The sequence below is a fragment of the Schistocerca cancellata genome, chromosome 2 (assembly GCF_023864275.1).
Source record: "Schistocerca cancellata isolate TAMUIC-IGC-003103 chromosome 2, iqSchCanc2.1, whole genome shotgun sequence".
In the NCBI taxonomy this organism is placed as follows: Eukaryota; Metazoa; Arthropoda; class Insecta; order Orthoptera; family Acrididae; genus Schistocerca; species Schistocerca cancellata.
In genome coordinates, this window is record NC_064627.1 from 454743053 (window position 1) to 454815141 (window position 72089).

The window sequence follows — 72089 nt, forward strand, 5'->3', positions numbered from 1 at the left end:
ATAAAAATCTTGATGCGAATAATATTCAGTCCTTATTTTGCCGATCCTCCCACTCGCACACAACCTAACACCATTAGTGCGCACCAGAAGAGACTAAAGAGACGTGTGATTCAAAAGAAAATACCCATTTCAGTGAGACAGCAAATTAATTTTGATTCGATACTAGCTGTTTCGTCGTTACAGACGCGCTCTCTGCGTTCCCTGCTGAGGGCGGCTTTTGTTAAGGCTGCTACTTAAGCTGAGAAATGCCACTCTGGCCACTGTGAAATGCTTACGATCTCATTTTAAGAAAACTATTTCGTGGAAAAAGTTGATCTTTACATGTCTTACAGTCTGATATCTTCGCTCGATAGAGGACTAGATTTCTTTTAATTATCCGTCATAGTTATTGCACTGCAACAAATTAACCAAAACATTGGGAGAAATTTTAAAGAGTTTGCTGGGGTACAAACACATTTCGTAAACTTCCTGTACGATTGACTGTAGCAGCAAATCTCCGATCCAGCCGGGAATCGAACCCGGGCCCTTAGATTTCACATTCTGTCGCGCTGACCACTCAGCTACCGTAGGCGGACGTCATAACAGTGGTCGCATCCCATAAACGGTTAAAGATATCGAAACTCAGATTTTTGCAAATGATAGCACGCAAAGAGGCTCTATGTTGCATGATAAATACCCTAAACTGTTCTATTCCCGAGATATAGAGGTAACTCGTCCACAGCACTGAGGGGTCGCCAGAACGGGATGATTAAATATGTCAACTGCGCTTCAAGAAAATCGGGGGCCGTATTTAAACACGCCGTCAGCACCTGGGGAGCATGGGTGCATGACGAGGTAACTCGTCCACAGCATTTGAAGTGTTAAGAGCAGGGAGAGAAAGGAGACTAGCTGGAACATGAACAGGAGAAAAGGACTAAAAGATAAACCACCAGGCAGAATTTTGCACGAATCACAATTTTATGATTGTAACATTTTGCTGAAGAACATGAACGACTGTTCTACATGAGGCAGAGATTGGTGTCACCGGAAGGTTTCATATACATTATATAATGATGACGCAGACATTTAGAAACAAGGTTTTAGACTACAAAACATTCCAGGGACAGATGTGGACCCTGACCAAAATTTGTTGGTTATGAACAGCAGATTAAAACAGAAGAAGCTGTAGAAAAGTAGCAAATTAAGGAGATGGGACTTCGATAAAATTTAAAGAACGAGAAGCTGTTGAGGTTTTTGAAAGACGCATCAAGCAAAAATTTACCGAAACAGATGAAAGGAATGGGTAGCACTGAGAGATAGTGTAGCGAAGGCAGCAGAGGAAAATTAGTGAAAATTCAAATTCTTTTCCTAGTCGCATATGTGCTCCAACCCTGTTCGCCAACTTCTCGCTGTCTTATCGGTCATCTTCCGCTTGCAGGGGGAGTGAGGATTTTGTTCGGTATGAAGATAACAGAGCGATCTCTGCCTAGTCTTCCTAAAAGCGTGGCTGTCAGAGCTGGTTAGGTGATTTTAGGGGAGAGTATTTCCTCTATAGTAGCCTGTGTTTTCCAATGTTTGTAGCATGGGAACTTCTGAAAATGTTGCCAGGGATCAGCAACTTTTAGAAGAGGCGAATGTTTGACCAGGAAATTACCAATGAGAATGCCTGCATTCTGCACCTGTTTCTGATTGACTGGAAGGCCTGCATGTTAAAATAATTTCACAGGGCGGTTTGGATTTGGCAAGAGCGATGAGTCGACCGGAAATCTCCGTGGAGTGGTTGAGACATACGCATTCTGGGAAAGAGATGTTTTCGTGGTTTATTTCGGAAGTCAGGAGAGGGTGAAGCTTTAAGGATTAACCGAGTTACAATGGTTGGAAAAAAAATATGGAGACACGACGAGAAATGCAAATGCTAGCCAAATCTGCAGGTTGCGCCGGTATATTTGACCACAATGACAGTCGTGATCAGAACAGTGTTCTCTGTGGCAGTGAGTGTGTACGTCGGAGGTAGGAGAATTAGAACGTGGGAACAATGTGGGTGCATCCGTAACCAAGGTAGCCGAAGTTTCGGTTTTTCCAGAAATTTGTACCGCATACAGGGAAATCCGGAAAACATCATCCGCAAAATCATAACGCGGACGTAAGTGCTTGTTGAGTGATGGTGACAAAGGGTCATTGAAAATAAATGAGACAAAAATATGGGATTGACACCTGCAAAAGTCACTGCAGAACTGAATGTCGCACTCGCGAACCCCTTCAGCACAAAAAACAGCACGAAGGGATCTCCATAAGCAGGAAATTGCAGAGGGGGCTGAAATCCCGAAAACTGCTTGTCAGTGACGCAAATGCCTGTAACGGGAAAACTTGGACTAAGGAGCAATGGAAAAAAGTCATTTCGTCGGATGAGTCTTGTTCCATACTGTTGCCAAGTTACGGCCGGTTTTACGTCCCAACAGTGAAAAATGGCGGAGATTCGGTGATGAATTGGGAAACCATATAGAGGTATTCCTTGGGACGAATTGGGAAACCATATAGAGGTATTCCTTGGGATGCATGGTTACCCTGCAGGATCGCGTTACTGCCAGGAATTACGCGATCATAATGGGTGACCAAGTCCAGCACACGTTTTAATGTTTGTTCCCCAGTAGTGATGTGTTCGAAGAGGATAGGGCCCCTATTCACACATCTCGCATCGTCCAGGACTGGTTATGTGAGCACGTGGATGAAATGTCGCGTCTACCCTGGCCAACACAGTCACCTGGTCTCAACATTACTGAGCCTTTGTGGACAATTATGAAGAAAAAAATGTGTGAACGCTGTACGTCTCCATCGTCGTTACCTGAACTTGCCACTATTTTGCTGAAAAAATGATATAAGATTCTGTAGAAAAACATACAGTACCAGTACCAGTGCCGACGGTTTTAATACTCCGCATTAGGCATGGTAATATTTTGTGTTTTTGGTGCTCCCATATTTTTGTCTGCGCCCTGTATTCCTTCCAGTACAGAAATATGTGGAGCTTACAGTACGCAGACTTGCGCGGACGTGAATTCCGGGTTGATTCATTCCGGTTTTGTAAGAGAGTGTCGTCATTTAGCGAATATGCAGAAGCTCAGTAGGCCGTGCCCTAAAGCTAGATTGTGGAGCCAAGTAGCTGGCTTGTAATATTGGTAATTTTCGCCTCACAAACAGTATTCGCTCAATAGCAAACGCCTTATGGCCTGAAGTTATCAAACAATTGTAATGTAAAAGAAATGAACCGTCGCATAGCAGCGACAGAATCTATTTTTCTTTACCTTTGCCGCTCCTGCACGGCGGCTGTAAACCTCTCTGTAAACGTATCCATTAATTATGTAAAAAGAATTCAGGTTTTTCAAGACAGATGAGGCCTTGAGTGCTTCACCTTTACTATTTCCATCCCATGAAAGGCGGAGACGGACTTGCTGCGTTCCACAATCTGTATTTTATAATTTGTGCAAAATAGTCTGTAAATGTGCTAATTGTCTTCTCAATGAGAAAACATATAGTTTTATGTAATTAATTACGAGCAGGCACCATCAAGAGGACATTAATCTCAAGTATTGCCCGCGATGTGCAAAGCTTTTGTTAATGCGCACCAGCAATTGTAACTGTAATATAAAAAGTTACGTAGCATGAAAAAACTGTGTTATATATGAAGTGTGCTTTTTAGACAAACTATTCTTAAGTATCTCCATCTCCTCATTACTTGAATGTTAATCTTTTGTATCAGTTTATCTCCAGAAATTACGATCACGCTGATGGAAATAACGCAGTATTGAGGCAGCAGGAACATTATCGTTTTCCTATCATTTCTGAGACAAGCCTTTTCAGTTGTGTAGTGTTGATTTCTTTTTAAGTCAGTAAATCTTTTAGTCCCTTAATGTTGATCCGGGTATGACTGCATCGTGGTCATGAAAACGCGCGGAAATGATAATGTTGCTTCATACTTTGATGAAATAAAAATATATATATATTTATTAGTAAAAAAAAATAAATGGATGATATTTTTGTTATTTGCTCTTTTAATACGAACTTTGTTGTAGAACCCTTTATTTACGTGTGGTAATAAAAATTCATTTAGACAGAATTAAGCACATTTAAAATTACGTGAACCTTAGCAACCCTCTCATGCTGATAAATTCATACTAACTGATTAATAACATTTATTTGAAAATTGTATAAATTAAATTTTTTTACGTATTTCGGCCTTGGCACACATTTTCTAAATGCAGTGGTTTTTTTTTAAAATAGTTACTGGATTCTTTCCCGGCGTTAGCTATGGAACACAAGACTGTCTCTATTAGCATAAAATGGTTAAATATTGCCAAGCCGACCTGAACGTTTAATTATCATTGACAAAACACACTTCACTATACGTTTAAGTTTTTTGGTTTAGAAATTGAAAGAACCAACAGATTAACAACTTCAACGTCAATTATCCGCCTATGAATGCACAAATGTAAAACCGGTAATAAATTCCGTCAGCCTCAGGATCGATGTAAAAGAAAAATATTTCGTAATTCACTGCTAATTTTATTTGCTCCTGATTTACGGGTTTGGTTAATTTTTTTAGCGGAACAATTTTTTAAATGTGCCGCCGCAGCAAATCGTTCGGTCGCGGCACAGCCCAGCAACACCAACGGTAATCGCAAAAAATGCTGAAAATTCTTTAAAGAACTATTATAGGTGACATGGGCAAGCTAATTTACATTAGTAACACACAATTTTGATAAATTATAATGTATTTAGATCACAACAATAATTAAACTTACATTACTTTGTAATTTCTCCTCTAATGGCAGCTAAAGATAGATACAGACAAAAGAAGTCTACTCATTCATAAAATGCTACGTCACAGGTTCTTCTCTCTCTCAGCTCTCGAGGAAGACGACAAAGAATGCACATTATGTATTCCTATTTATACTATTGCTGATTTTGAATGTCTCTTTGCAATCTTACAACATTATTTTCCTCTGTGGCTGTATTTTACATTTTTTTTAATCGCAGATATTAACATATTTCGTAATTACATTATGAGTATAGAAATATAACAATCATAAATACATCGAGAATATTATTACAGAAAATATTACAATAATAACGAATGTCCCTTATACAAAATTAAATAATATTTTTTGTTAAACTATTACAGTACATACGAATTGCTTCATAGCGGCGTACATAGTACAATTAAATGTCATTTCATTTTGTTAATAGTGTGTGTGCTGCCAGGGAAGGTTACACTACCAACCTCAAATAAATTAATCTGCTGCTCCAGGTCCAAAGAATGTCAACTATTTAGTGACTTGTTACTACAAGATAATTCAATCAATCTCTGTTTCTGTCGGCAATACTACAGGCTGGACTGCAGTGTTTAGTGAACGAGACTAGTCTGGTGAACTTTTCAGTGGTGTTTACATGTTTCTTTCTACCTAATGGCTTTAGCTTGTGCTTCTGTTTTGTTGTTGTGGAAATTACCGATTGGAGTTACTAGTGGCCAGTTGGAGGCGGTGTACGAACTGTTAGCACTGCACATATTCCAGTCCGGTAGGAGAATTTCGGATTATTTCTAATAGCACTTTGTTTCCTACATGGGTTTATTAGTGGACTTTGGAGTGGTGATAAATTTGACCGTGTCTAGCGGGTCAAGGCTAGGCTGGCTACGCTTATTTAGTCTGATATGGTGATGTAACACTGCAGAGAATTAATACGGTTCCACCAATAAACTTAGCTGATTAAATCAGTGGAGCAACATAGACTCCTGGAAATGGAAAAAAGAACACATTGACACCGGTGTGTCAGACCCACCATACTTGCTCCGGACACTGCGAGAGGGCTGTACAAGCAATGATCACACGCACGGCACAGCGGACACACCAGGAACCGCGGTGTTGGCCGTCGAATGGCGCTAGCTGCGCAGCATTTTTGCACCGCCGCCGTCAGTGTCAGCCAGTTTGCCGTGGCATACGGAGCTCCATCGCAGTCTTTAACACTGGTAGCATGCCGCGACAGCGTGGACGTGAACCGTATGTGCAGTTGACGGACTTTGAGCGAGGGCGTATAGTGGGCATGCGGGAGGCCGGGTGGACGTACCGCCGAATTGCTCAACACGTGGGGCGTGAGGTCTCCACAGTACATCGATGTTGTCGCCAGTGGTCGGCGGAAGGTGCACGTGCCCGTCGACCTGGGACCGGACCGCAGTGACGCACAGATGCACGCCAAGACCGTAGGATCCTACGCAGTGCCGTAGGGGACCGCACCGCCACTTCCCAGCAAATTAGGGACACTGTTGCTCCTGGGGTATCGGCGAGGACCATTCGCAACCGTCTCCATGAAGCTGGGCTACGGTCCCGCACACCGTTAGGCCGTCTTCCGCTCACGCCCCAACATCGTGCAGCCCGCCTCCAGTGGTGTCGCGACAGGCGTGAATGGAGGGACGAATGGAGACGTGTCGTCTTCAGCGATGAGAGTCGCTTCTGCCTTGGTGCCAATGATGGTCGTATGCGTGTTTGGCGCCGTGCAGGTGAGCGCCACAATCAGGACTGCATACGACCGAGGCACACAGGGCCAACACCCGGCATCATGGTGTGGGGAGCGATCTCCTACACTGGCCGTACACCACTGATGATCGTCGAGGGGACACTGAATAGTGCACGGTACATCCAAACCGTCATCGAACCCATCGTTCTACCATTCCTAGACCGGCAAGGGAACTTGCTGTTCCAACAGGACAATGCACGTCCGCATGTATCCCGTGCCACCCAACGTGCTCTAGAAGGTGTAAGTCAACTACCTTGGCCAGCAAGATCTCCGGATCTGTCCCCCATTGAGCATGTTTGGGATTGGATGAAGCGTCGTCTCACGCGGTCTGCACGTCCAGCACGAACGCTGGTCCAACTGAGGCGCCAGGTGGAAATGGCATGGCAAGCCGTTCCACAGGATTACATCCAGCATCTCTACGATCGTCTCCGTGGGAGAATAGCAGCCTGCATTGCTGCGAAAGGTGGATATACACTGTACTAGTGCCGACATTGTGCATGCTCTGTTGCCTGTGTCTATGTGCCTGTGGTTCTGTCAGTGCAATCATGTGATGTATCTGACCCCAGGAATGTGTCAATAAAGTTTCCCCTTCCTGGGACAATGAATTCATGGTGTTCTTATTTCAATTTCCATGAGTGTAGTTCTTAGTTTGTTTCGAGCACCGCTCGTCACCAATCAAGTGTGGACTCTGGCTGTGACAGCGAGTTAGATTTCAAGCGACACAAAGGTATCTCTGAAACACCCACTGGTAAAGCTTTTCAAAAAGACGGGACTTAGTAGAAAACTTCGTATAACACAAAAGATATTCGGTTTAATAGACGACAGGAGAAAATGTAAACACACAACAAGTGAAACTAACAAATGAGGAATCAGACCTCAAAAACTGAGAGTGGCAGCGAGTATAAAATAGGAAACCAGGAATCATTAGAAGGGAAATGCAGAAATGTTGAAGAGTGCACGATGATGCACAAGATAAGAATATTTCGAGAAAGGATTCTTCGTCCAGGAAGGAAAATACTTACTTATGAATTCTTCTGTCACTTCTTGGTTGAACAGTTCCATGTTTAACCTTGAATAACGAGTAAACTGATTTTGTTCTACTAATTTTTGTTTATTTAGAACTAGGTTTCATCTTTTTGGGCCACCTTCAGGTCACAACTTAGTAATGTGCATAAGTGACACTAGTTGTCATGAAATCAAATGTTATTAGTAAAGATACGATCCAATTGCACATTATGTTGGAATGTTGCTCACCAAACTTGTTTTTTAACGTTGTAAATTACACTTTGCGTTATGGACAATACTAAATACACAATGTTACACTAATACAGATCGCGTAGTTATGATTGTATAGTTTGTGAGGTCGTGACGTTGGTTGAGAACTGTCTTACTGAGCGCTAGTCACTTATGTTGCGCAACAAACATGTTTTACCTTGTAAATTACAGTTTGGTGCACAACGTAAGCGGCCAGTGCTCAATTAGACAGTTCTCAACCAATGTCACGACCTCATAAACTTTAGTACCATAATCATGTAAACTACAATACCGTAATATTGCGTATTCAAATTAGGTATTATGTTAAATATTGTCCATAGCGTAAAGTGCAGTTTAAAACGTTAAGAAACAAATTTTGTGCACAGTATTCTGTTCAAGTGGAGTGCTTGTAATGTTTCGTTGCCGAAGAACTGGTGTCCCTTTCGGGAGCTACTCAGTTGTTTCCTCAAGATGGCGCATTAAGCCGAAAACTAGTTAACAATAAGCAAAAATCAGTAGAGAAAAACCGATTCTTATTCAGCTTTCAACAAATTTCTTCCTTTTATTGTTCACTTTTATTGTGACTGTCGCCACCTCCTCGACCGACGACTTCAAACCTTCAATCAACCAACAAGGAAGACTGGAAGCACGTAAAGTTTTAGAACTGTATGGCAGACCTCAGCTTTTAAAATTGTTGCATCACAAAATTACAGCAACTTAGCATGAACCTTTGTTGCTCATTGTCCCAATTGCATTACCAAGCAGGGTCCCTTCCTTTTCCGAAATGAACCCGTGTGTCGTTGAAATTCAGACGCCAACATTAAAGTAATATCATTCCACTTCACTGCTTTAATTTCAAAGTTTAGTTAAGATATTCATAGCTGGCTACTATATTTAGATTACACAAGCACAAAATAAGATTGCGAGTTTTGTTAGCATATTTTAGCTTACCTGTGACTGCAGCTCAGCTTGGAACGTACTAAATGTTACTATTGTTAATTGTCCAGAATCATTTAATTCAAGTTCAAAGTTAAATCTCTTATTTCTAAATTGCGTGGATTCAAGTAGCTTTTGAAATCATTGTTGAGGTAGCCAAAGACTAACCTTATTTTACTGAATTTCGTAGTGCTTCAGAAACAAATCTCACTATTAATTTCAGTCACTAAATTAACTTTCAATTTTCCGGTTTTATTAATTCTTTTGCTAAATTAAGTCAGAGTGTAGCGAAATTTATTACTTCTGACAAACTTTCAGTTTTCACACAACACGTGTCAACCTTCAGTTGCCACGCTTTTAGTGCTACTTATATGTGCAATAACATTTCCTTTTCAGTTATTATACTAGTTGTTCATAGGACTGGCGACCGTAATTTTCCCCGAATCTCAAATATCTAATTAATTGTTAATGTAACGACCGCACATTTACTTTCTTTATTAACTTTAAGCTTTTCTCAAAATTAATTTCCACCAATTTCATTTGCATTTTTCCTTTCATTTAGATGTAACCCTTTCCTCCCTCTTTACCGACAAATTAACTTTGGTGACGATTGCTTTTCCCAAATTTCCATTAGGTGCACGCGGTTTAATTTTTCACTGTCATTAAGGTCGATAAGTGAGGGGGAGGTTACAATTTCTTTAATGAAAGGAGTTGAAATACAATTTTAGTGGTGTTAGGTGTCCGAATTAAGGTGGTAAACGTTCAGACTGGTGTCCGTCCATCGCAATATACCATCGACAACGACTTACGACTGAGCGACATGCCAACTTTATTGTTTCCAACGGAGTAGCATCATAGGCTTGCTCAATTTGGTCTCTAAGATCATCCAGTGAGTGTGGTCTCGCAGCGTAAACTGTGTTCTTGAGAGTACCCCACAGAAAGAAGTCTACAGGAGTTAAATCTGGAGATCGAGCGGGGTACTGCACACTCCCTCTTCGTCCTATCCATCTGGCAGGGAATGTACGATTGAGAAATGCCCTCACATCCAGGTGAAAGTGAGGTGGGGCTCCATCCTGTTGAAAGTAATAATCTTCATTTCCAAACACAACGATAAGGCCAAGAGTTATCACTTCCAACATTTCCAAGTACAAGTCGCCCGTGATAGTGTTGTCAAAGAAGTACGGCCCGATTAACCCTCTAGAAAACCGACCACACCACATTGTTGCTCCTGGTAGATTAACATACCTTTGCTCGGTTACGTATGAATTGTTCCTGGCCGAGTACACATAATTATGGCGGTGAATTGTTCCATGAACAACGGCGCTTCATCTGACCAAAGAATTCGATCTTGGAAACGTTGCTCTTCTTCACATCTGTGAATGAACCACTCAAAAAATTATTTTCGCCTATCAAGATCATCCTCATTAAGAGCAAGGAGAAGTCTTGGAATGTAAGGCTTAAAGTTCTGAGACCACAAAGTTCTATGAACACTGCTTCTGCAGATCCCAGTCTCATGAGAACATTGCCTCACAGATATCTTCGGGGGTCGTGTGTTTGCCTGGATTACTGCATCAACGCTCTCATTGTCTGTTGAACTTCTCTTCCGTCCGCTATGTCCCTTCTTCATATCATGCACCGGTCCGTCGATTTCAAACTTATCTCTGATTCTTGAAATTGGTACTCTTGTCGGTGGCGATGTTCCAAATTCAACTCTCCAACGTCAGCGTACCACACTCACATTCTGTTTTCCAGTAACACTTTAGAACCCATTTCCGTTGTTCAAAGTATAACGCCATGTTTGCTGACAATCATGAAACAAAAGAAGGCATTGTTAGGTTTTCCCCGCCTTCTAAATTATTACCCATAAAAATTGTATTTCTGTCTCCTGTAATTAATGAGATATTCTGTTTCAAAGAATGTATACATTAGTTTGGGACACCCTGTATTTGCGGGGCTTGTTTTACGTACAATAACGTCGTTGGTTTTTCTAGTTATACACGGGACGTTAGATAGGAGAGATGTGTTCTTATGAGTAAATTACAGTTTTACATGTAAAAATGCATTGTAACATCTTGATCCAGAGTGTTGCATTCGTTAAGCAGTGCAGATTACTGTTACTTCTTTTTCACTAAAAGAGCACACTAGGTCGACCTTATAGTATGCAAGTTATATAATCGCACACTCAAACCACGAATTATGACCGAAATAATCGATACCGGTTCAGTTAATGACAGTTAAGTGCTATTTCTCTCACCCTTTTCATGCAAGATTTTTCGTCACCACGAAAAGTTCATGGATCTGGTTGCTGAGTAACAGTCCCTCAAGATTTTTCAGAGGAACTCTGTCTTGACATCCGCTGCCACAAACTGAGGCCTGAATTGTGCCCAAGTGCACTGTATAGACTTTTATAAGTGGACACACAAAAGCACACAAGAAAAGAAGAGTAATATTAATTGGCATATGATCGCACTGCTCAGTTTTCACGTGTGTTCAGTGTACATTTGTAACACTCATAAATTCGTGGTTTGTAATCTGCTAAAGGGAAGTATAAATTACCGAAACAAGTATCAAGAAAAATAAAAAAAAAAAACAACGCAGCACCCTTGGGGTCTTTTTACTGTGTAGTAAAAGGTGAAGGACATAATAACTTAAATGTGAGGATGGCTTGAAAATCGTTTCTAGAATGATAAGTGATGTTTGATTTTTATAGCCTGTAACAAGTATGAATTTCTTTAGTAGATAATGCAACCATCCACATACGTCGTAAAACTGCGAAGCAAGTAATAACAAGAAATCGAATCGGTAGTAAAACGAAATACCTAATCACGATTATATACATCGCGTGCTTCTGTGCGGTCAGCCGAGTTGTTTTTCCATTTTATGTACAATATTTCGAGCCATCCGTCCTCTTCAGGTGCTGCGACTTATGCTATTTGGAGTCCAGGACGCCAATACACACAAAGCACAACTCGCAACACGTGAAAAAGAGGATAGGGTCGGTTGCTGAAGTACTGTGCATGACACGGGAACACCATCTCGGCTAAACACCAGGACGCACTTCAATTGTCAAGCTGAGAGAACAACGTGGCACTCAGTTGCTGATGTTAGTAATTGCCGGACGTTTTCCAGTGATATGGCTTCGTAACTGCTTTTTCAGTTTTGCTGTTTGTTATTGCGTATGTAAACTGGTTTTTCATTCTTAAACTCTCGTATATGTCTGTGTTGTAGTGTGAAACTGAATAGTGCAGGTAGTGTGCTTACGGAAACGCTATCTGATAAAATAAGTCACCAAATCAATCTCAAACTGTATAACTGTAATGCAATTAATTTTTACCTAAAATAATTACAAAACGTAAAACTGGACATACTGGTGCCTTCTGCTCATGCACGTTAACCATCGCTCTACTGTGGCGTAATAGACGGAATCAGCCAATGGTAGAAAATATGTAACGAGAATGTTGTAGTTCTAGGAATTTTTTAGCACTGTGGCAGCTACCCAAAGAAAAGTAACAGGTGTGGAATACTTAGAATAACTATCTGTTGTGATATAGAGGACGATTCAGCTTCGATAAGTGCCGAAGTGATAAGGAATACCATTCAGTCCTTGATAAGAAGATTGCAGCACTGCATTGATACCAATGGTCGTAACTTCGAAAACCTGAAAATGAACGTTCATGCCACCTTTTTGACCTTCGTTGACCTTCAAAGACCTTACTATTATACATCATTGCATTCGTCTCCATAGCCGCTATCAGAAAGTAAGTACCAAACTGTAGGACCCCATTTAAAACACCAAATGTGACCTTCATATCTCTGACGCGACCCCACCTAGCAACAAAAGACCAACGTCCTACTAGGGCCCCCATTGTCCCATGCAACATTTGTCCCACTAACTTTCAGCTACTATCGGAGTTATTCTAGGTGGTAATAGTTAGTGACCCACCCTGTATACAAGAATTAAAAATAAAAAAAGAATGTTATGACCAGCCAAACAATTATGTGTAGACATGAGGACTGTCGAGGCACACCCGTACCAGTGTGGGTGATGTAGAGTAGTTTAGCATCAATAGCTTTAGAAGTAGGTGTAGGTGTAATTAGTCGACAAACCTCAAGTTCTTCCTAGGCTGCCAGTAAAATATCCGGTATTGTAAGAAGGAAGTTCTTCACTTGGAAATTGAGTTAATTATCTTTATTTTAAGTTATTTTTAATTGATTCTTATTTTTCAAAAGGTCTGTTTTATTTTTACCTAAGATTATCAATGGTTGCTGCTAACATGATATACTACTACATACACTACTGGCCTTAAAATTGCTACACCAAGAAGGAATGCAGATGATAAACGGGTATTCATTGGACAAATATTATTATACTAGAATTGACATGTGATTACATTTTCACGCAATTTGGGTGCATACATCCTGAGAAATCAGTACCCAGAACAACCACCTCTGGCCGTAAAATGGTTCAAATGGCTCTGAGCACTATTGGACTTAACATCTATGGTTATCAGTCCCTTAGAACTTAGAAAAACTTAAACCTAACTAAGGACATGACAGAACACCCAGTCATCACGAGGCAGAGAAAATCCCTGACCCCACCGGAAATCGAACCCGGAAGCCCGGGCGCGGGAAGCGAGAACGCTACCGCACGACCATGAGCTGCGGACACTCTGGCCGTAATAACGGCCTTGACACGCCTGGGCATTGAGTCAAGCAGAGTTTGGATGGCTTGTGCAGGTACAGCTGCCCATGCAGTTTCAACACGATACCGCAGTTCATCAAGAGTAGTGACTGGCGTATTGTGACGAGCCACTTGCTCGGCCACCATTGACCAGACGTTTTCAATTGGTGAGAGATCTGGAGAATGTGCTGGCCAGGGCAGCAGTCGAACATTTTCTGTATCCAGAAAGGCCCGTACAGGACCTGCAACATGCGGTCGTGCATTACCCTGCTGAAATATAGGGTTTCGCAGGGATCGAATGAAGGGTAGAGCCACGGGTCGTAACACATCTGAAATGTAATGTCCACTGTTCAAAGTGCCGTCAATGCGAACAAGAGGTGACCGAGACGTGTAACCAACGGGCACCCCATACCATCACGCCGGGTGATACGCCAGTATGGCGATGACGAATACACGCTTCCAATGTGCGTTCACCCCGATATCGCCAAACACGAATGCGACCATCATGATGCTGTAAAGAGAACCTGGATTCATCCGAAAAAATGACATTTGCCATTCGTGCACCCAGGTTCGTCGTTGAGTGCACCATCGCATGCGCTCCTGTCTGTGATGCAGCGTCGAGGATAACCGCAGCCATGGCATCCGAGCTGATAGTCTATGCTGCTGCAAACGTCGTCGAATTGTTCGTGCAGATGGTTGTTGTGTTGCAAACGTCCCCATCTGTTGACTCAGGGATCGAGACGTGGCTGCACGATCCGTTACAGCCATGCGGATAAGATACCTTTCATCTCAATTGCTAATGATGCGTATCCGTTGGGATCCAGCACGGCGTTCCGTATTACGCTCCCGAACCCACCGATTCCATATTCTGCTAACAGTCACTGGATCTCGACCAACGCGAGCAGCAATGTCGCGATACGATAAACCGCAATCGCGATAGGCTCCTAACCGACTTTTATCAATGTCAGAAACGTGATGGTACGCATTTCTCCTCCTTACACGAGGCATTACAACAACGTTTCACCAGGCAACGGCGGTCAACTGCTGTTTGTGTATGAGAAATCAGTTGGTAACTCGGCGGGGTCAGGGATTTTCACCTGCCTCGAGATGACTGGGTGTTTGTGTTGTCCTCATCATTTCATCATCATCCAGGAAAGTGGCGAAATTGGACTGAGCAAAAGTTGGGAAATTGTACGGGCGCAGATAACCACGCAGTTGAGCGCCCCACAAACCAAACATCATCATCATCACAGTTGGTAACTGTTCTCATGTCAGCACGTTGTAGGTGTCGCCATCGGCGCCAACCTTGTGTGAATGCTATGAAAAGCTAATCATTTGCATATCAGAGCATCTTCTTCGTGTCGGATAAATTTCGCGTCTTTTTTTTTTACTTTTTTATTTTTTAAATCATCAGTCCCTAAGCTTACACACTACTTAACCTAAATTATCCTAAGGACAAACACACACCCATTCCCGAGGGAGGAGTCGAACTTCCGCCGGGACTAGCTGCACAGTCCATGACTGCAGCGCCTCAGACCGCTCGGCTAATCCCACGCGGCAATTTCGCGTCTGTAGCACGTTATCTTCATGGTGTAGCAATTTTAATGCCCAGTAGTGTACATAAACTAAGAAATTCTGTCACCACTATTAACGAATATGTTAGACCTGTTTAGAGTTTCCTGATAATAGCTCTGAAATTCGTAGCAATAAACTGAATTGAATTGAACTGAATTGAGTCGGAGAGTTAATATTGTCATGGCGTGAGGGGTTGCATAAAATGACATCGGTAGGGGCAGCTGAATCACGCTGTACTTAAGGTAGGGGTAATATTGTATCGCACTGCGATGGATGTCGCAGACAAAGGATACAATAAATAGCGTCACGGTGACGGCGACCACTGCTCGGGATGGAGCGCTCGCACGCACGCACGCACACGCAGACGGCCGCTCACGCGCGGCCAGTGTGGTGCGGGCCGGCGCCGCGCCGGGCTGCTGGTTTCCCCGGTGCGTCACGCACCGCCCGCGCATTGATTGGCCGCAGCTGGGAGCCTCTCCTGGGCGCAGCGTCTTCCTTCCTGGAAGAGCGGCCGCACTGCGCCGACGCTTCTGTCCACTGCCGCGGGCCGGATCAGCCCCGTCAAGTCAATAAACGTGTCCCGTCGCCGCCCGTCTCGTGTTGACTCCCGGAAGGCGTTCGATACAGTTCGGCGCCGTCGGCTCGTAACAGAATACGTCTGTACGGAATATCGGGCAGGGCTTGTCGACTGCATTGACGAGTTCCTAGAAAACAGAGAAATCTTCGAGCGTAAAAGTAACTTCTGGCGTACCTCGAGGGACTATCATAAGACTTTACTGTTCACCATACAGAGCGATTCTTATTAACGTTGTAAAGCCACTGAAGCGGAGTAGATGTCGCTGAAACAAGTAATTCAATATAAGACGCAAGGGGCTGCAGGGGTCGGGAAATACCCCAAAAGTGGATGAGAACCTGTGGCGCCACCAGAAGACGTACCTCGTCGCATGTGCAGGGATTGGATTTGTGCGCAAAGTCATCACTGAGTGGTGCAATACTAGCATTCCAGAAAACGATGAAAATTTCAAACACCATTTGTGAACGTGATCTGTTGCAAACATAGAAGTTACAATACTGTTGTTCTCACTATTCTACTTTGTGTTTCTTTCCTTTTCTCCCTTCTTTTTTTTCTTTACAGACAGTATCTAGTAAAGAAAGCATAGGTCATTTACTGGTAACGACATTATTTGGAAGCTTACACTAATTTAGTTGTAACGCAATACGGTAGGTTTCTGTTGTACTATACTTTGCAATAAACCAGCCGACACCGCGACAGTGGGAAATAAAAAAATAAATCTTACCACAACATAAACACATAATTATCTAATGTAATAAAAAAATGCATCCTGCCACGCGGAAGACTCGAACCACCCACACCGACGTGAATACTTCCCATGGGGTGGGATGAGCAGGTGCGACAGACCGATAACCTCAACCACTGCACATTTGGCGAGGTACTTCATGTGGTGACTTCACATGTTCAACATTTATCGTCCACTTTTCCATTATTTGCCGACATTTGCGACGCCATGTGCCTTATATTGAGTTACTTGACTCAGTGTCATCGACTCAGCTTCGGAGGTTTTTGAACGTTAATAAGAAACATCGTTTATACAGTGTGCTTCGAAGTCTTTATATCAAATGTCTAGAGGCGATAGATCACGTCATTGGAAACAGATATTGTTAGAGATAAAATGTTCGGTGACGCTTCCCGACGACACTACGCATCCTATATATCTCCTGGCCCTGGAACGACAACATTTAATAGAGCTAGCAGGCTCTACTAACTGGCTGTGGTGCACACTGCCTACCCCAGTTAACAAACTGATTTTCAACAAGAAAACTTTAAGGATGGGCACCTCTAAGTGGAGAAAGATATTTTCGAGGCTAATCAGCCACTTTAATTTTTCTGAGCTTATCCCGTTCCAGACGGAGCAGACGATAGGATTATGGGGGACACATAAGGCATACGCACATCGCAGAGTGCTTAGCCGTTCCGGGTCACAGGGGCGTAGCCGATACAAAAGGGTGCCTAGCATCATTGGGAAGCTACACATAATATTTTGCCTCTAAAACAAGTTGTCCGCCATGGCGTGATCTATCACACCTAGACGTTTTATGAAAACATTTCGGATCAGCGTGTATTTATAAGTGACCACCCCCTACCTACAGACTGATCAGAAACAGTGTAAAAAGCCTGTAAGGTAGTTGCAGGGTAAGTTATGCAGAGAAATATTTGGTACTAAAAAAATTCGGTACGTCGTGTCCTTTCCGAGTTAATTAGCGTTGAAGCTAGACAATCACGCCGTTGCACACGAAAACGCAACGGCCTGCCACGTACAATTAGTGTCAGTAGATGATAGAGTACAGATTGCTAAGCTTTCTGCTCGGGTTCGATCCTTACTACTGTGCTAGGTCTAACTTCTACATCGCTCTCTTGTTCGGTTTTAGGAAACCAAACGAAGAATATATTTGTCGACATCATCTCCAGCGGGCCGCTTCAATTTTCCCGCGCAACTGCCTGACTGGTAAACTTAAGTGCTAATTAACTCGGAAACAGCGCTACGTATCGAATCATTTTCTTTATAGTTACATCTCGGCACACCCTGCAACATCCTTACAGGCTTTTCAGATTGTTTCTGGTCACTCTATATAAATGACTTCGCGGATAGGGTACCAATACAAATCTAAACAGAGTATACGAAATAACTCACTGCTTTTCTGCAGTAGTATTCCGTACGTTACTAGAGAAACGGAAAGTTCATAGTGGCAGAACGATCATTCTCCTTGTCAATAAAGGTCCTCGAACAAATACACGTTAGTTTCCCACTGGCGCCTCGTGAACAAAGTATGAGGATACGGAATATCAGACCAGCTGTTAAAGGCTATAGCTGTCGTCACTCTGTCGTAGAATTTGAGATCACGTTCTGTGCCTTCATATTATGACATTTATGATAATCGTAAATCTCATTTCTAGGAATCAACATGGATTCCACAAAGAACTATCGTATGAAATCCAGGTTTCTCTGTTGGTTCACGAGAAGCAGAAGGCAGCAAATATCGGTGTCCAGGTTGAGGCCGTCTTAATTAACTTCCGGAAGGCATTCTGCATAGTCCCTCACTGATGCCTCGTGAATAAATTACGAGGGAATGGAATATCAGATCAACTGTTAAATTGTATTGTGCATTTACCAGCAGATAGAACGCAGCATGCCGTTATTAACGAAGAAAAATTTGCAGCCGTAAAAATAATTTCTGGTTTTCTCCTAGGGACTGCTGGAGCACCATTACTGTTCACTGATGGATGACCCAGCAAACAGCCTCCGTTGCTCAGTGAGGCCGATGCCGAATGCTGCTGTTGCATATAAGGAAGTCGCGAAGATAGAAAGTTGGACTGAAATACAGTAAGACTGCAGACGATCGCTGCTTGATGCAGGTGTAGTGATAAGAGTACATAGAAACATCATCGCACAATGTGTCTGTTACTGAGGGAGTGTTACGCATTTATACACACGTTTTATTTCATGGGGTACACTGGCAACATATCGCTGTTGGTCACTGGAGAATTTTGTTTGGCCGCTTCTTGCTATAAAAAGTGAGACGGACGGCGTTAAGTTGCCGAATAAGAGAATGTTAGTCACAGGGCGTCGCGCGTAATTGATCTTATCAGGAATCTTAACACACACAAATTCTTCTGTCAATTATTAATAGAGGAGCATGCCTAGAAGGTAGTGTCGATACATTTACCCACTTCGCAGCTCAGGAATTGATCCATGGTCACGATACTCAATCCTGCCAGCAAAATCCAACCAATGCCTGTGATATAGAATATTTCCATGAGCACTCTTCCGATTAATTTTAGCTGTCACCCTTTCAGAGAAATCGATGATAACTTTAATGTGGCGACTGAATTTTGTTCACCAGGTGTGGATCATCATCCAGTATCGAGTAAAAGCAGAAATGCGTGGCATGTAATTTCTACCGTTTACTCCTTACTGGATGTTCTATTCACATCCATCATGCACCTGAGAATGATCAACGTTTGAAACCAGCTAACAGAGTTCAATTAAGTATTACTTTGAAATAAAACCCTGGTAGAAACGATATCAGTCTTCAGAATAAATGGGAGTATTTGAGATACAGCGATGAGGTATCGTAGCCGCCGACATAGAGTAGAAATTTACGGGTAAACGATCTGAATTTTTGCAGTAACACGGAGCCAATTTTCTCAGCTTTTACGCAAGCGCTCGCGTCCGGGAGGAGTGACTTTCAGTCCCTGCGTCTATCAAGTCTTAGGTATTCCGCGTTTTCACTAAATCACTCTTCCTTACTTCTCGAAACCCAGTTTGTGCTTGCTGATGACCTCATAAGAGTTGAAGGACTTCAAACGGAAGCAGTGGCTAAAAAGGAAATGTGAGACATAGTCTCAGTCGGTTTGCCTACTTTCAGGCGCTAGAGAAGACGACAGACTAATTTTCTGTCCCAGTCAGAGACGGCAAAGACTTAGAAGAGTAGTTGAACGGAATGGATAGTTTCTGAAAAGTGATTCTAAGACGAACATCAACAAACGTAAAAGTAGGGCATTGAAACGACGTTCAATTAAATCAGGCGACGCTAAGAGACTCAAATTAGGAAATGAGACACTAAAATATTAAATGTGTTTGCTGTTCAGGCAAGCAAAATGAACTGAAAATAGGGCGAAGGAAAGAGGATATTAAGTGCAATGTGGCAATAACAAGAAAAGCATTCCCGAAAAAGAGAATTTCACGTAAACTGAAGTGTTATAAAGTTTTGTCTCAAGTTAGTCGACGGAAGTGCAGCGTTATACGGAAGTGAGACTTGGCCGATAAGAATTTCAGACAAGAAGCGAACAGAAGCTTTAGAAATTTGGTAGTGCGGAAGAATATTGAAGATATGGTGGGTGGATCGAATAAATAATGAGGAGGAAGCAAAACGGAATTTTATTGCACAACCTGATTAAAAGAAGAGATCGATTAATGTGATTCATCGTGAGACATTCAAAAACAGTCAATTTGGTAATGGAGGGAAATGTGTGTGTGTGTGTGCCGGCCGCCGTGGCGGAGCGGTTATAGGCGCTTTAGTCCGGAATCGCGCTGCTGCTACGGTCGTATGTTCGAATTCTGCCTCGGGCGTGAATGTGTGTGATGTCCTTAGGTTAGTTAGGTTTAAGTAGTTCTAAGTTCTAGGGGACTGATGACCTCAGATGTTAAGTCCCATAGTGCTCAGAGCCATTTGAACCATTTTTGTGTGTGTGTGTGGGGGGGGGCTTTTCGAAACTTCGTGACTGTCTCCCATTCTGACGCGTACGTTTCAAATTTTGTTCAATTGTGCCTTCTCTTACCGCCTCTAAGAATGACGCGGTGATCTTAAGGACGGCCGAGGGAAATATTTGAGATACGCCGCGGCTCAGAACCGACATGAAAAGGCTTTAGGGTGTGGCATAAAATGAAACCACCCCTTCCCTTTGAGCTTTGATTCTCACACATTTCGTTGCAGTGCAATGAGCAACAAGAGGAGGTTCTATGTAACGTTCGACAGCCCTGCCATTCCCTGGGTGTTTCAACCCCACTCTGATATCGTGGGACTGTAACCCCATTAAACATGTTCTGTCCTTTATTAAGTGTCGTGAAACTGCAGTTTTTGCTCCAGTACACAGGGTGGAACCATAAGGGATCGTTCCAAGCCATTCGACGAAATTTACACGCGATTCGAAAGAGCAAACGGGTTTTTTGCTTTTCTCAGCGCTTCTCTTTCGCGCCCTCCTCTGGGGTGATCATGGGGAGACATCCAAAAACAGTCAGTTTGGTAATGGAGGGCAGAGGATCCCTCTAAGAGCCTGCAGCTCGAAAACACCCTTGCTGCCGCCCACGCACCTTAGTTGGGTGCATTAGAAATGTTTCTCTCAAAAACTTCGACAACGATTGAGCCTCGCGGTTGCTCTAACACCTGAGGATTAGGCAACCCCTTCTACGCCTGTAGGTCGATTTGCCTACTTTCAGGTGGTCGAGAAGACGAGAGACTAGTTTACTGTCGAAGTTTCCTACAGCTACGATTTCAAAGGGCTCAACAAAGCTGCGTGCATGTATGTTGCAGCATTGTCGGGCCATTTTATCCACTCACGTAATATTGTAACTTATGCCCTTGATCACGCCATAGGAGGGCGCGAAAGAGAAGCGCTGAGAACGAATAAAACCTCTCTTACGCTTCGGATCACGTTCAAATTTCGTCGAATGGTTTAGAACAGTTCCTAGCGATTCCACCCCGTATACCAGAGCAAAAACTGCAGTTACTCTGCAGACCAAAGGGATCCGATCACGTTCAGTGAGGCTGCAGCCCTACGATGTCCTCAGAGTGCGGTTGAAACGACGACGACTTGGCAGCAGTGTTTAACGTCGTCCTATTGCCCATCGCACAGCAACCTGCCGATTTCGACCGAGAAAAAACTTTGGGAATCAACGTCCCAAGGAAAAGGATGGTTTCATTGATGCCACTTATGCCACCCTCGGAGCCCATTTCGTGTCGATTCTGAAAGGCAGTGTGCCTGAAATGTCTCCCTTGGCCACCCCGTAAGAAAACGGCGCCGTTTCAACGCTGGGTGTCTCTGTTCTGTCCTTCGTCACAGAGGTGGCAAAAGAAGGACTCAAATGACTTTCCTATCGTGTGACACGCTCCCGGCGACATTGGTCACAATTGTGATGTAATTTGGTGTCAAAAAGACATCATTAACCCACCTCATAGCTCACGTCATGAACTTCTGAGCTGTGGTCGTTTTTTTTTCCCCTTAGGCCGCCACCAAGCTGTTTGAATCGTCGCATAGCTCGAGGGTGACCATGCAGGGCGACAAGCTTCTGCAGCATTTCAGAGGAAGGTTCTAGGCATCTTAAAGCCAAATTTCAAATATATGGTTCGGAATGGGAGATAATTACGGGGTTTCGGAAAAGGGACGCTTTCATTTTGTTGTGCAGTGCAGTATGTAGTTTCAAATGCATACAGATTGCACTATTGTGAAGCGATAAACAGACTCGCACAAAATAGATAAACGAGGAGAGCTCCGTCAACACGTCTTAGGAGTAAAAGCTACAACAACATTGATACGGCTCAGTTTAGAGTTTTAAGTTAGATTTGATGAGTGCACGGTGATATTTGAGTGGATATGTACTATTCACCGTCACATACCTGAAGAGGGAAGGATCAACCGCCAATTGCTCGCCAAACATCAATCCTTTACAGGTATTCTTCAGTACAATGTTTTAGCTCTGTAACTTCTCTGTGTTCAATAGCACCAGCTGCGAACAGCCTCATGGAGCTTCTGTCGGTTGGTCACACAGAACATTTCCCTTCTGGCTATGAAGTTTTTCGCGACGGAGTCCTTGTATAAAAATCTCTCGGTTCACTTTCCGCGTCAAATTCGGATAAAATTCCAAGTTTTCGATGGTATCCACCAACATACTGCGAGTCGTCAACATTTAGCAGTCCTACATTGGTTTCCTCCAGCTAGTCATCAGCAATATGCTGACAGTTACACATGTTCCACAACTTGCTTCAGCGAATCTCCGTATGAATATAACATAAAAACTCATTCTACATCATATCCCCCTGTCAATGTTTTATCGAATGCCAGTAAAAGAAGAATCATGGGTCTGTTTTCGTGCAGCACGAGCACGTCACATATTCCCATCCTCGGTATCGGCGAGTCAGCGTCGTTGCACGGACAGAGGCGTGACGCATGGCGGGTGGCGCGGTCCTGGATATCACTGGAACCTCCGCAGGAAAACAACTGCTTTCTACTGCTGACGCCTGTCTTCACCGACCCCCCTCCGTGTCGTATATCACTGGCCGAGGACGAGTCTCATCCCCCTTGTGGAAGTAAAGATGATTGCCGCCACACCCTGTATCACGTCTCGGTGGTGTCTTTTTGTGAAGTATGAAGGAGTTTCAGTAAGCTATGCAACACTTTTTTCTCCGCAATTGCGGTTGAAAAAATGTAGGGTTTGCTATGAAACATCGTGGAATATTCAAACTTCAGCCCCTACAGTTTCATGAAGTTCCGATCGGTGGCGGTGCTATACGTAACCTTCAGATTGGAATCTGTAGCGGAAATGCGTCTCAGGCAGACACCTGTCATTAAGCTTCTTCTGAAGGAAAAGCAAAGCATGTCAGATATTTTAAGTGCCTCCAAAGTGTCTGTGGGGACATGACAGTGAACAAAACCATGGTGAGTCGTCGGGCAACGCATTTGTCGTTGTCGCAACAAGATCGCGCAAACTTGTCCGATTTCTCGCGTGCCAGTCCCAATAAAATGCAGACAAACCTCTCCTTCCCCGTGACAACGCAAGGCCACACACTAGTCTGCGAACCCGAGAAGAACTCACGGAACTTAACTGGGCAATTGTCCCTCTTCCACCCTACTGTCCGGATATCTCACCTTCCGGCCTAATGACGACTGCACTTCACGGGAAGCAGTACGTGGATGATGGGGACGTCACTGATACAGCAGGACGTTGGCTTCGACGTCGACCAGTGGAGTGGTACCATGCCAGCGTACAAAGCGCCGTGAGGCTATTGTATTGAACAGAGATTATGTTGATAAATAGGGTTTTTAGCATAAATAGTGGGATATAATATGGTATATTGGAGTCCTGAATAAAACCAACCTGTTTGCAGAAAAAGATGTGTTGCATTTCTTACTGAACACGCCTGGTATATTACGAAGGGCGTCAACATCTGAGACAGTTTTCATGCGATGTTTACTAACGCAAAGGCCTTTTTCCTTCCGTCTTTCTAAATACAACTCTCATCTCCTGGGGCTATTTATCTCTCTTTGTAGTTTTACAGGAAGTTTATGTATTCGTCCTCCCCACATGAACCATGGACCTTGCCGTTGGTGGGGAGGCTTGCGTGTCTCAGCGATGCAGATAGCCGTACCGTAGGTGCAACCACAACGGAGGGGTATCTGTTGAGAGGCCAGACAAACGTGTGGTTCCTGAAGAGGGGCAGCAGCCTTTTCAGTAGTTACAAGGGCAACAGTCTGGATGATTGACTGATCTGGCCTTGTAACAATAGCCAAAACGGCCTTGCTGTGCTGGTACTGCGAACGGCTGAAAGCAAAGGGAAGCTACGGCAGTAATTTTTCCCGAGGGCATGCAGCTTTACTGTATGATTAAATGATGATGGCGTCCTCTTGGGTAAAATATTCCGGAGGTAAAATAGTCCACCATTCGGATCTCCGGGCGGGGACTACTCAAGAGGATGTCGTTATCAGGAGAAAGAAAACTGGCGTTCTACGGATCGGAGCGTCGAATGTCAGATCACTTAATCGGGCAGGTAGGTTAGAAAATTTAAAAAGGGAAATGGATAGGTTAAAGTTAGATATAGTGGGAATTAGTGAAGTTCGGTGGCAAGAGGAACAAGACTTCTGGTCAGGTGACTACAGAGTTATAACCACAAAATCAAATAGGGGTAATGCAGGAGTAGGTATAATAATGAATAGGAAAACAGGAATGCGGGTAAGCTACTACAAACAGCATAGTGAACGCATTATTGTGGCTAAGATAGATACGAAGCCAACACCTACTACAGTAGTACAAGTTTATATGCCAACTAGCTCTGCAGATGACGAAGAAATTGAAGAAATGTATGATGAAATAAAAGAAATTATTAAGATAGTGAAGGGAGACGAAAATTTAATAGTCATGGGTGACTGGAATTCGGTAGTAGGAAAGGGAAGAGAAGGAAACGTAGTAGGTGAATATGGATTGGGGCTAAGAAATGAAAGAGGAAGCCGCCTGGTAGAATTTTGCACAGAGCACAACTTAATCATAGCTAACACTTAGTTTAAGAATCATAAAAGAAGGTTGTATACATGGAAGAACCCTGGAGATACTAAAAGGTATCAGATACATTATATAATAGTAAGACAGAGATTTAGGAACCAGGTTTTAAATTGTAAGATATTTCCAGGGGCAGATGTGGATTCTGACCACAATCTATTGGTTATGACCTGTAGATTAAAACTGAAGAAACTGCGAAAAGGTGGGAATTTAAGGAGATGGGAGCTGGATAAACTGGCGGAACCAGAGGTTGTACAGAATTTCAGGGAGATCATAAGGGAACAATTGACAGGAATGGGGGAAAGAAATACAGTGGAAGAAGAATGGGTAGCTTTGAGGGATGAAGTAGTGAAGGCAGCAGAGGATCAAGTAGGTAAAAAGACGAGGGCTAGTAGAAATCCTTGGGTATCAGAAGAAATATTGAATTTAGTTGATGAAAGGAGAAAATATAAAAATGCAGTAAATGAAGCAGGCAAAAAGGAATACAAACGTCTCAAAAATAAGATCGACAGGACGTGAAAAATGGCTAAGCAGGGATGGCTAGAGGACAAATGTAAGGATGTAGAGGCTTAACTCACTAGGGGTAAGATAGATACTGCCTACAGGAAAATTAAAGAGACCTTTGGAGATAAGAGAACCACTTGTATGAACATCAAGAGCTCAGATGGAAACCCAGTTCTAAGCAAAGAAGGGAAAGCAGAAAGGTGGAAGGAGTATATAGAGGGTCTATACAAGGGCAATGTACTTGAGAACAATATTATGGAAATGGAAGAGGCTGTAGATGAAGATGAAATGGGAGATACGATATTGCGTGAAGAGTTTGACAGATCACTGAAAGACCTGAATCGAAACAAGGCCCTCGGAGTAGACAACTTTCCATTGGAACTACTGACGGCCTTGGGAGAGCGTCCTGACAAAACTCTACCATCTGGTGAGCAAGGTGTATAATAATTCCAATTCCAAAGAAATCAGGTGTTGACAGATGTGAAAATTACCGAACAATCAGTTTAATAAGCCACAGCTGCAAAATACTAACACGAATTCTTTACAGACGAATGGTAAAACTAGTAGAAGCCGACCTCGGGGAAGATCAGTTTGGATTCCGTAGAAATACTGGAACACGTGAGGCAATACTGACCTTACGACTTATCTTAGAAGAAAGATTAAGGAAAGGCAAACCTCCGTTTCTAGCATTTGTAGACTTAGAGAAAGCTTTTGACAATGTTGACTGGAATACTCTCATTCAAATTCTAAAGGTGGCAGGGGTAAAATACAGGGAGCGAAAGGCTATTTACAATTTGTACAGAAACCAGATGGCAGTTATAAGAGTCGAGGGACATGAAAGGGAAGCAGTTGTTGGGAAGGGAGTAAGACAGGGTTGTAGCCTCTCCCCAATGTTATTCAATGTGTATACTGAGAAAGCAGTAAAGGAAACAAAAGAAAAATTCGAAGTAGGTATTAAAATCCATGCATAAGAAATAAAAACCTTGATGTTAGCCGATGACATTGTAATTCTGTCAGAGATAGCAAAGGACTTGGAAGAGCAGTTGAATGGAATGGATGGTGTCTTGAAAGTAGGATAATAAGATGAACATCAACAAAAGCAAAACGAGGATAATGGAATGTAGTCGAATTAAGTCGGGTGATGCTGAGGGAATTAGATTTGGAAATGAGACATTTAAAGTAGTAAAGGAGTTTTACTATTTGGGGAGAAAAATAACTGATGATGATCGAAGTAGAGAGGACATAAAATGTAGACTGGCAATGGCAAGGAAAGCGTTTCTGAAGAAGAGAAGTTTGTTAACATCGAATATAGATTTAAGTGTCAGGAAGTCATTTCTGAAAGTATTTGTATGGAGTGTAGCCATGTATGGAAGTGAAACATGGACGATAAATAGTTTGGACAAGAAGAGAATAGAAGCTTTCGAAATGTGGTGCTACAGAAGAATGCTGAAGATTAGATGGGTAGATCACATAACTAATGAGGAAGTATTGAATAGGATTGGGGAGAAGAGAAGTTTGTGGCACAACTTGACCAGAAGAAGGGATCGGTTGGTAGGACATGTTCTGAGGCATTAAGGGATGACCAAGTTAGTATTGGAGGGCAGCGTGGAGGGTAAAAATCGTAGGGGGAAACCAAGAGATGAGTGCACTAAGGAGATTCAGATGGATGTAGGTTGCAGTAGGTACTGGGAGATAAAGAAGCTTGCACAGGATAGAGTAGCATGGAGAGCTGCATCAAACCAGTCTCAGGACTGATGACCACAACAACAACATATGTATTCGTCTCATTTATTTCATTTTTTGCATATTTTTTACTTAATTACAGTCAACTTTCTGTTTGAAACATCTTCTCCAATAGACTACTGACCCTTTTTAATGCAGCGATCTTCCTTCTATTTATTTCTTCGATGCACCCAGCATCAAACAGCCGTGTGATTACTCCACCAAAAATGCATTTTTAATCCTAACGATCACTGCGAGCAGTAATGCTCCCTTCTGCCCTATCGTCTTCTTAGTATTCTTCACAATAGCCGCACTTAACGCTCTTTACGAAACTGACTGCATATCTATATTACGAAGGGACTATACAGGAGGCCGGTCCAGTTGCAAGTTGCCCATTTAACGGCTTCAACGGGCAACAAAATTTCGATATTGAGTGGTTTGCGTGTTTCCTTACCGAATTTAAATTTGAAAACACTATCATAACCTATTCATTAAGAGATATAATCTTACATTAGAAGTTTTTAACAATAACACAAGTATTAGAGCCAGGAAAGATGTGTTTGTCCTGAGACAGCATAGTGGAAGGCGCCCAAATATCACAACTTTTTTACATCAGTACTTGAAAATCAGAGCGCTTAGCGACTTACAACGAACTTACATAATTTCAATTTTATTCTACTGACTGGTTTGATGCAGCCCGCCACGAATTCCTTTCCTGTTCTAACCTCTTCATCTCAGAGTAGCACTTGCAACCTACGTCTCCTCAATTATTTGCTTGACGTATTCCAATCTCTGTCTTCCTCTACAGTTTTTGCCCTCTACAGCTCCCTCTAGTACCATGGAAGTCATTCCCTCATGTCTTAGCAGATGTCCTATCATACTGTCCCTTCTCCTGATCAGTGTTTTCCACAAATTCCTTTCCTCTCCGATTTTGCGTAGAACCTCCTCATTCCTTACGTTATCAGTCCACCTAATTTTCAACATTCGTCTATAGCACCACATCTCAAATGCTTCGATTCTCTTCTGTTCCGGTTTTCCCACAGTCCATGTTTCACTACCATACAATGCTGTAGTCCAGACGTACATCCTCAGGAATTTCTTCCTCAAATTAAGGCCGGTATTTGATATTAGTAGACTTCTCTTGGTCAGAAATACCTTTTTTGCCATAGCGAGTCTGCTTTTGATGTCCTCCTTGCTCCGTCCGTCAATGGTTATTTTACTGCCTACGTAGCAGAATTCCTTATCTTCATTGACTTCGTGACCATCAATCCTGATGTTAAGTTTCTCGCTGTTCTCATTTCTACTACTTCTCATTACCTTCGTCTTTCTCCGATTTACTCTCAAACCATACTGTGTACTCATTAGACTGTTCATTCCGTTCAGCAGATCATTTAATTCTTCTTCACTTTCACTCAGGATAGCAATGTCATCAGCGAATCGTATAATTGATTTCCTTTCACCTTGTATTTTAATTCCACTCCTGAAACTTTCTTTTATTTGCATCATTGCTTCCTCGATGTACAGATTGAAGAGTAGGGGCGAAAGGTCACAGCCTTGTCTTACACCCTTCTTAATACGAGCACTTCGTTGTTGATCGTCCACTCTTATTATTCCCTCTTGGTTGTTGTACACATTGTATATGACCCGTCTCTCCCTATAGCTTACCCCTACTTTTTTCAGAATCTCGAACAGCTTGCACCATTTTATATTGTCGAACGCTTTTTCCAGGTCGACAAATCCTATGAAAGAGTCTTGATTTTTCTTTACCCTTGCTTCCATTATTAGCCGTAACGTCAGAATTGCCTCTCTCGTCCCTTTACTTTTCCTAAAGCCAAACTGATCGTCACCTAGCGCATTCTCAATTTTCTTTTCCATTATTCTGTATATTATTCTTGTAAGCAGCTTCGATGCATGAGCTGTTAAGCTGATTGTGCGATAATTCTCGCACTTGTCAGCTCTTGCCGTCTTCGGAATTGTGTGGATGATGCTTTCCCGAAAGTCAGATGGTATATCGCCAGACTCATATATTCTACACACCAACGTGAATAGTCGTTTTGTTGCCACTTCCCCCAGTGATTTTAGAAATTCTGATGGAATGTTATCTATCCCTTCTGCCTTATTTGACCGTAAGTCCTCCAAAGCTCTTTTAAATTCCGATTCTAATACTGGATCCCCTATCTCTTCTAAATCGACTCCTGTTTCTTCTTCTATCACATCAGACAAATCTTTACACTCATAGAGGCTTTCAATGTATTCTTTCCACCTATCTGCTCTCTCCTCTGCATTTAACAGTGGAATTCCCGTTGCACTCTTAATGTTACCACCGTTGCTTTCAATGTCACCAAAGGTTGTTTTGACTTTCCTGTATGCTGAGTCTGTTCTTCCGACAATCATATCTTTTTCGATGTCTTCACATTTTTCCTGCAGCCATTTCGTCTTAGCTTCCCTGCACTTTCCACTTATTTCATTCCTCAGCGACTTGTATTTCTGTATTCCTGATTTTCCCGGAACATGTTTGTACTTCCTCCTTTCATCAATCAACTGGAGTATTTCTTCTGTTACCCATGGTTTATTCGCAGCTACCTTCTTTGTACCTATGTTTTCCTTCCCAACTTCTGTGATGGCCCTTTTTAGAGATGTCCATTCCTCTTCAACTGTACTACCTACTGCGCTATTCCTTATTGCTGTATCTATAGCGTTAGAGAACTTCAAATGTATCTCGTCATTCCATAGTACTTCCGAATCCCACTTCTTTGCGTATTGATTCTTCCTGACTAATGTCTTGAACTTCAGCCTACTCTTCATCACTACTATATTGTGATCTGAGTCTATATCTGCTCCTGGGTACGCCTTACAATCCAGTATCTGATTTCGGAATCTTTGTCTGACCATGATGTAATCTAATTGAAATCTTCCCGTATCTCCCGGCCTTTTCCAAGTATACCTCCTCCTCTTGTGATTCTTGTACAGGGTATTCGCTATTACTAGATGAAACTTGTTACAGAACTCAGTTAGTCTTTCTCCTCAAAGCTTTACAAGACTTTTTTCACTGACACCCCGCCACAAATTATGAAAGGATAAATCTTTATCGCTTACTACATTTGCAGTAAAATTTCGACGGCAGACATGACTTTTTTATTAATTAATTCTTTACTACTAACTCTATTCGTAGAACACTTTGCAGACAGCATCTAAATATACCACTGAATGTACCTGCAAATCTATATCATTGTCAGACACATAGTACAGGAGATATGACTTCGTAAACCTTTAGATGCATGAGAAACATGCTTTCGCTTAAAATGGAACGCGAGTAACCCGGATTATATTCATTCAGTGTTTCATGTTATGAGCACTTAGTGACTTGCAACTTCGAAGCATAATTTCAACCGCGCGACCGCTACGGTCGCAGGTTCGAATCGTGCTTCGGTCATGGATGTCTGTGATGTCCTTAGGTTAGTTAGGTTTAAGTAGTTCTAAGTTCTAGGGGACTGATGACCTCAGATGTTGACTCCCATAGCGCTCAGAGCCATTTGAGCCATAATTTCAAACTCTTCTAATATTTTTTCTTTCTCGCATGCTTAGTCAGATATTTAGCACATTAACTGATCTGTAAAGTAATCAGACGTTTGAAGCTCTTTTATATATGGGAGTTCGATTCTTAAAAAAACTGAAGTTTACTGGTTCATCCCTGTCCGCCCTTTCTCCTAGTGGTCGCTTCCGTTTCTTGTCGTTACGCTAGTACTTTAAACTCTTCTTCTAGCGACAGTGATCAGCTACTCCTTCTTTAGTTTCGTCGCAGACCATGTGCTTTTACTTTCTATTTTCTCCTGAATATTTGCAGATTACGTAACGTGAGATGCGTCAAATGGTATAAGTCAACGTTGCTAATACGCTCACTGGACTAGAGTACACTGTTCGACTTGGAGTGTTGTGGATAGTGCAGAATGGTTACAAGACGGTCACGTGACACTACTGTTGACGTCATTGGTGGTACGCATTTGATAGCCAGCAGTATGAAATCAACAGAGTAAGACAGTTTGATGTGGAAACGTGACAGAATGACGTAGGAAGTTATCGCATTTGGAAGCGTCCATAGCTACAAACAAGTGAAGTTGCCCAATTTATTGGCGTATCAATTCGGGCTGAACAACGTATTTGCAAGGATTGGTGTACCATTCGCAACAACGTAATACGGTGTAAGAACAGTGCTCGTGAAAATGTTCCAACCCACAGAGACCGGAGACGAATATCACGCTTATCACAAACAACGGCTATCAAACCCGATAAGAATCGCTGCTGTCATTGAATGCTGGTATATCTCAAGCATTTTCCGAGTGAACGTTGCGAAAGTAACTGCAAGAAGTTGACATGTGGAATCACGTACCTCGCAAAAGGCTATTTCTCACAGCTGCCCAAGGAAATGGACGCCTTCAACGAGCCAAGCAAGACATAAACTGGGCAACAAGTGGCGAGAGGCGTGTATTAGTATCATTAAGTTGTACATACTTATTCAGGTTACCATGAACATGAGGCCGGACGTTTATTTGAGCATTCTCGGTAACCAAGCGGCGCCATTTTCCTCATCTTCGTGACGAATATGCTGTGGGCACTTCAGCCTGGAAAGATGACAACAGTTGTATTCACTACCTCAGCGGACACGTTCCTCAGGCTCCCTATTGAAACTAAAGTAGCCACCACATCATCCGTTCCTAATGCCATAAAACTGTCCCTTACCATTTGGAACAGCGTATGAACATCGCCATAATTCAGTATATCTACGGGATACATTTATCAAGGAGTGTCAATACCTGAAAAAACTTGAAACTTCCTGGCAGCTTAAAACTGTTTGCCTGTAAGGGACTCAAAATTGCGATGTTTCACTTTCACGGTAAGAGCCCTACCAACTGGTCTATCCAAGATTAGCACTCCTGGAAAAAAAATGTTGCGGGGAGATGGTTTAGCCACACTTTGAGAGACTGATTCCAGAATGAATTTTCACTCGACAGCTCAGTCCTTCGATCACGTGCTACTGAAATCCCAGGCTCTCACGTTCGAGACCCGGACCAGCACGCAGTTTTAATTCGGCAGGAAGTTTCAAGTCAGCGCACTATCTGTTGCAGAATTAAAAATCTTTCTGAAGAAACTTGTTACTTCTGATTCGCGTCTATTCTATTTCAGAAGGCTACGTGTGATGTAACACTGGACGTGTCGAGGGGTGAGCGAATTACTGTCCAATGTGAATAGTTACCATTAAACAAAAATGCGAGGGCAGGAGCAAAATTTTGAACCTCGCAGTGAAACACACTTTTCTAGGTGAAAATGCACCCTTTATTTTGATACAGTCCACGTTTAAGTCCGCCAACTCTCCCCAACATTATTCCTGCGACTAGTTTTCACCCTTGTTACACAATAGCCAAATCAATACCTGAAGGTCTTCCTTTGAACTACCAATTTCCTCCGTTCAAGTTCATACGTATGTTACTTTGCAGCATGCTCAAATTTATTAAACGTTTGATAGAAATCAACACCATGCCTGAGTTAGGTCGAAAAAAATTTGCCTTGCTACTACACGACATTTCTAGCAATTCTATTTACTGTAGCACCCAATTGCTGGTGGTTTTGAAGTGCCTACGTGTCGTGTCCCCCAGTCTTCCCCAAGCTACTCTCTGGGGATCGTGTAATGGCTGTGCCTACAGGGATGGCGCACGCCAGATGACGGAACGAGCATTCACGCTTGTTATTGAATTAGTCTTGCTCACTAACTCGCTTGCGGCCCTTCTGAGATATTTTAGGTTGTGAGGAGATTCGGCTTGCGCCAAGCGTGCTCAGTAGGAACCATGTGAGCAGACAGCACATGCCACTTTGTTTGAAATATTTTGTGTACCGGACAGCTGCGTAGAACACAGGTGTACTTCACTATTCTCTTTTTTGTCATGAATCTGACAGTCTTATTGGCACGAGCGTGTTTGATGTTTATAAGAAATGACCGTCCACATATTAAGAACGAAGATTATGAAAATTCCATTAGGCAATGTAAGTGTGCAATATATAGCTGAATACCTTTTGGGTACCCGAAGATGATGAGATTCACCACCGAAATGGATCTAATAAAATAAAGTATCACAGCCGTGTATTGTATAGTGCATTTTTTAACCACTGTATTTGACTTATTCTTGCCTCTTAACGGAAGGTGTGCCTGAGGTGGGAGCTATATGCTCGGGAATTATCGTCTTGAAATACGTTACTTACGTTGACGATACGCTCCGTGGCGATGTGTTTGACATTCAGACATAATGCCTCCTCAAAACACAATTGACACACCTCCCTATTGAGCCCCTATGACTATATGCCTGGGGCGTGTATTCGTACTTCGTCACTCCATACTCTTCTACAACGATCATCATAGAGCAAATCCTGCACTCGTCGGTGAAGAGATCTAGGTTCCATCCCAGGTGTTCCTCTTCTATGTGCATAGGTATGTTGGTGGTGTTGCTACTGTTGTTCCTAATGAAGGCCTAGAGTCGAAACTGACTGTATGATACTGCTGCATATTGTCTAGATCGAAACAGCTCTCCTAAGTCGCCTACAGAAAGGCAATGCAAAATTTTGCTGCATTCTTCTTGGGTTAGCTACGAGGCAAACAATGAGCGGTAGTCAACTGTTGTTGTTGACTGCTTGCGACCTCTATGAGGCGAATTGTCACTGTTTTGTACTTCACGGTGAAGTACGCTGCTGTGATTTTCTCTAGTTTCTCTGGCAGCTTTCCATGCGGATAACCTGTCTTGCCCTAAAGAGATGATGTGCCCCGGTATAAGCATGGAACGACCCTCAAGTCGTAATGGCTGACTGAAGACCGCCATAGACCACCTTGTCCCGTTCACCATCAAACACACACGGCGATCTACGGAACTGCACAGACAGTGTTGGTTTATTTTTGTCTCCATTAAACAGATGGCTGTACTTAGCGAGTTACATTTTATCCAAAACCGAGAAATAGGATTCCAATTCTTCTATAATCCATAAAATTAATTGTGATTGTGGGATCCTTTATCAATTACGTACAAGAAATGTCATAGTTTGTCAGTTTTAGCAACCTCGTCGAAATCGGCGGATGGCAGTCATAACGTACTATGGGTCGATCTGTTCCGTAAAAAAAATTTGGATTCTAGCAAGAGTGACTGTGTCGCTAATCTGTGCTTCGAACACTAAAGTTATTAAAATTATCAGTTTTGCCTATATATCTAAGCCTTAATAGTGGAAAACTAATGAATTACTGCTAACATAAACAATCAAATACTTAAACAAATGACATCAGAAGTATTACTAGTCTGTGACGATACTACAATATTCATAAGTAAAAACGGAAAAATTTACATATATCTTTCCACAATACATTGCTAAAAACAATAATAGCAATCAAAATTATAACAAAATATGACGATTTTCCATAATGCATTAACAAGAAAGCGTAGTCCTTAATCTACCTTCTGCAAATACACTAACGAGGATATAGTCCCTTCATAACTAATAACACCTCAGATGATACTTCAAAGAAGCACTCTTAATAACAAACTGCAACTAATGGGATCGAACTTTCGAACAACACAACCACACTGACTAATGGAATGAAACTTCTACACATATCTGATAAACCATCTGTTCCAAATTCCCATGATCATCTCCCTCCCCCCCCCACCTCTCTCTCTCTCTCTCTCTAACTCCACTATCTCACTATCTCTCTCCAGTGTACGACGCCTCCGACGCCTCACGGCCATGACACTGTGCGTACAGAGCGCTTCCATCTCTTTGGGAAGTGTAGTGCTTCTGTACTTTGAACATATACGAGTCATTTAGCCTGGGAAGAACCGATACGGCCTCAGTGTGTGATCTGGTTGGCAGTAACTGCCCGAAAACGTCCTATGCACTATTAACGAAAGGCCGGTAATCATTGATTTCTATTTCACTACAAGTAATGATCCAGAAATTAAATTGCCCTCCATGTCCCTATTTATACCAATAGGGGAACATATTCTTCATAACACACATATTCTTCACACACACTAGAAATATGAAGGTGACTTAGCAATGATAAATAACTCGGATACTTTTGGACAAACGTTGCGCTGTGATTGGCTGAGAGAATTATGATGGCAATTTGACACAACATCACAATTCAACGTGTGTCGAAGTGATGCAAGGTGAGGTCCAGAAGCAGTGGGACAGAACTCATGTAGCTGGATAAAATAAGTAAAACTTTTGAAGAAAACAAAAATTGAGAAAATGTGGAAAATCATGTTTGTGGAAAGCATAGAAAAATAAAAAAAGTGCCAGAATGTGTAAAATTCAGGAAAACATGGAAAAATGAGACTACTTACATTCATGCATATGTGTGGTCTCTGCTGGTGCCTCAAGTGACGGAATCACATAATACTGAATTTAGTCTCTCGTTAACAACTGCAGCAGGAGTGATGTGATTTAACGTTATTACACAAGCAATAGTTTGTTATTAACTGATAGCCACAGCTCGATCCCTATGGTGCACAGCTCCAGAGTAAATCCACCCAGTTATGAAAGACGAAGATGAGGGGGAGGGTGGAGAGTTTAAATTTTATTGGTCCACCTAGGATGGATTCATACACGGAGTGTTTGTGTTGTATACGACTATTCTCTCCACAGGTTGCTTTCTCAATCTGTGGAAAACCTCCACAATCCTAATTTTCCTCAAATCCAACAACCCCTACACTGATGCCTCCTTGCACCACCCCTTCTGCCTCACTTCAGTGTTTAGCAGAGTATAAAACCGGATTATCGTTAATGGAGTAAAAGATCCACGTAATGGACACCAAGTGAAAAGCTACTCCTTATGTTTCAGATCTAGACTGCAATAATAATATGGGAAGGAACTGTTAATTACAACTCGGGGAAAAGTTGTAGTCTAATTGACATTCTATTTATTCATGTTAAACATGACAAGACAACAAAATTATTAAAGAAACATCACACAAACATTTTTATTTAGCAAACGCCTTACTAACATCGGATCTATGGTGGACAAAGTGATCTGCTGGCAATCGACACACGACACTAACCAGAACACTAATCGCTCTATCTGACTTCATACACGTGAATACAGGTTATGGCACTAAACTACTCCACCACCAAGCATCTATATTCTACCATACAAAAAAAGAAAAATATGGTTCTAAAGAACAGGGTGCTGAGAAATATATATTATGGCCCAACGTCGCAGCAGCGAATACTTTACAGTCCTGCTGGTCAAGGCAGCACAACACGATGCATTCGGTGACTGAAGTCATGGACGGCGGCAATCTGTTATTAAATGCGTGTTCCAGAAAAATGCAAGTACGTGGTCTCGCGTTCAGTTAATTCAGGACGCAGGTACTTCCCTATGAGCCTCTGAAACCACAATGGATTCCAGTGTGCAGGTGGCCAATTTGCTGGCCTACCAAACCAATTTGACTCCATGCCACGACTGTGAATGTCGGAATATGTCAAATGTTTAGACGGCCGACTGAAGACAAATAATTATATGCACGTGTCACTTATTGTGGCCGTGTTGATATAAGCAGTACCTCTAACCATTCAGAAGGTGACTGGCACAGGCTCTAAGTCACACACTAGCAAAGGACACAAGTCTCACCATTTAGGTAGAGGCCTGCAGTTCTTTACTAGTGAAGCGCCAGTACAAGAGACTTGTACAAGAGTGATCCTTCTTCCTTTCTCCGCCATTCCTCCCAGTTCGGTTCCAAAAGCACATTTATATTTTTTGACTTCCCCCACTTTCACACAAGCCAATCACGAGCTGGAGCCCAGCATTCTAAGCTCGGATAATGGTCTTTGCACTGCAAGTAGATTTTACCAATCAGAGATTTTAAGTTAATTGGCAGAAAATGGAAACAAGATACAGCTTTTCAGCCTCTTTCCCATGTGTTTGCCGTGTCTTTTGCTAACAAAATAAATACAGGGTGGAAGCACAGCGCTCCATAAAAAGCTTGTTATCTCCCCTGTTGCGTTCATTTCAAAGTTTCCAAACAACGGCCATAAACTCGCCAAAAACCTTGTGCTTTCACAACATGTTTTGAAACAGAGTCTGGACGTCTGGACGCCAGTTTCCCTGTCCCACAGAAATTCACAGAACGTTTACATTTCTTTGTGTGGCTAACAAGGGCCCATACTCTGCTTTATTCCCGGCCTACAATGCACTGTCGGCGACTTCTCGGCGCTGGCCTATATACCTGGACGTCTGCCTCCCGTCCGGCGCCAAATTAATGTGTTCTGCACAATGCGACCGTGGCATGTGGCCATCTGGAAATGTCTGCTCACCGTTCCCCAGAAAAACGTGCTTTGTTGGCCCACCAACGCCGTGCTTTTACTGCAGTGTTTAAGTCAGCGCCCTGTTCCTTTGAACGCAGGTAAAGCTTACCGATTTCCTTCCCTAGAGCAGACAAACAAGACCATTAACTACTGCCCACCTTTTCATCGTAATGTATGAAGTCAAATCGCAGTAAAAATCGTATGCCCTACCAACACGAAGTGGCATAACACCGAATCAGAAGTGAGAGTGCCCTGCAATCTCTCAAGTATTTGAATTCATCCTATCCCAGCACAACCACTGCCATCTGCATCAACACCATCCGCTTCCTATTACCCAATATGGCTTCTGTTCCTTCTACTCTGCCGATAAACAACTTCTGAACCTCACCCATCTCCTATCCCAACAGGTCAGCAACGTAAATCCGTAACCCTTGACCTAGATAAAGCATATGACTGCATATAGCATTTCAGTCTCCGTTCCAAAGTCCAGACTTATGCATTTCCAATCAATTATGTGTTCCTGCTTGTATCCTTCCTCTCCAATCGCCCATCGTACATCATTGCTAACAACACCAGTTCTTGTACCTTCTCTCCCTCTCCACGAGTCCCCCAAAGTTCCGTCATCTACTCTCTCCTTTACCCTTACACATTGCCGAAACGCCCAAATCACCTCCTCCCATCCACTTCCTCCAGTGTGCTGATGACACCACTTTCGTTGCCCTCTACATTATGCTTCGGAGATCCCAATGATTCCTCGAAATCCCCATCAATCAGTTCACCTCCTGGTGTAAACAATGATACCTTAAAAGTAACCCTTCCACTCAGCAATTATAGGGTGCATCACCAACACCTTCTCTGTTAAGACCGTTCCACCAAGCTAACTAAAATACCTTGAACTAACCTTCACCGGCCAGAGTGGCCGAGCAGTTCTAGACACTACAGTCTGGAACCTCGCGACCGCTACGGTTGCAGGTTCGAATCCTACCTCGGGCGTGGATGTGTGTGATGTCCTTAGTTTAGTGAGGTTTAAGTAGTTCTAAGTTTTAGGGGACTGATGACCTCAGAAGTTAAGTCCCATAGTGCTCAGGGTCATTTGAATAATTTTTTGAAGTAACCTTCAACTGGCAACTAGTGTGGAAACCTCACCTACTAACCATCCAACAGAAAGCCCACAATAGACTAAAATTACTAAAACTACTGACTGGCCTAACATGGGGACCACACTCCTCCACTGTCTTTCACATGTACAAATCCCTGAGCCACACCACCCTTTGATATCCAAATGCCACACACCTTCCCTCCCAAGTCCTGTAAGTCCCTACAGATCCGCATATGCAATGCTTTATGCCTTGCTCTTTGCAACTGCTTACCTTCCTTTACCAACTCATTAAATTTCCACCTACCCTCAATCACACTGAACAACTCCAAATAACTTACACCACCCTTAAACTTGACTCCAGCAATCCTATTATGTCCCATCTTCTCTCCAGTCCTAGTGTGGTGCTCCATCTCTACCTACACACCCTACTAACCCTCTATCTGCACACGCACTACATCCTCGCTGAAAGAAATTTCAACTTTCTCCCTTTCTCAGACCATGAACTCTGCCCATCCTACCAACTCCAAATCCACCCACCCTGTTCACCTATGTCCCACCTCCCACCCCCAAGGACTCAATCTTCATCCTCTCCTCATACCAAACCTTCTCCTTTTTCTCTTCCTTGTCGAATCCAATCCACTTATCCTCTCAGTTCTATAGATCCGCATACTAACTATCCCTCTCTCCTTGTCCCCCACAGCAGCCCTGTCTCGTCACCAACTCTTACCATTCATTAGTCCTCATTACCACCACTCTTCTACATCCACCTTTCTTTTCATCAATAGTATGCCATTTCAGGGCAGGTCGTTTTCCAGTTTTAATAAAAGTATACAGTTTTAAATGACCAGTGTGTAATCTGTTGTGTTTAGTGTTTTTCAAGTGTTCTCCGAGTGTTTAGTGTTTTTCAAGTATTTTTCAATTGTTTTAACTGACCTGCCTGTCCACAATTTTATCGCAGTTTTTAAAAAAATCATAAAGACAGCATTGTTTACTCATATTCTCCCATGAACATCACCTTTTAAAATTAAGTTAAATTCATGCTACGAATGTTTCTTTGGTTTTTTGTTTTAACATCGATGTTAGAGACCAATATCTACTGGTTGAAGGGCAGGCTGGTTGTACCACTGCCACATGGGGCGGGGGAGATGAAATAAGGATAAAGATAAACAGCCCTGACAGTCATTGGTTTTCTACTACTGACGACGATGGCGAAGGTAGTCATCGAGAGCTCAAATATTTTGTTCGATCTAACATGACTTACAGAAACGAGAACGTTTTATTTAGTCAGGCCACTGCATGCTCAAATTCAAGTGCCCCACCAGCTACAGTTAGTGTCAGCTGTACACATCTTTTTTTTTTAACTATCAGTCTTTTGACTGATCATGAGTTCCTCTCTTGTGCCAACGTTTTTATCACGGAGTTGCATTTGCAGCCTACATTCTGAAGTATTTGCTGGATATCTTACAATCTCTGTCTGCTCTCTAGACCTCCCTCTAGTACCATGAAAGTTATTACCCGATGTCTTAACACTTGTCCTGTCATTCTGCCCCTTCTTCTTGGCAGCAGTTTCCATATATTCCGTTCCTCATCAAGTCTCCGGAGAATCTCTTCATCCCTAATGTTATCAGTCCATCACATTTTCAACACTGCTCTGTCACCAAATCTAAAATGCTTCGATTTTCTTCTGTACCGGTTTTCCCACAGTCCATGTTTCACTGCCATAAAATGCTGTGCTCCAGACTTACTTTCTAGACAGTCCTTCGTCAAATTAAGACCTAGGTTTCATACCACTGGACTTCTCTTGGTCAGGAATACCCTCGTTGTATGTGCTAGTCTGCTTTTTATGTCATACTTGCTTCGTCCATCATGGGTTATTTCGCTGCATAGTTAGAAAACTTCCTTAACTTCAATTACCTCGTTATCAACAATTCTGATGTTAAGTTTCTGGCTGTTCTGCGTTCTGCTACTTCTCATTACTTTCGTCTGTTTTCGATTTACCCTCAAAACATATTTTGTATTCATTAGACTGTTAATTCCATTAAACCCATTCTTCTTCACTTTCACTCAAGATATCAATGTCATCAGCGAATCTGTCCAGTGAGATTATTTCACATTGAATTCTAACCCAATCCTTGAACCTTTCTTTCATCTCAGTCATTGATTTTTCGATGTATAGATTGAAAAGTAGTAGCAAAAGACTGCACCCATGCCTTACGTCCTTTTTAATCGGAGCACTTCGTTCTTCTTTTTCCAGTCCTATAGTTCCTTCTTGGCTCTTGTACATACTGTATGTCATCCGTCCTCCCTATAGCTTACCCCTATTCTCCACTGAATTTCGAACATCTTCCACCGCTTTACATTGTCGAACGCTTTTCCCAGATCAACAAATACTATGAAAGTTTCTTCATTTTTCTTCAGTCTTGCTTTCATTATAAGCCGCAACGTCAGAGCTGCCTCTCTCGTGTCTTACTTCTAAATCCAAGCTGATCGTCACCTAACAGATCCTCAATTTTTTTTCCATTCTTCTGTATATTATTATTTTCAGTAACTAGACGCATGAGCTCTTAAGCAGGTTGTACGTACTTGTCGGCACTTGCTATCTTTGGAATTGTGTGGATTATGTTTTTCCGAAACATATCTAATGGCATATCGCCAGTCTCATTGATTCTACACACCAACGTGAATAGGCGTTTTGTTGCCAAGCCAATACTTCCAATGATTTTAGAAATTCTGAAGGAAAGTTATATATCCCTTCCGTCTTATTTGATCTTAAGTCTACGAAAGCTCTTTTAAATTCTGATTCTAATACTTATCCTTGTATCTTCCTTATCGACTCCCGTCTCATCCTCTATAAAGTCAGTGGACAAGTCATCCCCTCAGATGAGATTCAATGTTCTCTTTCCTACGATAAAGATGGAAGCTGAGAATATGAATTAAAATTTGTGCCATGGTCGGGACCTGAACTTCTGTTTCCACCTATCCGATCTTTCCCGTGCGTTTAACAGTGGAATCTCCATTGCACTCTCAATGTTATCGCCCTTGCTTTAAGTTTCATCGAAGGTTCTTTTTACTTTTCTATATGCTGAGTCAGTCCTTACGACACTCATCTCTTTTTCGATTTTTTCACATTTTTCTTTCAGTCATTTCGCCATTGCTTCCCTGCACTTCCTGTTTATTTAATTCCTAAGTGAATTGTATTTCTGTTGTTCTCATAGCGCAGGTTGTAGCGCAAGAGACTGCTCCGCCATTACCTCGATTCATAGTACAGTCCCATATCCAGTTACTGTATAGATCTTGTTCACTCTTTGGAAACCAAACGAGGAACATGTTTGGCAACACCGTCCCTGGTGGGCTACTTGAATTTTCGCGTGCAACGGCTTGATTGGTTAACTGCAATGGTGACTGAATCGGAAACGGCGTAACGTATCGGAAGTTTTTTAACAACTGTCTCCCAGCACGTCCTGCTATGCAACTTCCTCAGAAGCCTTACAGACTATTTCTGACCTCCCTGCATATGTGACAAACAATATGTCTTGTTATCACATTTGAAACTATCTGCAAGATAATATAGTAAACCGCATATTTCTACAGCACAGCCCAACATTTTATTTCTCACACTCGCTTTTAACAGAAGACCTATACACTGACGTTTAAAAAATTGCAGGATGGTCAATATCAGTATGAAAAGCTTGTAAGCATATTGCAGGGTAAGAAGTGTGGAGAAATTATTGTGTAACAATTAAATTGTGTACGTTGCCCCGTTTCCGAGTTAATTGGCACTGAAATTAGCTAATCAGCCCATCTGGCGCGCAAATTCTAACTGCCCGTCAGAGTCGGTGTCGCCTAACGTGTCTTCGTTTTGTTGCCTAAAAACGAAGGAGAAAGTGATACTGAAATTGGACATGAAACAGTAGTAATAGTAGTAGCCAATAGCTGAGCAGTCTCGTGCACAATCATCTACGCTATGAGAACGACTGACACTAATTGTATCTGCAGACCTCTTGAAAACGCGCGCTTAGCGACATGACTGTCCAACTTCAATGCAAATTAACTCGGAAACAGCGCAATGGACCGAATTATTTTCGCAACAATTAGTTCTCAGCGCAGCCTACCTGCAATACACTTGCAGTCTTTTCAGACTGTATACTAGGCGTTTCAGCTGATCCTAGCGATGTCGTTTTATGCAACCTCCATTTTTACCCTGGCTTTTAAAAACCATTCGCGAGATTTTCATATTCTCTCGCTCGCTATGGGCAAACTATTAGCCCTACAGGAAACTATGAACGGGACGGTTTTGAAAGTAAATTTAATGTAGCAGTTAAATTTTGTTCTGGGATACGTTTTCGCTACAGGCCATAGTTTTCGAGTTATTCAAGAGAAACGTACAAAAGTAAGCTTCAGACACACTCCAACTTTCACACTCAACCCTTGCAGGGCAGGATTTCTAGGAAGTGGCTCATGGCAGTCCCTCCTACCACCGTAGAAAAATTCCCGATTGAGCGAACTATTCCCGATATTTATCCATTTTGCTCCGTATTGACTGAACTGTCCAGCCACCAGCACAGTCAGCTGCTTCGTTAACATTACCAGTTTAGAAGTGACCGCGAGGGTCATGAAATAAAAACTAATTTTGTAAACGTTACGCTATAACTAACTACGTTGAAAGTTAAATCCAAACTTAACTCTCAGAGGCACTGTAGTTTACGGTCAGAAGGCCTGGCGAATACAATGATGTGATTGTTTAATTTATGCATTTAAAAACCACGACATCGTTCGTTAAAATGTACACAAACGTCAATGTTACAATTTGTAAGTGCTCGACTAAACTCGAAGGGAAATAAGGCCAGTCAAGGAAAGTGAAAGAAGCTCAAATGTGGAAAATAATTCGTGCAGTCGCAGATTTTTGAAAGGTAGTAGGAGGTAGTGTCATGAAAAACATAACAGGAATCCATACCGGTAGGCGATGAGTGTGGGAATGGGGTCTGAATCTCACTTTGGTACGTTCTTCGTGAATAACTCGAACACTACAGTTCTTGCAAAAAAGTATCCCAGTATATAATTTAAGCACATAAGTTTCCTAGAGATAAAGGCCTTTCCAATTTTTCTGTAGAGATTTTTGCTAACAACGTTTCCGTTTTAAAAATTATCTGTATATCTGTATATTATATACATTAAAAATACACACTTCAAAAAAAGGTTTGTATCACTTCGGTCCCCCCCATGAACCATGGACCTTGCCGTTGGTGGGGCGGCTTGCGTGCCTCAGCGATACAGATGACCGTACCGTAGGTGCAACCACAACGGAGGGGTATCTGTTGAGAGGCCAGACAAACATGTGGTTCCTGAAGAGGGGCAGCAGCCTTTTCAGTAGTTGCAGGGGCAACAGTCTGGATGATTGACTGATCTGGCCTTGTAACATTAACCAAAACGGCCTTGCTGTGCTGGTACTGCGAACGGCTAAAAGCAAGGGGAAACTACAGCCGTAATTTTTCCCGAGGACATGCAGCTCTACTGTATGATTACATGATGATGGCGTCCTCTTGGGTAAAATATTCCGGAGGTAAAATAGTCCCCCATTCGGATCTCCGGGCGGGGACTACTCAAGAGGACGTCGTTATCAGGAGAAAGAAAACTGGCGTTCTACGGATCGGAGCGTGGAATGTCAGATCACTTAATCGGGCAGGTAGGTTAGAAAATTTAAAAAGGGAGATGGATAGGTTAAAGTTAGATATAGTGGGAATTAGTGAAGTTCGGTGGCAGGAGGAACAAGACTTTTGGTCAGGTGATTACAGGGTTATAAATACAAAATCAAATAGGGGTAATGCAGGAGTAGGTTTAATAATGAATAAAAAAATAGGAGTGCGGGTTAGCTACTACAAACAGCATAGTGAACGCATTATTGTGGCCAAGATAGACACAAAGCCCATGCCTACTACAGTAGTACAAGTTTATATGCCAACTAGCACTGCAGATGATGAAGAAATAGATGAAATGTATGACGAGATATAAGAAATTATTCAGGTAGTGAAGGGAGACGAAAATTTAATAGTGATGGGTGACTGGAATTCGTCAGTAGGAAAAGGGAGAGAAGGAAACATAGTAGGTGAATATGGATTGGGGGGAAGGAATGAAAGAGGAAGCCGCCTTGTAGAATTTTGCACAGAGCATAACTTAATCATAGCTAACACTTGGTTCAAGAATCATGAAAGGAGGCTGTATACATGGAAGAAGCCTGGAGATACTGACAGGTTTCAGATAGATTATATAATGGTAAGACAGAGATTTAGGAACCAGGTTCTAAATTGTAAGACATTTCCTGGGGCAGATGTAGATTCTGACCACAATCTATTGGTTATGAACTGCAGATTGAAACTGAAGAAACTGCAAAAAGGTGGGAATTTAAGGAGATGGGACCTGGATAAACTGAAAGAACCAGAGGTTGTAGAGAGTTTCAGGGAGAGCATTAGGGAACAATTGTCAGGAATGGGGGAAAGAAATACAGTAGAAGAAGAATGGGTAGCTCTGAGGGATGAAGTGGTGAAGGCAGCAGACGATCAAGTAGGTAAAAAGACGCGGGCTAATAGAAATCCTTGGGTAACACAAGAAATATTGAATTTAATTGATGAAAGGAGAAAATATAAAAATGCAGTAAATGAAGTAGGCAAAAAGGAATATAAACGTCTCAAAAATGAAATCGACAGGAAGTGCAAAATGGCTAAGCAGGGATGGCTAGAGGACAAATGTAAGGATGTAGAGGCTTGTCTCACTAGGGGTAAGATAGATACTGCCTACAGGAAAATTAAAGAGACCTTTGGAGAGAAGAGAACCACTTGTATGAATATCAAGAGCTCAGATGGCAACCCAGTTCTAAGCAAAGAAGGGAAAGCAGAAAGGTGGAAGGAGTATATAGAGGGTCTATACAAGGGCGATGTACTTGAGGACAATATTATGGAAATGGAAGAGGATGTAGATGAAGATGAAATGGGAGATAAGATACTGCGTGAAGAGTTTGACAGAGCACTGAAAGACCTGAGTCAAAACAAGGCCCCGGGAGTAGACAACATTCCATTAGAACTACTGACGGCCTTGGGAGAGCCAATCCTGACAAAACTCTACCATCTGGTGAGCAAGATGTATGAAACAGGCGAAATACCATCAGACTTCAAGAAGAATATAATAATTCCAATCCCAAAGAAAGCAGGTGTTGACAGATGTGAAAGTTACCGAACTATCAGTTTAATAAGTCACAGCTGCAAAATACTAACGCGAATTCATTACAGACGAATGGAAAAACTGGTAGAAGCCGACCTCGGGGAAGATCAGTTTGGATTCCGTAGAAATGTTGGAACACGTGAGGCAATACTGACCTTACGACTTATCTTGGAAGAAAGATTAAGAAAAGGCAAACCTACGTTTCTAGCATTTGTAGACTTAGAGAAAGCTTTTGACAATGTTGACTGGAATACTCTCTTTCAAATTCTGAAGGTGGCAGGGGTAAAATACAGGGAGCGAAAGGCTATTTTCAATTTGTACAGAAACCAGATGGCAGTTATAAGAGTCGAGGGGCATGAAAGGGAAGCAGTGGTTGGGAAAGGAGTGAGACAGGGTTGTAGCCTATCCCCGATGTTATTCAATCTGTATATTGAGCAAGCAGTAAAGGAAACAAAAGAAAAATTCGGAGTAGGTATTAAAATTCATGGAGAAGAAGTAAAAACTTTGAGGTTCGCCGATGACATTGTAATTCTGTCAGAGACAGCAAAGGACTTGGAAGAGCAGTTGAACGGAATGGACAGTGTCTTGAAAGGAGGATATAAGATGAACATCAACAAAAGCAAAACGAGGATAATGGAATGTAGTCAAATTAAGTCGGGTGATGCTGAGGGAATTAGATTAGGAAATGAGACACTTAAAGTAGTAAAGGAGTTTTGCTATTTAGGGAGTAAAATAACCGATGATGGTCGAAGTAGAGAGGATATAAAATGTAGACTGGCAATGGCAAGGAAAGCGTTTCTCAAGAAGAGAAATTTGTTAACATCGAATATAGATTTAGGTGTCAGGAAGTCGTTTCTGAAAGTATTTGTATGGAGTGTAGCCATGTATGGAAGTGAGACATGGACGATAACTAGTTTGGACAAGAAGAGAATAGAAGCTTTCGAAATGTGGTGCTACAGAAGAATGCTGAAGATAAGGTGGGTAGGTCACGTAACTAATGAGGAGGTATTGAATAGGATTGGGGAGAAGAGAAGTTTGTGGCACAACTTGACTAGAAGAAGGGATCGGTTGGTAGGACATGTTCTGAGGCATCGAGGGATCACAAATTTAGCATTGGAGGGCAGCGTGGAGGGTAAAAATCGTAGAGGGAGACCAAGAGATCAATACACTAAGCAGATTCAGAAGGGTGTAGGTTGTAGTAGGTACTGGGAGACGAAGAAGCTTGCACAGGATAGAGTAGCATGGAGAGCTGCATCAAACCAGTCTCAGGACTGAAGACCACAACAACAACAACATCACTTCGGTTGTGAGAGTTCCGGAACCCGTACAGAAAATTGGAATGGAGATCAACATAAACATCATTTCCGCCCTTTTTATTGCTCATGAAAACCACGCATTGCATGTTGTACCACCATACAGCGAGAACTTCAGAGGTGGTAGTCCAGATTCCTGTACACGCCGGTACCCTAATAAGCAGTAGCACGTCCTCTATCATCGATGCATGACTGCATTCGTCGTGGCATACTGTAACATTTTTGCTACTAAATGTAACACTTCTGTCACTAAATGTAACTGGGTTTTCTCTTTTGATGCTGTCAATTGTCAGGATGAGCATTCTAAAGCATTCTGTCAGGGTGAAAATATTAAATAAATTAACTTTTCACTCTTAACAACATATGGGCAGGGTGGGTTCTTCCTTGGCTCGGGTATGAGGTAAAATGAAACAGCATTTTTACATAAGATAACTTTTATTGAAAGTTTCGTACAACTGTATCTTACTGGACGTTCTGGTTCGGAGGGCGGCAGCCGTGTCGTTTGCGTAGCCTTCTGCTGCGGCAGCGGCTGCGGCGGCGTCTGATTACGCGTAGCGGTGTGTATCTCGTGTCGCCGTCTCGCCCAGCTGACTGGAGAAGCGCAGCGCGAGGTGGCCCGTTTAATTATTGCGAGCGAAGTCGTGCATTTGGCGTCCCAGTGTTTCTCTTCTCTAAGCAGCCGCGTGTGTTGTGCGTCGGCCAGCGGAGCGGTGCGGTGGGGGAAGGCCAGTGTCCCGGACTCGAACAACGGACTCCCGCTTGCCAGTCTTCGGCTGTCAGATCTTCATCCCAGCTCACAGGTGACTGCTGATGTGAGACCGTCTCCTTCCCGTCCTCACGAGTCACCCGGGTGCGTAAAATCAGACTTCAAATACCTTTTAACTTCTGTCTTCTGGCGCTGAGGCTGCTGCTTGCTATTCCATTACAGCGGCGGACTTGGTGCGTCTGTGCATGATGTAGTCTCTTCTTGCATGACGGTCTTCAGCACCGAAACTGACTTAAAACAACTGCTACGCTTCTTCACTTCTTCGTCGCTCGTCTCCGTCTTCGTCTCCGTCTCCGTCTTCGTCTGTCGGGCCCAGCGCGTCTCGCGTATTTATTCACTTCAGTTCACTGGAGGTGAACGACTTCACGGCCATTGCCTCTTCTGTCACGTTGAAAAGCTTCTCGAAGAATCTTCTTAACGTCGGTCATTGGCTCTTGGGATGTAGGCGAGGGCCTTTGCTCACATGGGACAACTGAGAAACACGTGAGCCGGTCATTGCCTCTTCTGTCACGTTGAAAAGCTTCTCGAAGAATCTTCTTAACGTCGGTCATTGGCTCTTGGGATGTAGGCGAGGGCCTTTGCTCACATGCCACAACTGAGAAACACGTGAGCCGGTCGGGCGATGCCCTGACGGCTGAATCGACAGCGCCCGCTTATGTGGAACTTGCTGACTTCACGGTCATTGTCTCTTCTGTTCTGCTCGCTGAATGCCAGTATGTAACTCCCTAAAGTAAACCAAGTTTTTCATTTATATTCTAATTTCTACTTCACTTTGATTTCACTAATTTATTTACTTAAGTACCACTCAACATTCCTCCACCCTTCGGAGAAATTCGCCCTCGAATTTACCACTCAACAATACTATCCACAAGCTCATCAAGGCACTATTGGTGCAGATTGTCCCACTCCTCAACGGCGATTTTGCTCAGATACCTCAGAGTGGTTAGTGGGTCACGTTGTCCATAAACAGCCCTTTTCACTGTATCCCAGGCATGTTCGATAGGGTTCATGTCTGGAGAGCATGCTGGCTGCTCCGGACGAGCGATGCCGTTATCCTGAAGGAAGTCATTCACAAGATGTGCACGATGGGGGCGCGAATTTTCGTCCATGAAGACGAATGCCTCGCCAATATGCTGCTGATGTGGTTGCACTATCGGTCGGAGGATGGCATTTACGTGTCGTACAGTTGTTACGGCGCCTTCCATGACCACCAGCCAATGCCAATCATAAGCGCTCCATTCGGCATGTTGTTGGGCCCTTCTGTACCGCGTTGCATGGTGTCATGGTTGCAAAGATTGACCTCGCCATGGACGTCGGGGATGCAGTAGCGTATCATGCAGTCTATCGCACACAGTTTGAGTCGTTAACGCGGCGTCCTGTGGCTGCACGAAAAGCATTATTCAACACGGTGGTGTTGCTGTCAGGTTTCATCCGAGCCATAATCCGTAGGTAGCGGTCATCCACTGCAGTAGTAGCCATTGGGAGGCCTGAGCGAGGCATGTCATCGACAGTTACGGTGTCTCTGTATCTCTTCCATGTCCAAACAACATTTTAGTACACTCCGAGACGCCTGGACACTTCCCTTGTTGAGAGCCCTTCCTGGCACAGAGTAACAATGCGGACGCGATCGAACTGACCGTGTAGGCGTGAACGAACTACAGACAACACGAGCCGTGTACCTCCTTCCTAGTGGAATGACTGGAACTGATCGGCTGTCGGACCGTCTAATAGGCGCTGCTTATGCGTGGTTGTTTATATCTTTGGGCGGGTTTAGTGACATCTCGGAACAGTCAAAGGGACTGTCTCTGTGATACAATACCCACAGTCAACGTCTATCTTAAGGAGTTCTGGGAACCGGGGTGATGCAAAACTTTTTTTTAAAGTAGTTATATAGCTTATGTCTGCCCAAATGTTCATTAGAGAATCGTGTAAAGATTTGAAGTCAATGTGTCAAGATATTTTCGACAGTTTTGGTAACAACTTGTCCTATTTATATGTGAGAAACATATTTATATATTACATACATTTAAAATATGTTGGTTATATTCATCCGAATTTTCATTAGAATATAGTGTAAAAATCTGAAGTAAATCGGTAAAGCACTATTCGAGATTTTTGGTAACAACGTTAAACAACTTTACATGGTAGTGTAGATTTACAGAAAAGCAGCTACTGCCGATTAATACGAGAGCAGATTAGGAAGGCAGTAGGACAAGACTTAGACAATACATAATACATAGAATTCGATACTCTACTTCATTATAATTCATCAGCGTCAATCAATAAATGAAACAGAATATATTCCAATTTCTTTGGCATTTATACTGATACGAACCTGAATCGTAATCCACATGTTGTCTGAAGTCTACAGCACAATCGTTCGGGGTAATCTGACATTCTGGAGACGAAAAATCTCAAAAAGATGACTTACATTTTCTTTATCCACTAATATCTTACGGCGTGGTATTCTAGGAAGTGTTGTGTTGGTTACACATTAGTGTTGCGTTAGGATAATAGGTAGTGTCCACTCTAGAACTTCTTGTAGATAGGTGAGTAAAGAGACGTCAGCTGACTGACCACAGATATTTCCACAGGTACACTTCCTGTCATTGTCAAGGCACAAATGTAGAAACGCGGTGCTGTGCAAGGGAATTTAAAACCTCGGTATGCAGAGCATATTCGTAAAGATTGTGCGCGCGCGCTCACACACATACACACACACACACACACACACACACACACACACACACACACACGCACACACACAGTAAGCATTAGCGCCAACACACAATGACAGATGACCGACGTCAGAGGTTATTGACGGTGAATATTGATAACCAACCGGAGCGGCACCATCAACTCTGCCCCTCTGGTTTTTGACAACAGAGAGAGCTGAGTTGAAGGTAGAATTTAAGAAAAAACCTCTGTCTATACTTATTATGCCACATGCTAACTTAATTTCAACTCCTTCCTTAATAACGCTATCCCAGTAACGGCAAGTGTATGCATGCCAGGACTACGTGTTGTTATACACCATAGGACGACAGTTGCCAGAGAAATGTTCTGCTACAGCACAGTTGTTCGGCTGTTGTAAGCCTTAGCTAAATTACTGTAAAATTCTTACGATTTATAAAATAAAGCACCGCTTATATACTCAAGGTGACTGCGGGATGATGTTACAAACTTTTAGGAATGACGGGGAAGGGTAAATGTATTTATGTGAGGAAATTGACACTGATTCAGAAGCGACCGAGTCGAAAGCTGTAATCGAAAATTATTTTGCTACCTCTGGCAGTGGACCATGAAGGTAAAATGGAGCACAAGAGGGAAAAAATGTCCAGTAAACAGGAGCACTAATCCGCATACCTTAAGAACTGTAAGTACTTTTAATATAAGCTAGTTTAAACATCTCTTAACAAGTGCTTACAGCTCTTAAAAATATACAAATGCATGCCCATGTTTACTAAACAATTTGTACATGTTTCGGTCCATTCAATCTCCCACCAAAATATGATGCAGTTACCATCCTCTATTGTCCCTGAAAGTGTAACATCATCACAAGAATCTCCATGTATATCTTAGCCCCTGAGCTGAAGGCAGTATAATTGAATGGAACACGTTTTTGAAAGAAACAAGTCTTAAGTTTTCGCACATGGAGGTAAGGTACACACATATATCAGCAAAGAAAAAGGTGCACGTTAGTAAATATTCGAAGACCAAACGTATGATGAATCACATGCAGTGTCTGAGTAAGCAAAATACACGAAGTTAATCGACATAGATAAGCACAAACAACAGATTAAACCAGTTAACATCCCCTCCGAACACCGTCACACAAGATTTTTTTACAAAGATTTTTACGAGCTTCTGAAAAGTGAGCTCCCAAGAGATAACTGTCCGTCCCTGAAAGATGTGCCGCTCCAGCGGACGGAGATGATCAGTAACAGATCTGTGATTTAAAAAGAGACGAACGTGTGGCGTGGGCGTACGGGATTTATGAAAGACGTTCGCGCTACAGCGGCGCTTTTAAGACTGTCTTCTACAGGAATTACCGCATGTAAATAAAATATCTGGTTACTGAAAGATAAACTGATAGTAAAACAAACAAAGTTTAACAATATGTTCTATAGCATAGCGGCAGTAGCATAAAAATAAGTACGTTAAGTTAGTCTCAGAAATGCACATTATCATAGCTACAGGGTGTTTCAAAAATGACCGGTATATTTGAAACGGCAATAAAAACTAAACGAGCAGCGATAGAAATACACCGTTTGTTGCAATATGCTTGGGACAGCAGTACATTTACAGGCAGACAAACTTTCGAAATTACAGTAGTTACAATTTTCAACAACAGATGGCGCTGCGGTCTGGGAAACTCTATAGTACGATATTTTCCACATATCCACCATGCGTAGCAATAATATGGCGTAGTCTCTGAATGAAATTACCCGAAACCTTTGACAACGTGTCTGGCGGAATGGCTTCACATGCAGATGAGATGTACTGCTTCAGCTGTTCAATTGTTTCTGGATTCTGGCGGTACACCTGGTCTTTCAAGTGTCCCCACAGAAAGAAGTCACAGGGGTTCATGTCTGGCGAATAGGGAGGCCAATCCACGCCGCCTCCTGTATGTTTCGGATAGCCCAAAGCAATCACACGATCATCGAAATAATCATTCAGGAAATTAAAGACGTCGGCCGTGCGATGTGGCCGGGCACCATCTTGCATAAACCACGAGGTGTTCGCAGTGTCGTCTAAGGCAGTTTGTACCGCCACAAATTCACGAAGAATGTCCAGATAGCGTGATGCAGTAATCGTTTCGGATCTGAAAAATGGGCCAATGATTCCTTTGGAAGAAATGGCGGTCCAGACCAGTACTTTTTGAGGATGCAGGGACGATGGGACTGCAACATGGGGCTTTTCGGTTCCCCATATGCGCCAGTTCTGTTTATTGACGAAGCCGTCCAGGTAAAAATAAGCTTCGTCAGTAAACCAAATGCTGCCCACATGCATATCGCCGTCATCAATCCTGTGCACTATATCGTTAGCGAATGTCTCTCGTGCAGCAACGGTAGCGGCGCTGAGGGGTTGCCGCGTTTGAATTTTGTATGGATAGAGGTGTAAACTCTGGCGCATGAGACGATACGTGGACGTTGGCGTCATTTGGACCGCAGCTGCAACACGGCGAACGGAAACCCGAGGCCACTGTTGGATCACCTGCTGCACTAGCTGCGCGTTGCCCTCTGTGGTTGCCGTACGTGGTCGCCCTACCTTTCCAGCACGTTCATCCGTCACGTTCCCAGTCCGTTGAAATTTTTCAAACAGATCCTTTATTGTATCGCTTTTCGGTCCTTTGGTTAGATTAAACCTCTGTTGAAAACTTCGTCTTGTTGCAACAACACTGTGTTCTAGGCGGTTGATTCCCAACACCAGAAAAATCCTCTGTTCTAAGGAATAAACCATGTTGTCTACAGCACACTTGCACGTTGTGAACAGCACACGCTTACAGCAGAAAGACGACGTACAGAATGGCCCACAGACTGGGTTGTCTTCTATATCTTTCACATCACTTGCAGCGCCATCTGTTGTTGAAAATTGTAACTACTGTAATTTCGAAAGTTTGTCCGCCTGAAAATGTACTGTTGTCCCAAGCATATTGCAACAAACGGTGTATTTCTATCGCTGCTCGTTTAGTTTTTATTGCCGTTTCAAATATACCGGTCATTTTTGAAACACCCTGTAAATATCTTTAGAAAATGTTAAGGGCCTCAACAATTCCTAAGTATTACACTATAAATTTACTGTGTGCTGGTAAGCAAACAGTGATACATTTTTAAACAAAGAAATTATTTCATTACACACCGTTTTTCTTTCGTCACCTGTAAATAACTGCAATTAATGTTAAATTTTCACGTTAGCTCCAGTGCCACATTTTTCCAGATTAACTTCATCACACTTCGTCATCGAACGGATCATCTCGATTTATCTTGATGGAGCAGCAGCAGGTTGCAGTGATAGTGTAATGTTTCTAAGGCAGTAGTAATTGTACACTAATAACTGCGTAAATCAGGCGTCATCCGTGGAGCGAACGAAATACTATTTTAATTAACAGCATATTGAAACCAACAATTCGGTTGACAGGACACCAATAACCAATAGACCTATCCCCAAAAAGAAAGTGAATTTCCTGATAGAAAGTAAAAAGTCAAACCTGAAATAATTGGTGAACTGAGACTGTTGTGACAAATTCAGCACAATTAAAGAACCAGTTTGATACGCGTTTCACGTGAAATATCTTTCTTTCCCGTCGTATTAATAAGGTGGCTGAAAGGAGAGACAATACGGTCTCCACAAACTTAACAAAATACACTCAAGTTTAAACATGGTTGCACCTCCGGCATCACACACTGAGCGACAGCTACTTCCATAAATAGGCAGAATACAGGAAGGCTCTAACAGAAAGCATATGAAAGACGTGTGCTGTGATAAAATGCAATAACTACTCCCATAAGAAGTCAGTTCAGCCCCGAAACCATGAAACTATGCAAAAAATATAATTCTTGTATTTCAGAAAACAATTTGGAAGTGCTATATGACCCGTACGTTTAACAGAAAGTCATACACACATACGCGTGCGCTCGCCCGCGCGAACACACACACACACACACACACACACACACACACACAAACACACGCTTGCAAGCACTTTCACAATTCTGTCCATCTAAAAATGGGCTTGCTCAGTAGATATTTGAATATTAGATGAGTGGTGATTCTTATAGGCAGTGGACCAAACTGAATAAGCCTTAGCTTTCAGATAATAGCATCAAGCTGTGCAGTGAGGTTGACGCCAAAGTTTTGGAGTCAGTGGCTTACTGAACTAAAAACAATTAAAGCATTTTCATGAACATATAATTTCTGAATATCGTTTTTACGTAGTGTCAAGGTAATGTACGATATTTAACGAACAGCAGTTGGCAAAACACCATCCGTCGACTTACCTTACTGCACCTGAAAACTGTTAGTATTCAAGGGCAGTTCTATTTATTACTACTATCTCATAAATGCAACTCAATATGTGACAGCCAAAGCACCATGCTATTCATGGGTCCTGAGGAGATCCTACAAAATGAAAGAAAGTCGCTGCTGTGCAACATGTCACTATCTTGTGCATTAATAAAAATGCATGGTGAGTAATACCGAAATAGTCCCAAAAGATTTATAAGCCATTACATTGTTCCTAAAGACAAATTATTGATTTTGAAGCCCACATGGGTACTTAAAGAAACAGGCACGGGATTCAAATTCACGACAAGTTATCGGATCATCACGTTCTTAGATCATGGTTTCCAATAAATTAAAAAAAATTACTTGTTGGGGAGAAGGTGACAAATTTCAGTGTACATCACGACGAAGTTAAAAGATAGCATAATGCGCTACAGTGCTTCCATTCCAAATATGAACAACCTACGACTTTTCGTTTTCCTACAACAAGCACACTGCGCCCCACCCCCCCACCCCCACCCCGCCCCCGCCACCCGGTCCCCACTATTGCTAGTCACAAAGCAATCACAACCAAGCAATGCCAGTATAGCCTTATCAGCTTCACGATGGCAAGTAACTGAAATGGTCTCACCCAATTCCTTATTCATTGTAGGATCTCCACAACAGCCCAGAGCGCCACGAAACAAAGGCTGTCTCCTCTCCCAAACACTGAACACTGCACAACTCATCAGAACACAGGATATACAAGGTGATTCACTAAGATATGCCATTATTTAAATACGTTGTTCTACAAGTAAAACTAAAGAAAGAAGTTCATACAAACGTAGATCCGCAAGTATTTAGTTACGGAGTTACGGCTAATAAAAGATTTTGCCTGAAATTTAGCAACTTCGCCAATATGAAGCCATCGCAAAACTGTACGAGGTTATAGTAAAGCACGATTTCCATATATTTTGTAGTGAATCTAATACAATACATCCGAAACGTGTATCTGCAGTAGTTTACCAGAACAACCAGAGGAGCAAAGATTATTATACAAGTAAATTTGTTTACTTTCCATTAAGAATGTAGAAATGTTTATGTCATTGTTGGAAATCGTTAGTGAGTTGTTTCGGTCGTTTTATTACCTTGAAACGAGTTAGTTTTCTGTGTTTTTCCGTGAATTGTCTGGAATTTAAAAAACAAATTGGGCCAAGTACTCAATAAATAAAAGAAATTATGAAATTACTTCTTTGTTTCTCTGGATGTTCTGAAAAACTACTGCAGATACACGTGTGAGACCTGCTGTATTATATTCACCAGACCAATAACAACAAAATAAATGGAAATCGTGCTTTAGTTTAACCTCGTGGAGTTTTACGATTGCTTCATTTTAGCGAAGTTGCTAAATTTCAGGCAGAATCTTTTATTAGCCGTAACTCCGTAACTAAACATTCGCGGACCTATGTTTATGTGAACTTTTTCCTTTAGTTTTACTTGTAGAATAAGATAATAAAATATTTGCATATCTTCGTGAAACACCCTGCATTATGGTGAATATTCTTTCAAACAAGAACAACCTCGTGGCTTGCGACCGGCAAAAGCGTCCCATTGGTCAGAAGACAAACATTTCATCAAAGATATGAATTCGTTACAGTAAAAATGCAGAGAGATTTCTCACAGTGCTAATATAAATTAATAGAAACTGATCATTATAAGTATGTGTCAAGTATTGCTAGATTACTGTCGCGACGTATTAAAAGCAAAGTATAAAGTTAGTAGATGAAAGTCCGAATAAACAGGTAACTTTCACACTCAATTTGTACACTCTTCACGATAATTGCGTAAGAATATTGTACCATCACTTTTCCAACTTAACTTAAAGTCCCAGTCTCGTGAAATTTACTTCCTTCATTTTCTCCTAACGTGAAAAATCTTGGAAAGTAAGACGTAATTGACCCAGGCCTACGTAAGTGCAGGATGGTGCTTCGACACGAGATTAATTATATGCTCCTTCGCAGGCACTATATAGAACGAAATTCTTTCATACAACATCAACTTCAAAACTGTTCTACGAGGAAACACCTCCGTTTGGTTCTCAAATGAATCCGTTACAGTTACGTCAAACCAATAATCCTTTAGTCTCTCCTAAACTTCAGAAAAAACTCTCATAAAAAGGCTGTGAATGGGTTCCTTCAGAATAGTAAGCTATGAATAAATAAATATATAATCGTTTCAGTAATGTACATTATACTGCAGTCCAATATAATTTACAAGGCATATCTCAACAGAAACCTTGTTAATCTAACTTTTTTCATTTACAGTATTTCTTCTGTTTATAATTCATCAACTTTTCTCAAACATTAAACACACAACCGAAAATACACTCCTGGAAATTGAAATAAGAACACCGTGAATTCATTGTCCCAGGAAGGGGAAACTTTATTGACACATTCCTGGGGTCAGATACATCACATGATCACACTGACAGAACCACAGGCACATAGACACAGACAACAGAGCATGCACAATGTCGGCACTAGTACAGTGTATATCCACCTTTCGCAGCAATGCAGGCTGCTATTCTCCCATGGAGACGATCGTAGAGATGCTGGATGTAGTCCTGTGGAACGGCTTGCCATGCCATTTCCACCTGGCGCCTCAGTTGGACCAGCGTTCGTGCTGGACGTGCAGACCGCGTGAGACGACGCTTCATCCAGTCCCAAACATGCTCAATGGGGGACAGATCCGGAGATCTTGCTGGCCAGGGTAGTTGACTTACACCTTCTAGAGCACGTTGGGTGGCACGGGATACATGCGGACGTGCATTGTCCTGTTGGAACAGCTAGTTCCCTTTCCGGTCTAGGAATGGTAGAACGATGGGTTCGATGACGGTTTGGATGTACCGTGCACTATTCAGTGTCCCCTCGACGATCACCAGTGGTGTACGGCCAGTGTAGGAGATCGCTCCCCACACCATGATGCCGGGTGTTGGCCCTGTGTGCCTCGGTCGTATGCAGTCCTGATTGTGGCGCCCACCTGCACGGTGCCAAACACGCATACGACCATCATTGGCACCAAGGCAGAAGCGACTCTCATCGCTGAAGACGACACGTCTCCATTCGTCCCTCCATTCACGCCTGTCGCGACACCACTGGAGGCGGGCTGCACGATGTTGGGGCGTGAGCGGAAGACGGCCTAACGGTGTGCGGGACCGTAGCCCAGCTTCATGGAGACGGTTGCGAATGGTCCTCGCCGATACCTCAGGAGCAACAGTGTCCCTAATTTGCTGGGAAGTGGCGGTGCGGTCCCCTACGGCACTGCGTAGGATCCTACGGTCTTGGCGTGCATCCGTGCGTCGCTGCGGTCCGGTCCCAGGTCGACGGGCACGTGCACCTTCCGCCGACCACTGGCGACAACATCGATGTACTGTGGAGACCTCACGCCCCACATGTTGAGCAATTCGGCGGTACGTCCACCCGGCCTCACGCATGCCCACTATACGCCCTCGCTCAAAGTCCGTCAACTGCACATACGGTTCACGTCCACGCTGTCGCGGCATGCTACCAGTGTTAAAGACTGCGATGGAGCTCCGTATGCCACGGCAAACTGGCTGACACTGACGGCGGCGGTGCACAAATGCTGCGCAGCTAGCGCCATTCGACGGCCAACACCGCGGTTCCTGGTGTGTCCGCTGTGCCGTGCGTGTGATCATTGCTTGTACAGCCCTCTCGCAGTGTCCGGAGCAAGTATGGTGGGACTGACACACCGGTGTCAATGTGTTCTTTTTTCCATTTCCAGGAGTGTAGTTTAATCGCTGGTTGCAACTCCACATTGTTAATACAGTAAAAAAGACATCACCAACGCAGAAGAATTAAACTATCGCTCAGGCTGTACTCTGTAAAAATTTCATCACTCGCGAGATGGCAATCCGTTGTTCTCTTGCATCGCCTCTCTCTCTCTCTCTCTCTCTCTCTCTCTCTCTCTCTCTCTCTCTGCCACTGTCTCTGTCTGTCTGTCTCTCTCTCTCTCTCTCTCTCTCTCTCAATACCGTACAAAAGCAACTTTTTCAGCAAGAGTAAACAAAATAAACAACACTAATTAGATTTCTCTTCTTTAGCTCCTAATTAGTTTATAAAATAGAACATTTAAACCTGAATTATCGTTTATTTCGTGTGCTGCGATATCGGAAACATTCACTCAGCTTGCGAATGACTTCCTCACAAGAAGAGAACTCCACGCATAAAAATGTTACCTTTACATAGCTATACTCCCATTACGCAAGCATTAACGCAATATTCAATAGCAATTTCCTCATTACTCCGTCATACGGCTCAAACATTGTGTGCAGTACTAAGTACATTGAATAAAAATGTTTTATGCAATACTGATCACATCTCAGGCATTTAGCTTGACTACAAACATTAAATATCCACTGAAAAATAATTGTATCACACCATAATCATTGAGTAACACAGTAAACAACTATAGTTTTACGGTTAACTGATACTTTCTCAAAATTGAACCAATACGTACTTTATCAACTTTTTAAATCTTGATATCACGTGATTCTTTGTATCAAAAAAGAATTGAAATAAAGAAACTACCAAACTAATCAATATTGAGTTGTGTCATCTTGTATTAAAACAGAATAAAAATGAGGAAACAAGCAAATTCGCCAATATTGAGTTTTGCCATTTTTGGTGTGTCATCTCTGTGTGGTGTACTTTATAGTCGTTTTTAACAAGTAGTGAGTACTGAGATACCGCAGTGATATTCATAGTGCCTGCTACACATCGTATTTAATTCTATGTACGTAAAACACTGGTTATTGATTAACGTTAATACTTTCATCTACCGTCGTTTTCTGGTGAGCGATTTACGAGCTACTGGAACCGGTTGGGTGAGTTCACGAAATGAACCTTAAGCCCCTGTGTGCGCAGTACGGAAATTCTTTTGCCAGCTGCGCCGCCCAGTCGACTTATTTATTTGCGGATCGGAACCGGTATGCGGGAGGTACAATTAAGTGCTCGTAAGCCTGTGCTGTAACTCCTGGAGTACAAGGAAAGAATGAACGCTGCCCGCATGGCCGGATTATGGCTCCACCAGTGGCCTGTGGATCGTATTTAGTCTGCAAAGGTTGTTCATTGCTGGCAGGGCCAGGTCGGGTTAACGACACACTTCGTCACTGCACACACACTGTCGAGCGATACTTTAATGCCATGGTACTAATTTCCTCTCAGGGGGTATGTTATATAGTCTCTAATGTAGTAGCGTCCACAGTGAAATAGAAAGTTGTAAATTATCTAAATTTGGAAAGAGCACAAATGCGCACTCTACTGGATAACATTTACGATCTGTGGGATTATAATTCAGGGCCGTAGCAGAAGAAAAAAATTAGTATAAGCTCTGGACCCGTAAGTTTCATTATTCTACTTATAATTTCCTTATCCTTCTCATCAAATAACACTTAAGATCACAACAACTTTCTAAATATCATAAAGAGGTAGAAGCACTAGAAGAACTGAAGGAATTTGGCTATATAGAAACTAAGATTACACCGCGTTTTGTGACCAAGGAGATAGTAATGGACTTTGTTCCTAACGTGCTTCCTCTGCAACGAGGATCTACTTGTGATGTAACAAGAAAGCCACACAAATCTAGTGACCACAATTACAACTTATTCTACAAATGCCGTTTTCGTAAAATTTTGGAGCGGAGCACAAACAAGACTCACTATAAAGAAGATAGTGGACTTTAGTTCAAATGTTCACAGCCAAACTATTAGTGGGGTATCAAACTGACAAACGTGAAGTCATGTTTTGCAAGAAAATGTTTAACACCTTGAAAGGTATAGGGGTAATTAAAAATAATTAGTGAGTTAAGGGATAATTTTTAACCGAATTTTCGTAGCTAAACTGAAAGCGGCAAGTGGACAGAGGGGATAGTGGCAAATGGATAAATGGGATATCAGACTGAAAACGTGAGGTACAGTTTTTCTAAAGCATTTTAAGTAAGACAAACTTAATTAGTGTTCTATGAAAAACTGAAATATTTCACAAGCATGTGTTACTAGCTATGTAAAGGAAGTGCCAAGAAGTTCATCCTTTGAAGATATAGCTATTTTGCGCAGAAATCGTGGCATTAGTGTGATATATATACATCAAAAAGGCTTCCTTCGCATCAAGTACTAAATTCAGGACATTTCGAAAACAGAATACACTAGGAAGACAAGTGAACTGTCAAAAAGTTCATCTCTTCAAGGCGTATCTCTTTCATGCATAATAAAGTTGGATTAGTCTGACAAGTAACTATTATAAAGGCTTCCTTTAAAGCACGTACGGATTTCACGGCAATTCGAGAATAGAAAACGCTATAAAAGCAAATCAGGTGTCTAAAACATCACGATTTCTCAACAAAACATGAAAATGAAATAAATTAAATAAGAAATGGTTAAATAACTTGTGAAATGATTTGTCTAAAAGTAGAAACAAAATATTTGAAAGACACATTTGATGCACCCTTCGAATGGAGCTCGTAATCATGTACGGCATATGAGGTGCCGATTTTGAACTTAAAGTTCACTTTTTAACTTAGAATATTAGAATTTTAAAGGGTACTATCAGAGACTTGTCTGCTAGATTATGCAGGCCGTGCAGTCTAATGTGTGGTGGCACTAATATGTTTCTAGCGTGCATGCCCAAGGGTGTAAAAGAAGTCACACAATTTCTCAGTCAGAAAATTTAACAATAGAGAATTCTTTCAACATCAGGAAAGTGAATGAACATTGCCAATCGGCACATTTTCTGTCTATGATTTCGAGTATCATTCAAAGGCACGTAAAAATTATCTCTAATCGACTTCATTTCTTACCTTTACAGAGATCATTCCACAAAACAACTGATTGTTTTTCAAAAATTTTTGTTTAAGTAATACTGTCAGTGTAGGTGTAATGAGTACTTACCAATTTTGTGTAATTGTTCTATCGTTATTTCGTTTTCGTCTTCCGAATTTCCTTTGTTATTAGTAGAATGTTTAGCGAACCTATCTGATAGACTGTATATAACAAAGTGTAGGCTACTTGATTTCACCCTCGTTAATCTTGTGCTACATAAATCTATCTCTTTTTGCTTCTCCTCGTTTCTTCCTACGCTAAAGTATGTTTTGTTTGGTACGCCTGATGCGTGCGAGCGAGTGCATCGATGGTTATTACGCTCACTTACATTCGCTCAGAGAATTCTACGAGTTCTCTGGCCGGCCGAGAGAGGGCATTGCTGGTGAAGGCAATTTAAGCGGCTCCGCCGGCGAATACGTGGAATTTGACAACTGCACTGGCTACGGACAGTTTTGGTCTTGGTTGCTGGCTGCTCGCAGTCCAGAGAATCCACTTGGCCGGCGATTGTTCGCGAGGCCGTGTGGCAGACTTGTGTCTACATTGGGGTTGCTATTCAAGACCGTGGTATTCCATCGGAAGACAGCCTGGACTCATGAATGTTCATCAACTTCTGTAACGAGTATGGAGTGGTTGTCGCTGAAAAATGATTGCTTGGTGAGCAATTTGCAAACTTCACACTAACTGTGTTGTCAAAGGTGGTTAACGGGGATCATTTATAACGTTCGGCATGTCAAACATTGGTTGTTGCCGTCACCTGAATAATACTTAATGCACTTTAAATATCAAGTGAATAAGTTGCTAAAATAAAAAAAGGAAAGTAAAGTAATAGCGCACTTCGGCTGTCCTAATAGTACTGTTTTCTTCTGGGTCGTGTTAATAAGATTTACGTGCTCTAACTTGATAGATGTGCTTCCCTGGATTTGGCATCTTCATATTATTATGAGGTTTAACTGTGTTTATTTTAAGCCTGTGTTGATTTGTGTGTTTTATCTGTTGTAGTACTTGCCACTCTTGTGTGGCCTATAATTAGTGTTGTCTTGAGGGCTTTGCTGGCAAACCAGTCTACTCCAGTTAATCTGATGGTACTAGAGCGGATAAGCTCGTGAAAGGCTATTAGCTGGGAGTCACATGGCTCACTGTGAATTTTCAACTGTCTTCAATAATGGAAAGCCGGCCCTGAGGGCCGAGCGGTTCTAGGCGCTGCAGTCTGCAACCGCGCGACCGCTATGGTCGCAGGTTCGAATCCTGCCTCGGGCATAGATGTGTGTGATGTCCTTAGGTTCGTTAGGTTTAAGTAGTTCTAAGTTCCAGGGCACTGGTGACCTCAGAAGTTAAGTCCCATAGTGCTCAGAGCCATTTGAACCAATAATGGGAAGCAATCTACGGTGACATGTCCAAAAAGTTCAAATGGCTATGAGCACTATGGAACTTAACATCTGAGGTCATCAGTCCCCTGGAACTTAGAACTACTTAACCTAACTAACCTAAGGACATCACACATATCCATGCCCGAGGCAGGATTCGAACCTGCGACTGTAGCAGCCGGCGGTGACATGTCCGAAAGAACAGATACCGTCTTCATATATATAGTTAAGGCTCACCGGCCATCTGACCATCTTCTGTGTGGATGCACAAACATTGCCCGAACTTTCGGGAATCGGTAAAGCCGCTGGTGTGACGAGGGCCTCCCGTCGGGTAGTCCGTTCGCCGGGTGCAAGTCTTTCGATTTGACGCCACTTCGGCGACTTGCGCGTCGATGTGGATGAAATGATGATGATTAGGACAACACAACACCCAGTCCCCGAGTGGAGAAAATCTCCGACCCAGCCGGGAATCGAACCCGCGCCCTTATGATTGACATTCTGTCACGCAGGGGGCAATACGAATACAGGGCGGGACAATAAGTTGGGAATGTGGGTATCACGGGAGGCCTGCCACAGATAAGTCCCTGCAGTCGCACTATCCTCTGTGTCGTCGGGGGCTCAAATGGATAGGGAGTCTGACATGTAAACAGGAGATCTCGGGATCGAGTCCCGGTCAGGGCACACATTTTCAACTGTCCCCGTTGACGTATATCAACGCCTGTATGCAGCTAAGGGTATTCATTTCATTGTATTGATTTAATTATAATTTCATTCTAACGTCTCCGAAAGAACAGATACCATCTTCATATACATATCAAAAAAATAGCGGGTTGAAAAATTCCCTTGTCTGATATCGCTGATAACTAGTCCATAGTTAGTTAACTTGTAGTAAATTTTCATTTGTATGTATTATTGGTATAAACGTCTTCAGTTGGTTCAGTTGACTGGGAAGGAATGCCCCGAATAATATGCCGGTATCTGTAAACTGAATTTCATCGAAAGCTTCTGCGAGTCAATGAAACAGAGATAAGCTGGTCTGTTGTATGCAGTTGACTTCTCTAGAATCTTTCTAAGAACGAATGCTGTGTCTCTGCATAACCTACAAGATCTAAAACCATACTGTACCTTTGCAAGTTTCATAATGACTTTTTTGTTTCATTTCTAATTATTTTTGTTAGGTGTTTAAGAACTGAACTGAGTAGATTACTCCTCCTGTAACTGACTGGGACTTTCTTACCTGCTTTCTTGTATATGAGAGTCACATGCAGGATGCAAACTGACGCAGGTTGCAACCCTCCGCCGCTAGAGGGCTACGAATTGTAACGTGTAGCTTGGTGTGTAAGGTAACTACGTTGGTGCCTGAGAAGCAGCTTGCGGAAATATACACTCCTGGAAATTGAAATAAGAACACCGTGAATTCATTGTCCCAGGAAGGGGAGACTTTATTGACACATTCCTGGGGTCAGATACATCACATGATCACACTGACAGAACCACAGGCACATAGACACAGGCAACAGACCATGCACAATGTCGGCACTAGTACAGTGTATATCCACCTTTCGCAGCAATGCAGGCTGCTATTCTCCCATGGAGACGATCGTAGAGATGCTGGATGTAGTCCTGTGGAACGGCTTGCCATGCCATTTCCACCTGGCGCCTCAGTTGGACCAGCGTTCGTGCTGGACGTGCAGACCGCGTGAGACGACGCTTCATCCAGTCCCAAACATGCTCAATGGGGGACAGATCCGGAGATCTTGCTGGCCAGGGTAGTTGACTTACACCTTCTAGAGCACGTTGGGTGGCACGGGATACATGCGGACGTGCATTGTCCTGTTGGAACAGCAAGTTCCCTTGCCGGTCTAGGAATGGTAGAACGATGGGTTCGATGACGGTTTGGATGTACCGTGCACTATTCAGTCTCCCCTCGACGATCACCAGTGGTGTACGGCCAGTGTAGGAGATCGCTCCCCACACCATGATGCCGGGTGTTGGCCCTGTGTGCCTCGGTCGTATGCAGTCCTGATTGTGGCGCTCACCTGCACGGCGCCAAACACGCATACGACCATCATTGGCACCAAGGCAGAAGCGACTCTCATCGCTGAAGACGACACGTCTCCTTTCGTCCCTCCATTCACGCCTGTCGCGACACCACTGGAGGCGGGCTGCACGATGCTGGGGCGTGAGCGGAAGACGGCCTAACGGTGTGCGGGACCGTAGCCCAGCTTCATGGAGACGGTTGCGAATGGTCCTCGCCGATACTCCAGGAGCAACAGTGTCCCTAATTTGCTGGGAAGTGGCGGTGCGGTCCCCTACGGCACTGCGTAGGATCCTACGGTCTTGGCGTGCATCCGTGCGTCGCTGCGGTCCGGTCCCAGGTCGACGGGCACGTGTACCTTCCGCCGACCACTGGCGACAACATCGATGTACTGTGGAGACCTCACGCCCCACGTGTTGAGCAATTCGGCGGTACGTCCACCCGGCCTCCCGTATGCCCACTATACGCCCCGGCCTCCCGTATGCCCACTATACGCCCTCGCTCAAAGTCCGTCAACTGCACATACGGTTCACGTCCACGCTGTCGCGGCATGCTACCAGTGTTAAAGACCGCGATGGAGCTCCGTATTCCACGGCAAACTGGCTGACACTGACGGCGGCGGTGCACAAATGCTGCGCAGCTAGCGCCATTCGACGGCCAACACCGCGGTTCCTGGTGTGTCCGCTGTGCCGTGCGTGTGATCATTGCTTGTACAGCCCTCTCGCAGTGTCCGGAGCAAGTATGGTGGGTCTGACACACCGGTGTCAATGTGTTCTTTTTTCCATTTCCAGGAGGGTAGTTCACACTGATCGGCCAGAACATTACGACCATCGATCGCCCATCGATATAAAACCGTCCAGGCGATAGCAGTGCCATCTCGAGCGAAATGACTAATAGTCAGACAAAGGCACGGTTTATTTAGTAACAGTAAGCTTGCCGCACGTCTGTAGAATGTGGAAGGCGCGCGGTCTATCTGAGGCTGACTGAGGGCCGATTGCGATGGCCCAGAGAGTCGGCACGAGCATTTCGTAAACAGCACGAATTGTCGGGTCTTCGAGGAGTGCTGTGGCGAATGTCTCCAACACGTGAGACCAAGCTGAAACCACATCCAGACGTCGTGGGGCTGGGCGGTCACCCCTCATTACAGATGTCGGACATCGTAGGCTGGGCAGGCTGGCAAAACACGACAGGCAGCGAACTGCGGCAGAACGAGCATCAGAATTTCATTCTGGGCAGGTTACAAGCGTGTCTGAAACCACAGTGCACCGAACAGTACTAATGTTGTACCGACGACCTACGCACGTACCAATGTTAACACCACGGCATCGGAAACTACTGAAATGGGCACGTGACCATGAACAGTGGACGTTAGTGCAGTGGTGGAGAGTTGCATGGTCTGATGAACCCCGGTAGTTTCTTCATCGTGCTGATGGAATGACGCGAATCCGTCGTCTTCGATGGGAATAGCTCCTTGTCACTTTGTAGTACGGGATGAACATAAGCTGGCGGCGGCTCCATTATGCTCTGGGGAATTCACATGGGCATCAGTGGGCCCAGTAGAGCTCGCACAGTGACGGCCATGGAGTATTGCACACTGGTTGAAGAGCGCGCACACCCCTTCATCACGATCATGTTTCCACACGACAGTGGCATTTTTCATCAAGATAAACCACCATGTCACAAGACCAGGAGTGTGATGTCGTTCGAGAAACACAGTGTCGAGTTTCAGTTGATGTGCTGACCCCCCTCAACTGGCCAAATCTGAAACGGATCGAACATATCTGTGACGTTATGGAACGTGGCGTCAGCCCCCCTCCCCGCCCCTCCCCCCCAGGAATTTACGAGGGAGTCAGGTGACTTTGGTGTGCAGATGTGGTTCCAACACCCTCCACTGACATGCCACGACGAGTCACCGCTGTTATCGGTGACAAATATGGACACTTAGGCTATTAGGAAGGCGATCATAGTGTTCTGACTGATCAACGTGTAATTGCAGAAAACCTGCATCCAACTGAAAACAACAGAAGAGCTAAGCTTGTGTATCGTGGTGATTATATGCCAGTAATGAAGGTAGCTGCGGTGCTAACTTCAACGTGAGTGTCTGGACTCAGAGTGGACGACCCTGTACGGCAACCGACAAGACTCATCGGAATTGGGCTTATGAACTCATCAGAGAAAATCATCGGATAACACATACACAGCTCTTAGGCGAGTGTGACATATCACGAGAGCGTTTAAGGGGATACGGAATCACCTATCCCCGCAATGTTAATATATGCCTACTATAGGGAACATTTTCTCACAAACTACTGGAGACAGAGAGGTAAAAATTTTACTGTATGTGCATTCATATGTTACAACAATACTGAAACAACAGTTTATTGTCAAAGTATTTTCTTACAGAGATATTGTACATTTATTTTTAAGTAAATTTTTTCCATCGCTTTTTACTAGACTATCACCCCTAAGTCTTTTGTAAATCAAGTAATTAAAAAATCGTTGTTTCAGTATGTAATAGGGACCTATGTCACTACGTCATAAAAATTTCAGACTTCTAGGTTGACCAGTACCTGAGATAATGTTCCTAGATGAAGTAAAAAGTAAACTTACGGGAAACGGAGAAAGAAGATTAAAACATTCCTGATCCGTAGCTAATACCCCCTTCACAGTCTTCATAATCATCTTCAAGTCTTCTTTTGGCACCCCTCTGCACCTGTCTTGCTTTTTTCACTAATGTCTTGATTATATTATCAGCATGCCTTAGTCTGTGCTGATCTAAAAAGAACATAGCACGTACCGTACGGGAACCAACACACATACCCAACTTTTGAAGGACCTGGCATTTAGTTATATTTCCAAGATTGAAGGTTGCCACAGCATCATACACACCAAAATGTAGTGTATTAATTCCGACAAACACTGTTTTTGGGAGACGATGCCATATCACGCTATTCAAGCACTCGTTGGGGTTCTGCGTTTTTCCGTGAAGACATTTCATCAGAAGACTTCTGTCAGCCAGATCTCTGAAAATGGGCTTTATTTCTGCCATGATGGCTGATGGTAGACTGTGGTGGTGAATGTATTTCTCTCCTGTTGTTAGTCCCTTATTGTATTTACACCAGCTGTTTTCACCTTTGGGGCACAAACCATGTTGTGGATGCTCATCCGTGGATGCGGTGTGGAAATATAAAGCCCATATAGCTCTCCTCATTTCTTCAAGATTGCCTGTATTTTGCCTGATTGCAAGGCCATAGCAGTTCTGAATGTGGTCTATTATGGAATCAGTCAATCTTCCTCTGCCATCCAAGGTTTTCCCATCATCTAGTTTTTTCCCTTTCATAACTGATTTTAACCTTCTCAGCCTGGCGCCCATTCTCTTCTGCACATGTCCTATACATTCAAGTTTGCTTATATTTACACTGTTCCCATATGGTTTGCTTTCCAAAACTTCTTTGAATGCTTTAGAGTCACCATCTCCCAGATATTTGACATAGCGAACATTATACCACTGTGAAGAGCGATGAAAAATTTTCTTCACCCCAGCAACCTCCATGCCACCACTACTACCATAATAATTAGCAATACAGTCATCACTGTGTTCATTTTTCAGCCTGCCTGTGCACCTACAGTATTTAGACATTATTGCAACATCAATAACCTTGCCAGTATCAACACTAGTTGCTGTTACAACACCATTGTTGGAGGTGTGGCCCCTTTTCTGCCACGTGCCATCAAACGCCACTGTGAGGTCACGACTGCCGTCATTTTCTTCCACTGCTTCTTCCACAGCAACCTGCATTGACTTCTGTGCTACATCTTCAACTGCAGATCCTAGTACATAATTGTAAGCTTCAAACTTTGAAGGTGCACTTGGAAGATTTAGAACACCACATAGCATATCACCAGCTGCTTTGCCCTTACCAATTGCTCGCAATCCATAAACTAACCTAATATTTACACTATAAAGTTCAGTTTTCTTGTATCCATTATTTACAGTTACTGAAACCGAACTTGGAAACTTACAGCTGTATTTACAAACACTGCATATTAAATTAAACTGGGCAGCCAGGCCAACATGGGATTCTACTTTCAGAGAAACGTTTCCATGACATTTTTTGCAGCACAAACTGTTTTCAAGAGCTTCACACAATATATTCGTATCAATGAGTTCAAAAACTTCATTCCCTCTATCAAGTAAATTATATTTCTCTTCCAAATCTCTTAGTTTTTTATGAGAAGCACTGTTTTCATTTGGTGTAAGTTCGTTCGGCAAATCAGTAATAAGTGGATTCACATTTTCCAACAGTGATGATGATGAACTGCTTTGCTTTGCTAATGAATCATTATTTCTTTTCTTTTGCCAGTTCACACGCTTTTTAAATACTTTTGCTTTAGCTCTAGGCATTTTCACTGCGAAAAATGAAGCACTAAATACGAAATAACTCAACAACAACTACTTTCTTATATCACACTGTTTATAAAACAGTCCCGCCACAAAGTCAAAGAGTAACTTGAGGAAACCAGAGAGAAACATTTTCGGGCAACTAGTGTATAAATAGTCGCTGGAAACCGGGATATTTGAATTCATGTCACTTTAAAGGTACTGCCAAAAAGTTCATGGTCAGCCACGAGAGACGTGTATAACTAAAGCGCAATACCCGATCTCACAAATATATAAAAATAAAATAGTTATAATTGTAGTAGAGCTATGTATGATACGTCATTTTAAAGAGGAAACATGGCAGAATATAATACGCCAATAAAAAAAAAATTCGATTTTTTAACCCAAAATCCGATTCCGTATCCCCTTAAACGCCATCGTTACAGAACTGAGGTTAAAAACCTGTGTGCACGGTAGGTGTCGCTAATGCTCACTCCTGACATGAAACTGGAGAAACTGGACAAATGTCTCACGAACGCAGTGACATCTTCAACAACCCGACGCCTTGGGTTCACTATCCTCGACCATCCTCCATACAGTCCCAATTTGACCCCATCTCATTTTCACCTTTTTCCAAAACTCAAGGAACATCTTGCATAACTTCACTTTGATAGTGATGAAGCGGTGCAAGCAGATGCGAGGTTGTGGCTCCGTCAACAAAGTCAGACATTCCACAGTGACGGTATCAACACAGTGGCCTCCTGTTGGGAGAAATGTGTTCGTCGCCACGGTAACTATGTTGAGAAATAAATGTGTAGAGAATAAGAATGAAAGTGTAGAATGCTAATAACGTTTATTTTATTTAAAAAGCTTTAGGAGGTTTCACGTAGATTCGGAGACGTTACGCCCCCGTACCTACGAAGGAAAAGACTGCAGATGATACTAAAAATAAGACACGCCAAGGGAAAAGTGTTATTTGACCATTGAACTGAACTGTCATAAGGAGATCACAAACAGAACATAAAATTTTGAATATTAGACAATACTGAGAACATTTATGTATACGGGGTGTCCTAAATAATTTTGTCTCCTCACATAATTCCAAAATGAAACAATAAAATTGCAGTCTGGCAAGGATTCGTGTGAGTCAGGGGCTGAAATAATGGCCAGGAATGCACGGTCCCTACAAGTAAAGAACAATCACTCTCAATAAGACCTATTATTTTTTCTTTTTTTTTAATGGCACATATATGTCTATTCCACCGAAATGAAAACTGGAGTTGCACTTAGTGATGGCAGATTTGGTTCCACTTCTCTAAAGCTTACACCTTCCGGAATACTTAGATTATAATTAATGGAAACGGTGTCACAGTTTCTGCCGCAATATGGTAATGCCGTATTACGACTTTCCTTCACTGTGATGAAGCTTGCTGCAGGTAACCCTTGCTCTGCGCATTATGACAAACGGTGGCGCCGTTGCCAGCCTTTATCGTCTATGTATTTCAAAAGATATGAGGCTTCGAATAGTGAAAACAAGCCTACCATTACTAATTGTACCTCTAATTTTCATTTCCGAAGAAAGAACATATATATGTCATTTACAAATGTAGCTACGTGTTGAAAATGATGTTAGTTTACATTTATGGACTGTGCATTTCTGCCCAGTACACGAGCTCTTGGCGTAGGTGCATATCTGGCCAGCTGCTTTTTTCACATTTTGCTTCGTTTCGAAAACATATGAGGCGACAGAGTTTTTGGGAACCCATGTTTATGCGTTAGTTTTCGAAATAAGGAAGAGGAAGAAAGATCAACTAGTACTGGAAACGAAGTGATGCAGTTTCAAGCTCAAAAATTGAGGAGTCAGAAAAAAAAGTGATGGAAGTGGAAAGAAACATAATGGGAACTGTTGAAAGGAAGAGGCTGATATGAATTGGCCCTAAAGATCAAATATGTGGTAATAAATGGGCAAAGGAGGTATGGAAGTGGGCCCAAGAGAGAAAGTGGAAATGGCGTCGACAGCTTAGAAATTGGGTGACTGACGTCGAGAACATTATACAGGGTGAACATTAATAAACCGACAAACTACAGGGACGGATTCCTATGCGGAAATGGAGGAAGAAAGGTCCTATGAATTTGTGTCCAGAAATGCATCGTTGCGACGATAGATGACGCCGACAAATGAAATGGAAACGGTCGAAAGGCAAAAACTGGTTCTCCAGATCTGGTGTAGACACAGTCCACCACCTCCCTGGACGTTCGTTTGACTGAAAGGACCCATGATCACAAAAACGTCCAAAAAGTGCTTGAAATGTTGTGTGATGTCGTTGGTTTCTGCGAGGGTACTTGTTTAGTATAGCCGTGCTGCTCCTCGACCGTTTACATCTACTTGGCCGTACGCAGACACCATCTCGGCGTATCCCTGACATGAATATCGGGCCATTCTGCAGCTCACAGTACGCTGCGTCAGTCATAGAGCCGGCAATACGCAAGGGACACACGGCAAGCAGTCAAAGGAACTGTCCTTCGTCAGCGCCATCTACCGTGGCAACGGTGCATTTCGGGACACATGTTCGTAGGACCTCTTTCTCGTCCATTTCCAGTCACGAATTCGTTCCTGCAGTTTGTCGGTTTTATCA